The following is a 72089-nucleotide window of genomic DNA, read 5'->3' as shown; positions in this document are numbered from 1 at the left end:
ATATTTTAATGCCAATTCCCAAATTTACGGTTTTTAGTGATTTCTAGCTAGTTTCGCACATTTAAATGACTTTATGCTGATTTATTGAAAGTAATTCAAATTTGTATTGTAGGTGTGTTATAACTTGGTCCTACAAGTCCCCACAAATCATTTTTAGATACATATTACTTACTATATATAGAAACCAGTGATAGTACTAAAATATTCAACCCCTTTGCAAGGATAATCATGTCGACCATTTTGACCTGGTTTTGAAATAAATAAATGAAAATGAAGAAAACCTCAAAAATGAAACCCTTCTGCATGGAGTGTGCTTGTATGTGTTAGTTGACAGGGAAAATAATAAACATGTGATAGGATAGTGAAAAACAAAATGTCTTCACAAAGCGGACTATCGTGTATGAAGATTCCTGGTTTGCAAGCCAAATGATATAGTTATGGCCATATTTGTGGCATAGTTTGTTACAATGTGCCCAAATTGGGAATGGTGGTGCATCCTGCCATTCCCAACAATGTTGCTAACTAGACTTTTCAACTTTTCGGTATATAAAACTCATTTTTTCAATTTCTACATGACAAAAAAGGTTTATTTTGTGAATGGGGTACATAAGATCCGTCTCAGAATGGCGCCTCTACATTTTTAAGATAAATAAGGCCACATATTAGTGAAAATTCCCAACTCTTTACATTTTTTAGTGCTTTCTAGCTAGTTTCATACATTTAAATGACTTTATGTTTATTGAAAGTAATTCCAATTTGAAATGTAGGTGTGTTATAAATTCGTCCTATAAATCCCCAAAAATCATTTTTGGATACATATTACTTACTATATACAGAAACATGTGATAGGGTAATAAAAAACAAAATGTCTTCACAAGACAGACTATCGTGTGTATGAAGATTCATGTGCTTTGGTTTTCATTTTTTGATTTTTTCTGAATGTTTATGCCCATTTGAATCTTGGTCAAATCATAGATTTGACCAAGATTTAAGCAAGTTTAAAACACATGAAAATGAAAAGGTAAGCTTGGATCCTTCTTAGTCATTCTAGAATGAAGCTTTTGGGGGGTTCTTGAAATCTCAATGTTTGAAACCCAAAACCACTTCTCTTCATGGTTGACTTCATAAGACAGAGTTTAGGGTTAGGGGTACATACATGATTTGTCGGGTTTGAATATGTCTAGACCTTGTTTATCAACTTGAATGCTTACTATATATATGACGTAAGAATACTATGTGCTTTGGTTTTTCTTTACATTTTTTTTGATTTTTTCTGAATTTTTATGCTCATTTGAATCGTGTTGGTCAAATCCTAGGTTTGACCAAGATTTAAACAAACTTAAAACATGAAAATGAAAAGGTAAGCCTGGATCCTTCCTAGTCACTCTAAAATTAAGCTTTTGGGAAGTTTTTGAAATTTCCATGTTTGAAACCCAAAACCACTTTCTCTTCATGCTTGACTTCATAAGACAGAGTTAAGGGTTAGGGGTAGATACATGCTTTTTTTCTATTTTGAATATGTCTAGACCTTGTTTATCAACTTGAATGCTTACTATATATGACATAAGAAGGCTATGTGCTTTGGTTTTTCATTTTTCTGTTTTTTTTTTATTTTATGCCCATTTGAATCTTGGTCAAATACTAGCTAGCTAGGTTTGACCAAGATTTAAACAATTTTAAAACATGAAAATGAAAAGGCAAGCCTGGATCTTTTTTAGTCACTCTAAAATGAAGCTTTTGGGAGATTCTTGAAATTTAAATGTTTGAAACCAATACGACTTCTCTTCATGCTAGACTTCATAAGATCGACCGAGTTTATGGTTAGGGGGTAGATACATGATTTGTCTGGTTTGAACACATGTCTAAACGTTGTTTACCAACTTGAATGCTTACTATATGACATAAGAAGACTATGTGCTTTTGTTTTTCATTCTTCTATTTTTTTGAATTTTATGCCCATTTGAATCTTGGTCAAATCCTAGGTTTGACCAGGATTTAAACAATTATAAAATATGAAAACGTAAAGGGAAGCCTGGATCCTTCTTAGTCACTCTAATATGTACCAACTTTTGGGAAGTTTTTGAAATTTTCATGTTTGAAACCCAAAACCACTTCTCTTCATGATTGACTTCATAATTAAGACAGAGTTTAAGGTTAGGGTCAGATATATACATGATTATCTGGTTTGAATATGTCTAGACCTTGTTTATCAACTTTAATGCTTACTATATGACATAAGAATGCTATGTGCTTTGGTTTATCATTCTTTTGGTTTTTTCCTGAATTTTTATGCCCATTTGAATCTTGGTTAAATCCTAGGTTTGACAAAGATTTAAACAAGTTTAAAATATGAAAATGAAAAGGTAACCATGGATCCTTCTTAGTCACTCTAAAATGAATCTTTTGGGGGGTTCTTGAAATCTCAATGTTTGAAACCCAAAACCACTTCTCTTCATGGTTGACTTCATAAGATAGAGTTTAGGGTTAGGGGTTAGATACATGATTTGTCGGGTTTGGATATGTCTAGACCTTGTTTATCAACTTGAATTCTTACTTTATGACATAAGAAGGCTATGTGCTTTGATTTTTCATTTTCTGGTTTTTTTGAATTTTATGCCCATTTGAATCTTGGTCAAATACTAGCTAGGTTTGACCAAGATCTAAAAATGAAGCTTTTGGGAGGTTTTTGAAATTCCCATGTTTGAAACCCAAAACCACTTATCTTCATGCCTGACTTCATAAGACTGAGTTAAGGGTTAGGGGGTAGATACATGCTTTTCCTGTTTTGAATATGTCTAGACCTTGTTCATCAACTTGAAGGCTTACTATATATATATATATGACATACAGTTCAAAAAAAATGACATAAGAAGGCTATGTGCTTTAGTTTTTCATTTTTTTCATTTTTTTTGAATTTTTATGCCCATTTGAATCTTGGTCAAATCCTAGGTTTGACCAAGATTTAAACAAGATTAAAACATGAAAATGAAAAGGTAAGCCTGGATCCTTCTTAGTCACTCTAAAATGAAGCTTTGGGGGGTCTAGAAATTTCCATGTTTGAAACCCAAAACCATTTCTCTTCATGCTTGACTTCATAAGACAAATCTAGTTTAGGGTTAGGGGTAGATACATGATTTGTCGGGTTTGAATATGTCTAGACATGCTTGTTTATCAACTTGAATGCTTACTATATGACATAAGAAGATTATATGTGCGTTGGTTTCTTATTTTTAATTTTTTTTGAAAGTTTATGCCCATTTGAATCTTGGTCAAATCCTATGTTTGACCAAGATTTAAACAAGTTAATTTAAAACATGAAAATGAAAAGGTAAGCATGGAACCTTCTTATTAGTCACTCTAAGATGAAGTTTTTGGGAGGTTTTTGAAATTTGCATGTTTGAAACCCAAAACCACTTCTCTTCATGTTTGACCTCATAAGACAGATCGAGTTTAGGGTTAGGGCCAGGGTAGATACATGATTTTTCTTGTTTTAATATGTCTAGACCATGTTTATCAACTTGAATGCTCATTATATGACATAAAAAGGCTATGTGCTTTGTTTTTTTTTCATTTTTTTGAATTTTTAAGCCCATTTGAATCTTGGTCAAATCCTAGGTTTGACCAGGATTTAAACAAGTATAAAATATGAAAATGAAAAGGTAAGCTAGGATCCTTCTGAGTCACTCTAATATGTACCAGCTTTTGGGATGTTCTTGAAATTTTCATGTTTGAAACCCAAAACCACTTCTCTTCATGATTGACTTAATAATTAAGACAGAGTTTAAGGTTAGGGGCAGATATATACATGATTATCTCGTTTGAATATGTCTAGACCTTGTCTATCAACTTTAATGCTTACTATATGACATAAGAATGCTATGTGCTTTGGTTTATCATTCTTTTGGTTTTTTCCTAAATTTTTATGCCCATTTGAATCTTGGTTAAATCCTAGGTTTGACAAAGATTTAAACAAGTTTAAAATATGAAAATGAAAAGGTAACCATGGATCCTTCTTAGTCACTCTAAAATGAATCTTTTGGGGGTTCTTGAAATCTCAATGTTTGAAACCCAAAACCACTTCTCTTCATGGTTGACTTCATAAGACAGAGTTTAGGGTTAGGGGTAGATACATGATTTGTCGGGTTTGGATATGTCTAGACCTTGTTTATCAACTTGAATTCTTACTTTATGACATAAGAAGGCTATATGCTTTGGTTTTTCATTTTCTATTTTTTTTTGAATTTTATGCCCATTCGAATCTTGGTCAAATACTAGGTAGGTTCGACCAAGATCTAAAATGAAGCTTTTGGGAGGTTTTTGAAATTTCCATGTTTGAAACCCAAAACCACTTCTCTTCATGCCTTACTTCATAAGACAGAGTTTAGGGTCGTTAGGGAGTAGATACATGATTTGCATGGTTTGAATATGTCTAGACCTTTTTTATCATCTTAAATGCTTACTATATGACATAAGAAGACTATGTGCATTGGTATTTCATTTTTTTCATTTTCATGCCCATTTGAATCTTGGTGAAATCCTAGGTTTGAGCAAGATTTAAACAAGTTTAACACGTGAAAACGAATAAGTAAGCATGGATCCTTCTTAGTCACTCCAAAATATACCAATTGATAGATGTGTTAACTTTGCTTCATGGAAAAATTAATGTCATGTAAATGAGTTAACTTGGATTTCCTACCCTTGAATCCATAGGAAACTTTGTTCTAATGCACTATAATAATCAACTGAGTTTTTACACCAAAAGGTCTGTCACTTACGGGTGGTGCCCATGCGTGAGGTCCCACACTTCAGTGAGCACAAGTCACGTGCAGTAGGTACGCAAACTCCCAGCCATCTTCTTTGTCAAGAGAAGACTCTGGGTCCTTCAGGATCCTTCGGTTGTCCCTCTCACAAAAAAAAATCTCTCTCATTCTCGGCCTCGCTCGACTCGCTCGCTCGCTCGCACCTCCTGCTCATTGACAAAACCTGCACAACGGTCAACATCATCACCCGAAAAAGGGGAGACACCATAATGCACTCCCTTCTTCTCTCCTTCCGAGTGATCCCTCTTCCTCCGAGTTTCACGCGACGGGCCAACACACATGTGCTGCATAGTAATAATAAAAAAGTAGAAAAATCGACCTACGAATCTATGATTAAATATAGGTTAATCTAGGGTTTTGCCCACTACTACGAGATCAAGTTCAAAAATATCCAACTACTGGTTCGATTTTGGGCAACTAATGTGCGTTGGTTTTTTAATTTTTTCTGAATGTTTATGCCCATTTGAATCTTGGTCAAATCCTATGTTTGACCAAGATTTAAACAAGCATAAACATGAAACTGAAAAGGTAAGCTTGGATCCTTTTTAGTCACTCTAAAATTAAGCTTTTGGGATGTTTTTGAAATTTCCATGTTTGAAACCCAAAACCACTTATCTTCATGCCTGACTTCATAAGACAGAGTTAAGGGTTAGGGGGTAGATACATGTTTTTCCTGTATTGAATATGTCTAGACCTTGTTCATCAACTTGAAGGCTTACTATATATATACGACATAAGAAGGCTATGTGCTTTAGTTTTTCATTTTTTTATTTTTTTTGAATTTTTATACCCATTTGAATCTTGGTCAAATCCTAGGTTTGACCAAGATTTAAACAAGATTAAAACATGAAAATGAAAAGGTAAGCATGGATCCTTCTTAGTCACTCTAAAATGAAGCTTTGGGGGGGGGTCTAGAAATTTCCATGTTTGAAACCCAAAACCATTTCTCTTCATGCTTGACTTCATAAGACAGAGTTAAGGGTTAGGGGGTAGATACATGCTTTTCCTGTTTTGAATATGCCTAGACCTTGTTCATCAACTTGAAGGCTTACTATATATATACTCCCTCTGTTCCATTCTATAGTGCCTATTGTTTTTTGGCACGGAAATTAGCGCAAGAGTATTTTTTACACAAGACCCCACGCTGAACGATTTGAGATCAACGTAAAATTTGGGAAATCCATATCTTCCTAACTTACCATAACAATTTTAGGAGCTGAACGATTTGGGAGCTGAACGGGGAGGGGGTAATTGAAAAAAAGCTAAGCTACAACCTTATATTCTGAAACAAATGCCAAAAATCTATAGGCACTATAGAAAGGAACGGAGGGAGTATGACATAAGAAGGCTATGTGCTTTAGTTTTTCTTTTTTTTTGAATTTTTATGCCCATTTGAATCTTGGTCAAATCCTAGGTTTGACCAAGATTTAAACAAGATTAAAACATGAAAATGAAAAGGTAAGCCTGGATCCTTCTTAGTCACTCTAAAATGAAGCTATGGGGGGGTCTAGAAATTTCCATGTTTGAAACCCAAAACCATTTCTCTTCATGCTTGATTTCATAAGACAAATCTAGTTTAGGGTTAGGGGGTAGATACATGATTTGTCGGGTTTGAATATGTCTAGACATGCTTGTTTATCAACTTGAATGCTTACTATATGACATAAGAAGACTATATGTGTGTTGGTTTCTTATTTTTAATTTTTTCTGAATGTTTATGCCCATTTGAATCTTGGTCAAATCCTATGTTTGACCAAGATTTAAACAAGTTAATTTAAAACATGAAAATGAAAAGGTAAGCATGGAACCTTCTTAGTCACTCTAAGATGAAGTTTTTGGGAGGTTTTTGAAATTTCCATGTTTGAAACCCAAAACCACTTCTCTTCATGTTTGACTTCATAAGAAAGATCGACTTTAGGGTTAGGGCCAGGGTAGATACATGATTTTTCTTGTTTTAATATGTCTAGACCATGTTTATCAACTTGAATGCTCATTATATGATATAAAAAGGCTATGTGCTTTGTTTTTTTTTTTTGATTTTTTATGCCCATTTGAATCTTGGTAAAATCCTAGGTTTGACCAAGATTTAAACAAGTTTAAAACATGAAAATGAAAAGGTAAGCATGGATCCTTCTTAGTCATTCAAAAATGAAGCTTTTAAAGGGTTCTTGAAATCTCAATGTTTGAAACCCAAAACCACTTCTCTTCATATGGTTGACTTCATAAGACAGAGTTTAGGGTTAGGGGTAGATCGATACATGATTTGTCGGGTTTGAATATGTCTAGACATGCTTGTTTATCAACTTGAATGCTTACTATATGACATAAGAAGACTATATGTGCGTTGGTTTCTTATTTTTAATTTTGTTCTGAATGTTTATGCCCATTTGAATTTTGGTCAAATCCTATGTTTGACCAAGATTTAAACAAGATAATTTAAAACATGAAAATGAAAAGGTAAGCATGGAACCTTCTTAGTCACTCTAAGATGAAGTTTTTGGGAGTTTTTTGAAATTTCCATGTTTGAAACCCAAAACCGCTTCTCTTCATGTTTGACTTCATAAGACAGATCGAGTTTAGGGTTAGGGCCAGGGTAGATACATGATTTTTCTTGTTTTAATATGTCTAGACCATGTTTATCAACTTGAATGCTCATTATATGACATAAAAAGGCTATGTGCTTTGGTTTTTTTTATTTTTTTTATTTTTTTTGATTTTTTTGAATTTTTATGCCCATTTGAATCTTGGTCAAATCCTAGGTTTAACCAAGATTTAAACAAGTTTAAAACATGAAAATGAAAAGGTAAGCATGGATCCTTCTTAGTCATTCAAAAATGAAGCTTTTGGGGGGTTCTTGAAATCTCAATGTTTGAAACCCAAAACCACTTCTCTTCATATGGTTGACTTCATAAGACAGAGTTTAGGGTTAGGGAGTAGATCGATACATGATTTGTCGGGTTTGAATATGTCTAGACATGCTTGTTTATCAACTTGAATGCTTACTATATGACATAAGAAGACTATATGTGCGTTGGTTTTTCAATTTTTTTGTTTTTTCTGAATTAATGTTTATGCCCATTTGAATCTTGGTCAAGTCCTAGGTTTGACCAAGATTTAAACAAGTTTAAAACATAAAATGAAAAGGTAAGCATGGATCCTTCTTAGTCATTCAAAAATGAAGCTTTTTGGGGGGGGGTTCTTGAAATCTCAATGTTTGAAACCCAAAACCACTTCTCTTCATATGGTTGACTTCATAAGACAGAGTTTAGGGTTAGGGGTAGACCGATACATGATTTGTCAGGTTTGAATATGTCTAGACATGCTTGTTTATCGACTTGAATGCTTACTATATGACATAAGAAGACTATATGTGCGTTGGTTTTTCTTTTTTTTGTTTTTTCTGAATTAATGTTTATGCCCATTTGAATCTTGGTCAAATCCTAGGTTTGACCAAGATTTAAACAAGTTTAAAACATAAAATGAAAAGGTAAGCCTGGATCCTTCTTAGTCATTCTAAAATGAAGCTTTTGGGGGTTCTTGAAATCTCAATGTTTGAAACCCAAAACCACCTCTCTTCATGGTTGACTTTATAAGACATAGTTTAGGGTTAGGGGTAGATACATGATTTGTCGGGTTAATTTGAATATGTCTAGACATGCATGCTTGTTTATCAACTTGAATGCTTACTATATGACATAAGAAGACTATATGTGTGTTGGTCAAATCCTATGTTTGACCAAGATTTAAACAAACATAAATCCTGAAAATGAAAAGGTAAGCTTGGATCCTTCTTATTCACTCTAAAATTAAGCTTTTGGGAAGTTTTTGAAATTTCCATGTTTGAAACCCAAAACCACTTCTCTTAATGCTTGACTTCGTAAGACATAGTTAAGGGCTAGGGGATAGATACATGCTTTTCTGTTTTGAATATGTCTAGACCTTGTTCATATCGATCAACTTGAATGCTTACTATATATATATGACATAAGAAGGCTATGTGCTTTGGTTTTCATTTTTTGATTTTTTTTGAATGTTTAATGCCATTTGAATCTTGGTCAAGTCCTAGGTTTGACCAAGATTTTAGCAAGTTTAAAACACATGAAAATGAAAAGGCAAGCCTGGATCCTTCTTAGTCATTCTAAAATGAAGCTTTTGGGGGTTCTTGAAATCTCAATATAATGTTTGAAATCCAAAACCACTTCTCTTCATGCTTGACTTCATAAGACAGAGTTAAGGGTTAGGGGTAGATCGATACATGCTTTTTTCTGTTTTGAATATGTCTAACCTTGTTGATCAACTTGAATTCTTACTATATATGACATAAGAAGGCTACGTGCTTTGGTTTTTCATTTTTCTGTTTTTTTTATTTTATGCCCATTTGAATCTTGGTCAAATACTAGCTAGCTAGGTTCGACCAAGACTTAAACAATTTTAAAACATGAAAATGAAAAGGCAAGCCTGGATCTTTTTTAGTCACTCTAAAATGAAGCTTTTGGGAGGTTCTTGAAATTTCCATGTTTGAAACCAATACGACTTCTCTTCATGCTAGACTTCATAAGATCGACCGAGTTTATGGTTAGGGGGTAGATACATGCTTTTTCTGTTTTGAATATGCCTAGACCTTGTTCATCAATTTGAAATTTCCATGTTTGAAACCCAAAACCACTTCTCTTCATGCTTGACTCCATAATACAAAGTTTAAGGTTAGGGCCAGGGTACATACATGATTTTTATAGTTTGAATATGTCTAGACCATGTTTATCAACTTGAGTGCTCATGCATTATATGACATAAAAAGGCTATGTGCGTTTTTTTATTTTTTTATACCCATTTGAATCTTGGTCAAATCCTAGTTTTGACTAGGATTTAAACAAGTTTAAAACATGAAAATGAAAAGGTAAGCCTGTATCCTTCTTAGTCACTCTAAAATGAAGCTTTTGGGAGGTTTTCGAAATTTCCATGTTTGAAACCCAAAACCATTTCTCTTCATGCTTGACTTCATAAGATAAAGTTTAGGGTTAGGTGTAGATACATGATTTGACTGGTTTGAATATGTCTAGACCTTGTTTATCAACTTCAATTCTACTATATGACATAAGAAGACTATGTGCTTTGGTTTTTCATTTTTTTGATTTTTTCTGAATGTTTATGCCCATTTGAATCTGAAGGTGAGAAAGAACACGTTAAAGGTTATTCTAACAAAGGTCATGCTTGGAATCTTACCTATGTATTAATGTGAAATGAAAATATGTGCATCGATCTCTATAAACAATATATAAACCCTAACCCTAACTATATAGAAAAAGATGAATGTTTATCGGGTTTGAGTTTTTATGCCCATTTGAGTCTTGGTCGAATCCTAGGTTTGACCAAGATTTAAGCAAGTTTAAAACACATGAAAATGAAAAGGGTAAGCTGGGATCCTTCTTAATTAGTCATTCTAGAATGAAGCTTTTGGGGGGGTTCTTGAAATCTCAATGTTTGAAACCCAAAACCGCTTCTCTTCATGGTTGACTTCATAAGACAGAGTTTAGGGTTAGGAGTAGCTAGATACGTACATGATTTGTCGGGTTTGAATATGTCTAGACCTTGTTTATCATCTTGAATGCTTACTATATATATGACGTAAGAAGACTATGTGCTTTGGTTTTTCTTTTCTTTTTTTTTGATTTTTTTTGTGAATTTTTATGCTCATTTGAATCTTGTTGGTCAAATCCTAGGTTTGACCAAGATTTAGACAAACTTAAAACATGAAAATTAAAAGGTAAGCCTGGATCCTTTCCTAGTCACTCTAAATTTAAGCTTTTGGGAAGTTTTTGAATTTTCCATGTTTGAAACCCAAAACCACTTCTCTTCATGCTTGACTTCATAAGACAGAGTTAAGGGTTAGGGGTAGATACATGCTTTTTCTATTTTGAATATGTCTAGACCTTGTTTATCAACTTGAATGCTTATTTTATATGACATAAGAAGGCTATGTGCTTTGGTTTTTCATTTTTATGTTTTTTTAATTGTATGCCCATTTGAATCTTGGTCAAATACTAGCTAGGTTTGACCAAGATTTAAACAATTTAAAAACAAGAAAATGAAAAGGCAAGCCTGGATCTTTTTTAGTCACTCTAAAATGAAGCTTTTGGGAGGTTCTTGAAATTTCAATGTTTGAAACCAATACGACTTCTCTTCATGCTAGACTTCATAAGATCGACCGAGAGTTTATGGTTAGGGGTAGATATATGATTTGTATGGTTTGAACACATGTCTAAATCTTGTTTATCAACTTGAATGCTTACTATCTATATGACATAAGAAGACTATGTGCTTTTGTTTTTCATTCTTCTATTTTTTTTTTTGAATTTTTATGCCCATTTGAATCTTGGTCAAATCCTAGGTTTGACCAGGATTTAAACAAGTATACAATATGAAAATGAAAAGGTAAACCAGGATCCTTCTGAGTCACTCTAATATGTACCAGCTTTTGGGATGTTCTTGAAATTTTCATGTTTGAAACCCAAAACCACTTCTCTTCATGATTGACTTAATAATTAAGACAAAGTTTAAGGTTAGGGGCAGATATATACATGATTATCTGGTTTGAATATGTCTAGACCTTGTTTATCAAATTTAATGCTTACTATATGACATAATAATGCTATGTGCTTTGGTTTATCATTCTTTTGGTTTTTTCCTAAATTTTTATGCCCATTTGAATCTTGGTTAAATCCTAGGTTTGACAAAGATTTAAACAAGTTTAAAATATGAAAATGAAAAGGTAACCATGGATCCTTCTTAGTCACTCTAAAATGAATCTTTTGGGGGTTCATGAAATCTCAATGTTTGAAACCCAAAACTACTTCTCTTCATGGTTGACTTCATAAGACAGAGTTTAGGGTTAGGGGTAGATACATGATTTGTCGGGTTTGGATATGTCTAGACCTTGTTTATCAACTTGAATTCTTACTTTATGACATAAGAAGGCTATGTGCTTTGGTTTTTCATTTTATAATTTTTTTTTGAATTTTATGCCCATTTGAATCTTGGTCAAATACTAGCTAGGTTCGACCAAGATCTAAAATGAAGCTTTGGGAAGTTTCTGAAATTTCCATGTTTGAAACCCAAAACCACTTCTCTTCATGCCTTACTTCATAAGACAGAGTTTAGGGTCGTTAGGGAGTAGATACATGATTTGCCTGGTTTGAATATGTCTAGACCTTTTTTATCATCTTGAATGCTTACTATATGACATAAGAAGACTATGTGCATTGGTATTTCATTTTTTCATTTTCATGCCCATTTGAATCTTGGTGAAATCCTAGGTTTGAGCAAGATTTAAACAAGTTTAACACGTGAAAACGAATAAGTAAGCATGGATCCTTCTTAGTCACTCCAAAATATACCAATTGATAGATGTGTTAACTTTGCTTCATGGAAAAATTAATGTCATGTAAATGAGTTAACTTGGATTTCCTACCCTTGAATCCATAGGAAACTTTGTTCTAATGCACTATAATAATCAACCGAGTTTTTAAACCAACAGGTCTGTCACTTACGTGTGGTGCCTGGTACGTCTCCGACGTATCGATAATTTCTTATGTTCCATGCCACATTATTGATGATATCTACATGTTTTATGCATACTTTATGTCATATTTATGCATTTTCCGGAACTAACCTATTGACGAGATGCCGAAGGGCCGCTTGTTGTTTTCTCGCTGTTTTTGGTTTCGTAAATCCTAGTAAGGAAATATTCTCGGAATCGGACAAAATCAACGCCCAAGCATCTTCGGATTGCACGAAGTTTCCGAACACCCGAGAGTCGCCGGAGGGGGGCCACGAGGCCCACCGGATGGTAGGCCGGCGCGGCCAAGGGGGCCCGCGCCCCCTGTTGTGTCGTCGCCTCGTTGACCTTCCGACGCCGCCTCTTCGCCTATATAAAGGTCCCCGACCTAAAACCTCGAGACGGAAAAGCCACGGTACGAGAAACCTTCCGGAGCCGCCGCCATCGCGAAGCCAAGATCCGGGGGACAGGAGTCTCCGTTCCGGCACGCCGCCGGGACGGGGAAGTGCCCCCGAAGGCTCCTCCATCGACACCACCGCCATCTCCATCAACGCTGCTGTCTCCCATGAGGAGGGAGTAGTTCTCCATCGAGGCTCGGGCTGTACCGGTAGCTATGTGGTTAATCTCTCTCCTATGTGCTTCAATACAATAATCTCATGAGCTGCCTTACATGATTGAGATTCATATGATGATGCTTGTAATCTAGATGTCATTATGATAGTCAAGTGGATTTTACTTATGTGATCTCCGGAGACTCCTTGTCCCACGTGTGTAAAGGTGACAAGTGTGTGCACCGTGTGGGTCTCTTAGGCCATATTTCACGTAATACTTATTCACCGTTATGAATGGCATAGTGAAGTGCTTATTTATATCTCTTTATGATTGCAATGTGTTTTGTATCACAATATATCCGTGTGCTACTCTAGTGATGTTATTAAAGTAGTTTATTCCTCCTCGCACGGTGTAATGGTGACAGTGTGTGCATCGTGTAGTACTTGGCGTAGGCTATGACTGTGATCTTTTGTAGATTATGAAGTTAACTATTGCTATGATGGTATTGATGTGATCTATTCCTCCTTTCGTAGTGTGAAGGTGACAGTGTGCATGCTATGTTAGTACTTGGTTTGGTTATGTTGATCTGTCATGCACTCTAAGGTTATTTAAACATGAACATTGAATATTGTGGAGCTTGTTAACTCCGGCATTGAGGGTTCGTGTAATCCTACACAGTTAGTGGTGTTCATTATCCAACAAGAGAGTGTAGAGTCTAGCATCTATTTATTTATTCTGTTATGTGATCAAAGTTGAGAGTGTCCACTAGTGAAAGTATGATCCCTAGGCCTTGTTCCTAAATATCGCTATCGCTGCTTGTTTACTGTTTTATCGCATCTCTATCGTCCGCAATATTACCACCATCAACTACACGCCGGCAAGCACTTTTCTGGCGCCGTTACTACTGCTCATATTCATTCATACCACTTGTATTTCACTATCTCTTCGCCGAACTAGTGCACCTATTAGGTGTGTTGGGGACACAAGAGACTTCTTGCGTGTGGTTGCAGGGTTGCATGAGAGGGATATCTTTGACCTCTTCCTCCCTGAGTTCGATAAACCTTGGGTGATCCACTTAAGGGAAACTTGCTGCTGTTCTACAAACCTCTGCTCTTGGAGGCCCAACACTGTCTACAAGAATAGAAGCACCCGTAGACATCAAGCTTTTTTTTGGCGCCGTTGCCGGGGAGGAAAGGTAAACGGCACACACACACCGGACCCCGGCAACTAGCCACTTTTCTGGCGCCGTTGCCGGGGAGGAAAGGTAAAAGGCTCTCATACTCCGGTCCCAGGTAAAGTACTTTTCTGGCGCCGTTGTGTGTGTGCTCGAAGCTATTTCCTTTAGATCTTGCAATTGCATCTTTTTGTTTCTTGTTTACACTAGTTAGGCATAATGGACAACAATGAGCTTCTTATTTTATTTCCTGATTTGAAACATGGATTGTTTGATGCGAAAATTAAAAAACCTATGGAATCTTATTTGCATGCTGGTAGTAATATTAGTATGAACGCTTTGAACACCATTGTTGATAATGATATAGAAAGTTCTAAGCTTGGGGAAGTCTGGTTTTCATGATCTTTTTAGTCCCCCAAGCATTGAGGAGAAAATTTACTTTGATGATGCTTTGCCTCCTATTTATGATGATTATAATGATAGTAGTATTTTAGTACCGCCTGTTATGGAGGATAAATTTGATTATGATTACAATATGCCTCCTATATTTGATGATGAGAATAATAATGATAGCTACTTTGTTGAATTTGCTCCCACTACAACTAATAAAATTGACTATGCTTATGTGGAGAGTAATAATTTTATGCATGAGACTCATGATAAGAATGCTTTATGTGATAGTTATATTGTTGAGTTTGCTCATGATGCTACTGGACATTATTATGAGAGAGGAAAATATGGTTGTGGAAATTTTCATGTTACTAAAACACCTCTCTTTTTGCTGAAAATCTTGAAGCTGCACTTGTTTTATCTTTCTATGCTTGTTGCATTATGCTTCATGAATTTGTTTATTTACAAGATTCCTTTTCATAGGAAGCATGTTAGACTTAAATGTGTTTTGAATTTGCTTCTTGATGCTCTCTTTTGCTTCAACTACTATTTCTTGCGAGTGCATCATTAAAACTGCTGAGCCCATCTTAATGGCTATAAAGAAAGCACTTCTTGAAAGATAACCCATGTGTTTATTTTGCTACAGTACTTTTATTTTGTATTTGTGTCTTGGAAGTTGTTACTACTGTAGCAACCTCTCCTTATCTTAGTTTTGTTGCATTGTTGTGCCAAGTAAAGTCTTTGATAGTAAGGTTCATACTAGATTTGGATTATCTGCGCGAAATGCAGTTTCTTGCTGTCACGAATCTGGGCCTAATTCTCCGTAGGTAACTCGGAAAATTATGCCAATTTACGTGAGTGATCCTCGGATATGTACGCAACTTTCATTCAATTTGAGCATTTTCATCCGAGCAAGTCTGGTGCCTCAATAAAATTCGTCTTTACGGATCTGTTCTGTTTTGACATATTCTGCCTTTTATTTCGCATTGCTTCTTTCGCTGTGTTGGGTGGATTTCTTTGTTCCATTACCTTCCGAGTAGCTTTGAGCAATGTCCGGAAGTGTTAAGAATGATTGTGTCACCTCTGAACATGTGAATTTTTAATTATGCACTAACCCTCTAATGAGTTTGTTTCGAGTTTGGTGTGGAGAAAGTTTTCAAGGGTCAAGAGAGGAGGATGATATACTATGATCAAGAAGAGTGAAAGCTCTAAGCTTGGGGATGCCCCCGTGGTTCATCCCTGCATATTTTAAGAAGACTCAAGCTTCTAAGCTTGGGGATGCCCAAGGCATCCCCTTCTTCATCGACAACATTATCAAGTTCCTCCCCTGAAACTATATTTTTATTCCATCACATCTTATGTGCTTTGCTTGGAGCGTCGGTTTGTTTTTGTTTTTGTTTTTGTTTGAATAAAATGGATCCTAGAATTCATTGTGTGGGAGAGAGACACGCTCCGCTGTTGCATATGGACAAATCTGTCCTTAGGCTTTACTCATAATATTCATGGCGAAGGTTGAATCTTCTTCGTTAAATTGTTATATGGTTGGAATCGGGAAATGCTACATGTAGTAATTCTAAAATGTCTTGAATAATTTGATACTTGGCAATTCTTGTGCTCATGTTTAAGCTCTTGCATCATATACTTTGCACCTATTAATGAAGAAACACCTAGAGCTTGCTAAAATTTGGTTTGCATATTTGGTCTCTCTAAAGTCTAGATAATTTCTAGTTTTGAGTTTTGAACAACAAGGAAGACGGTGTAGAGTCTTATAATGTTTACAATATGTCTTTTATGTGAGTTTTGCTGCACCGGTTCATCCTTGTGTTTGTTTCAAATAACCTTGCTAGCCTAAACCTTGTATCGAGAGGGAATACTTCTCATGCATCCAAAATCCTTGAGCCAACCACTATGCCATTTGTGTACCCCATACCTACCTACTACATGGTATTTCTCCGCCATTCCAAAGTAAATTGCTTGAGTGCTACCTTTAAATAATTCAAAATTTATCACCTCTGATTTGTGTCAATGTTTTATAGCTCATGAGGAAGTATGTGGTGTTTATCTTTCAATCTTGTTGGGCAACTTTCACCAATGGACTAGTGGCTTCATCCGCTTATCCAATAATTTTGCAAAAAGAGCTGGCAATGGGATTCCTAGTCCCAAATTAATTAAACAAAAATAGACACTCCTCCATGGTATGTGATTGTTGGACGGCACCCGAAGGATTCGGTTAGCCATGGCTTGATAAAGCAAAGGTGGGGAGGAGTGTCATCATAATAAAACTAAAATAAAAAGACACTCCTTCATGGTATGAGATTGTTGGCAGGCACCCGAGGATTCGGTTAGCCATGGTTTGTGAAAGAAAGGTTGGAAGGAGTGCCACCCAAAAATAAAAATAATTCATGGGAGCCGCTCTTTGAAGGTTTGTCTGGCAAGGGGGTTAGAGTGCCCACTACCATTCGTTGACAACAACAAACACCTCTCAAAATTTTACTTTTATGCTCTCTTTATGTTTTCAAAACAAAATCTCTAGCACAAATATAGCAATCAATGCTTTCCTCTTTGAAGGACCTTTCTTTTACTTTTATGTTGAGTCAGTTCACCTATCTCTCTCCACCTTAAGAAGCAAACACTTGTGTGAACTGTGCATTGATTCCTACATACTTGCATATTGCACTTGTTATATTACTTTACATTGACAATATCCATGAGATATACATGTTATAAGTTGAAAGCAACCGCTGAAACTTAATCTTCCTTTGTGTTGCTTCAATACCTTTACTTTGATTTATTGCTTTATGAGTTAACTCTTATGCAAGACTTGTTGATGCTTGTCTTGAAGTGCTATTCATGAAAAGTCTTTGCTTTATGATTCAGTTGTTTACTCATGTCATTACCATTGTTTTGATCGCTGCATTCATTACATGTGTTTACAATAGTATGATCAAGGTTATGATGGCATGTCACTCCGAAATTATCTTTGTTATCGTTTACACGCTCGGGACGAGCAGGAACTAAGCTTGGGGATGCTGATACGTCTCCGACGTATCGATAATTTCTTATGTTCCATGCCACATTATTGATGATATCTACATGTTTTATGCATACTTTATGTCATATTTATGCGTTTTCCGGAACTAACCTATTGACGAGATGCCGAAGGGCCGGTTCTCTGTTTTCTGTTGTTTTTGGTTTCAGAAATCCTAGTAAGGAAATATTCTCGGAATCGGACGAAATCAACGCCCAGCATCTTAGGATTACATGAAGTTTCCAGAACACCCGAGAGTCGCCAGAGGGGGGCCACAGGCCCACCAGATGGTAGGCCGGCGCGGCCAAGGGGGGGCCCGCGCCCCCCCTATTGTGTCGTCGCCTCGTTGACCTTCTGACGCCGCCTCTTCGCCTATATAAAGGTCCCTGACCTAAAACCTCGAGACGGAAAAGCCACGGTACGAGAAACCTTCCAGAGCCGACGCCATCGCGAAGCCAAGATCCGGGGACAGGAGTCTCTGTTCCGGCACGCCGCCGGGACGGGGAAGTGCCCCGGAAGGCTCCTCCATCGACACCACCGCCATCTCCATCAACCCTGCTTGTCTCCCATGAGGAGGGAGTAGTTCTCCATCGAGGCTCGGGGCTGTACCGGTAGCTATGTGGTTAATCTCTCTCCTATGTGCTTCAATACAATAATCTCATGAGCTGCCTTACATGATTGAGATTCATATGATGATGCTTGTAATCTAGATGTCATTATGCTAGTCAAGTGGATTTTACTTATGTGATCTCCGGAGACTCCTTGTCCCACGTGTGTAAAGGTGACGAGTGTGTGCACCGTGTGGGTCTCTTAGGCCATATTTCACGTAAACTTATTCACTCGTTATGAATGGCATAGTGAAGTGCTTATTTATATCTCTTTATGATTGCAATGTGTTTTGTATCACAATATATACGTGTGCTACTCTAGTGATGTTATTGAAGTAGTTTATTCCTCCCGCACGGTGTAATGGTGACGAGTGTGTGCATCGTGTAGTACTTGGCGTAGGCTATGATTGTGATCTCTTGTAGATTATGAAGTTAACTATTGCTATGATGGTATTGATGTGATCTATTCCTCCTTTCGTAGTGTGAAGGTGACAGTGTGCATGCTATGTTAGTACTTGGTTTGGTTATGTTGATCTGTCATACACTCTAAGGTTATTTAAACATGAACATTGAATATTGTGGAGCTTGTTAACTCCGGCATTGAGGGTTCGTGTAATCCTACACAGTTAGTGGTGTTCATTATCCAACAAGAGAGTGTAGAGTCTAGCATCTATTTATTTATTCTGTTATGTGATCAAAGTTGAGAGTGTCCACTAGTGAAAGTATGATCCCTAGGCCTTGTTCCTAAATACTGCTATCGCTTGCTTGTTTACTCGTTTTACTGCATCTCTACTCGTCCGCAATATTACCACCATCAACTACACGCCAGCAAGCACTTTTTCGGCGCCGTTACTACTGCTCATATTCATTCATACCACTTGTATTTCACTATCTCTTCGCCGAACTAGTGCACCTATTAGGTGTGTTGGGGACACAAGAGACTTCTTGCGTTGTGGTTGCAGGGTTGCATGAGAGGGATATCTTTGACCTCTTCCTCCCTGAGTTCGATAAACCTTGGGTGATCCACTTAAGGGAAACTTGCTGCTGTTCTACAAACCTCTGCTCTTGGAGGCCCAACACTGTCTACAAGAATAGAAGCACCCGTAGACATCAGTTCCCATGCGTGAGGTCCCACACTTCAGTGAGCACAAGTCACGTGAAGTAGGTACGCAAACTCCCAGCCATCTTCTTTGTCAAGAGAAGACGCATCAGGATGCGTATTGGAAGTCTCTGGGTCCTTCAGGATCCTTCAGTTGTCCCTCTCACAAAAAAAATCTCTCTCATTCTCGGCCTCGCTCGACTCGCTCGCTCGCACCTCCTGCTCAACAGTCAACATCATCACCCGAAAAAGGGGAGACACCATAATGCACTCCCTTCTTCTCTCCTTCCAAGTGTTCCCTCTTCCTCCGAGTTTCACGCGACGGGCCAACACACATGTGCTGCATAGTAATAATAAAAAAGTAGAAAAATCGACCTACGAATCTATGATTAAATATAGGTTAATCTAGGGTTTTGCCCACTACTATAGATCAAGTTCAAAAATATCCAACTACTGGTTCGATTTTGGGCTACTAATGTGCGTTGGTTTTTCATTTTTTTTTCTGAATGTTTATGCCCATTTGAATCTTGGTCAAATCCTATGTTTGACCAAGATTTAAACAAGCATAAACATGAAAATGAAAAGGTAAGCTTGGATCCTTTTTAGTCACTCTAAAATTAAGCTTTTGGGATGTTTTTGAAATTTCCATGTTTGAAACCCAAAACCACTTATCTTCATGCCTGACTTCATAAGACAGAGTTAAGGGTTAGGGGGTAGATACATGTTTTTCCTGTTTTGAATATGTATAGACCTTGTTCATCAACTTGAAGGCTTACTATATATATATGACATAAGAAGTCTATGTGCTTTAGTTTTTCATTTTTTTATTTTTTTGAATTTTTATGCCCATTTGAATCTTGGTCAAATCCTAGGTTTGACCAAGATTTAAACAAGATTAAAACATGAAAATGAAAAGGTAAGCATGGATCCTTCTTAGTCACTCTAAAATGAAGCTTTGGGGGGGCCTAGAAATTTCCATGTTTGAAACCCAAAACCATTTCTCTTCATGCTTGACTTCATAAGACAAATCTAGTTTAGGGTTAGGGGTAGATACATGATTTGTCGGGTTTGAATATGTCTAGACATGCTTGTTTATCAACTTGAATGCTTACTATATGACATAAGAAGACTATATGTGCGTTGGTTTCTTATTTTTAATTTTTTTACGAATGTTTATGCCCATTTGAATCTTGGTCAAATCCTATGTTTGACCAAGATTTAAACAAGTTAATTTAAAACATGAAAATGAAAAGGTAAGCATGGAACCTTCTTAGTCACTCTAAGATGAAGTTTTTGGGAGGTTTTTGAAATTTCCATGTTTGAAACCCAAAACCACTTCTCTTCATGTTTGACTTCATAAGATAGATCGAGTTTAGTGTTAGGGCCAGGGTAGATACATGATTTTTCTTGTTTTAATATGTCTAGATCATGTTTATCAACTTGAATGCTCATTATATGACATAAAAAGGCTATGTGCTTTGGTTTTTTTTATTTTTTTGATTTTTTGAATTTTTATGCCCATTTGAATCTTGGTCAAATCCTAGGTTTGACCAAGATTTAAACAAGTTTAAAACATGAAAATGAAAAGGTAAGCATGGATCCTTCTTAGTCATTCAAAAATGAAACTTTTGGGGGTTCTTGAAATCTCAATGTTTGAAACCCAAAACCACTTCTCTTCACATGGTTGACTTCATAAGACAGAGTTTAGGGTTAGGGGGTAGATCGATACATGATTTGTCGGGTTTGAATATGTCTAGACATGCTTGTTTATCAACTTGAATGCTTACTATATGACATAAGAAGACTATATGTGCATTGGTTTTTCATTTTTTTGTTTTTTATGAATTAATGTTTATGCCCATTTGAATCTTGGTCAAATCCTAGGTTTGACCAAGATTTAAACAAGTTTAAAACATAAAATGAAAAGGTAAGCTTGGATCCTTCTTAGTCATTCTAAAATGAAGCTTTTGGGGGGTTCTTGAATCTCAATATAATGTTTGAAACCCAAAACCACTTCTCTTCATGGTTGACTTCATAAGAAATAGTTTAGGGTTAGGGGGTATATACATGATTTGTCGGGTTTGAATTTGTCTAGACATGCTTGTTTATCAACTTGAATGCTTACTAGCTATATGACATAAGAAGACTATATGTGCATTGGTTTTTCATTTTTTGTTTTTCAGAATGTTTATGCCCATTTGAATCTTGGTCAAATCCTAGGTTTGACCTAGATTTAAACAAGTTTAAAACATGAAAATGAAAAGGTAAGCGTGTATCCTTCTTAGTCACTCTAAAATGAAGCTTTTTGTTGGGAGGTTTTTGAAATTTCCATGTTTGAAACCCAAAACCATTTCTCTTCATGCTTGACTTCATAAGACAAAGTTTAGGGTTAGGTGTAGATACATGATTTGTCTGGTTTGAATATGTCTAGACCTTGTTTATTAACTTCAATTCCTACTATATGACATAAGAAGACTATGTGTGCTTTTGGTTTTTCATTGTTTTTTGATTTTTCTGAATGTTTATGCCCATTTGAATCTAAAGGTGAGAGAACACGTTAATGGTTATTCTAACAAAGGTCATGCTTGGTATCTTACCTATGTATTATGGTACATCACAAATGTAAAATGAAAATATGTGCATCTCTATAAACCCTAAACCCTAACCCTAACTATATAGAAAAAGATGAACAATCCATGCTTTTCGATTGCCTTTTTTGTTTGGCTTGATTTCAAATTTAGTGGGGAGGGGGGTAGGGGACGAGTGTGTTTCTTTCGATGCCTCTCTCGTATTTGCTAGTTTTTGGGGGTCACACAAATTCAGGGTAGCATACTGCCCACCCCCTCCCTTCACGTGCGGAAAAAGTGAGTTAACTTGGCTTTCCTACCCTTGAATCCATACAAAACTTTGTACGGATATCTATTACAGTATAATGATCACCCGAATTATTACACCAACAGGTCTGTCACTTACGTGTGGTTCCCATGCGTGAGGTCCCACACTTCAGTGAGCACAAGTCACGGACAATTTTTTGCATATGTTGCAAAGGATAAAAGGTGGAAGAGGGATCACACGGAAGGGGAAGAGGAAGGGAGAGCAGTCACGGTCTCGAAATGCTTCAACATTTCCGGGAAGTGATGTTGACTGGCACGCAAGGTTTTTCGAGTCTTGCAAACCTGCGGTGCGGCGATTTTGACGAGAAATAACCCTTTTGGCAAAGAAAAGCACGGACTGACCCTCCGAGCAATCTATTTCATCTGGACTAACCTTTTTGTGTGGCTCATTCTGTGTTTTCTTGCTAAAAGGTTACTTTGTCAAAATCGCCCCCTGCGGTGCGAGCTACGCCCCGTCTAATATTCTTTTTTTTCAATGACAAAAGGGGGGAGATAGAGAGAGAGTCTTGACGACGTGTCTTCACTTGACAAAGAAGATTGTTGGAAGTTTGCCTACCTACCGCACATGACTTGTGCTCACTAAAGTGTGGGACCTGCATGCATGGGACCCTGCAGCCCTCTTAGGGCAGACGTGTGAGACGCAAAATATGGTTTTTAGTTTAGTAAGGCAAAAAAATAAGCCTTGGAGGGCCGAGGCGGGGCGGCCGTCCGCCATTTTATACCTTTACGCCCCCCACACCTCGTTTCATTTGTCATGTCTACCAAGGAAGAGCTCGGAGGAGAAGATGCGGTCCTAGCTTCTCGACCCCCGGCGCCCCACGCATAAATACTACTACCGGAAGTACACCTGTCTCTAACAATCCCGCCTACGAAGGGAGATCTCGGAGGAGACGATGCGGGCTCGGCGTCCCCGCCGTTGATGAGCCGGGACACAAGGGTTACTACGCCTCTTTTAATTACCTTCGTTTTCTTGGTAATACTCGGACTTATATCTGTTATCTTCCGCAGGGAGAGGGTCGATATCGCCGGAGAAGATGATGTGAGGCGGATGATCAAGCTCGCGGGGAGAAGATGATGTAAAGGAGATGGTCAAGCTCGGAGAAGAAGATGATGTAAAGGAGATAGTCAATGTCGGAGAAGATGATGTAAAGGAGTTAGTCAATCTCGGAGAAGATGTGGTGGCATTGGACCAACATCGGTCGTTGGGCGAGATCCCGGAAATTCACTTACCTCGTTTGCACTGGTAATGATATGCCTGATCTATAACATTTTGAACATTTTTCGTCGGCTTACACATGAGCTATCTCGGCTTAGGGTCAACAAGGCCCCGGGAGCGGAACTTCCGCATCTCGGCGCGGAGAACTCCGAGTTACGCCAGAAGCGCCCGCGGGAATCGCACGCGCGAGCGCAGCACATCCGTTCGCGGGATCTCTCATCCTTCGACGTCGGGTTCCAGCGAGAGGTCGTAGAAGAAGATAAGTTGCCAGCTTCCCCGCCGTTCAAGAGGATGAAGGAGCTGAAGACGGAGGTTAATATTAGCTGACTTTGGGTTGCTGGTTTTTGGGTACTTCGAGTCACTGACATGTACACACCACTTAAGTCTGTCCTACATGTTAGTGACCACATTCGTTAATCAGCTAATTTGTGCCCTTCATTTTTCGGTAACGCTCGATATGTTTGTTGTTACCTTTGGCAGGATCACTCCCCTTGGTTATCCTGTCGGAGGATGAAGTTGGATCTTGCCAGCATGCGGGAGGAGAACAGAGAGTTAGGGATCAAGATATTTCGGTACAGGCAGGCGGTGTCTTTCCTAGAAGTGGATGAGATCACGGCCTGTGCTCGTAGGAGTTGTGACGAGGCCATTCATGTGGGAGAACGGATCAAAGCTCAGCTTGTCTCTTTGATGGAAGTCGCGAACGCGTGATTTTCAATGCTAGAGAGGCGCGGGAACGACTTACGGTGGTCGAAGATCTCGCATAGCAGTTTAATCATGTGCGCTTATTAGTTGCCTACTACTTTTGTAATTATTCACAATTAAGTATGTATCAATGGCTTGCCTTTTGTGTGATGGAGGAAATTGCACATACCACCACTTGTTGGTGCAGTTTTTGCACATAACACAATTTGAGATTCTTTTTACACAAATAACCAGATTTTGACGTAAACTTTTGCACAAAAAACAACCTTACTCCATGTTTTCTTTTGTCTTCTAAAGACATGTAGGTGCTTCGAAAAATACCTCCGTTCCAATGCTTAAAGCTTAGTATATTTTTCTTGAAAAGTCAAACCAAGTAAAGTTCGACCAAACTCTTAGAAGAATCTATCGGCACATATAATATTTTGTAGACACCATATGAAAATATAATTTATTTTCTATCTAATAATATTGATTTTGTATCTTGCATATTAATGCTTTTGGTAAAAACTTAGTCAAACTTAACATAGCTTGACTTTCTAAAAATCAATTTAATCCTTAAGCTTTGGGACGGTGGTTCTAGACGTGGTCTAGACGTGTTTCAACATATTGCCTTCGCATTTTCTAAGCGCATGGAGTTTCTTACAAAGTTTATTTTTCGAAATATTTTCGACTTTGTATTATTTTTATTCATTTTCCCCCTGGTTGTCATGTTTTCTGTCCGGCTTCCCCAGCCCATCCATCCGTAACCCACATGCGCGCGTGACACGAGTAGTGGGAGACATGGTGCCCAAAGGGATAGCTTTTATTAATGGTGGCGACGGTTCCCTAGGCCAATATTGGCGATACGTCTCATCGTCGCTAGCTGTGCCTTCCCCATGCGGCCATATTAATGCACACCACTGCTCCTTTACGCCTCCGCGGCTGATCAAGTAAGTTTGATCATAAAAGATGATCACATAAGCTCGATGATTACCTATAACCTAAAAATTATCTTAATTTGTAAACGAAGACATAAAATAACTAGTTGTTTGATTAGGAAAGACAAAGGAAATTTCTATTGAGATTGAGTTCATTTCATAGTTGTTATAGACACATAGCAATATTACTAAGAGATAGGATTGTAGAGAAAGCAATCCATAGGTATTTTGGAGGGTTCTCAATCCTTTGAATCAAGCAAGCTCTATAGGAAAAATCCCTATGTGTAAAAATCCTACTCCGTACAAGATACCTTTAGAAATCCTTTGAACCAAACAAACTCCGATTCATATTAGTTGACTATAATATGGATATATCTAGACACATTTTAGTTCTAGATTCATCCATATCATTTGACAAGTAATATGAATCGGAGTGAGTATATTAAATGGAGTAGTATATATTGTTCGAAAAAATTAAGTTATACTGTAATAAAGAAACCATTTCTGTGGTCAAACTGATTTGACGGGACAGTAACTGCACCAGGACGTAGTGGCGTGCTATCCTAGCCGAAGTTTTACTCGGCGCCTCGATGCAGCTACTGAAGAATAAAAAAAGTCATATCCACTCCTACTCTTCACCTCCATCGTTTCCACCCTTGGCTCTCCACTTCCATCATCGTTCTCCACTCGCCAACGCTGCTACTCGTACTGTAGCAATTTTTTCATCCTCTAGATCTCCCATTTGCATAGCTTTCTCTCCTCACCCCTCCGCAGAACCGCAACACTCCTCCTTCCCGCTCGACTCTCCTACAAAACTCCAATCACACATACTTGCTTCCGCCCTCTTAAATCCATATCGTCTCCATGGCGGCATCGAACGACGACCAGCTGTATGGCGACTGGGGGAAGCTCCCCGCCGAGCTGTTCAATCTCATTGCCCAGAGTCTGGACGTTACAGTCGACGTCCGGCTGGCCGCATGCTCCAAAACGCTGTGCCGCCATGTCACCGACAACATGAATCTACACCATTGGGATGGACCTTGCTTGCTGATGCCCGATTCTGCCCATTGGCACTATGATGATAGTAGTGCGCACCACAAGGTGTACCACGTTGTGCCCCTCGACCATCCTCGGCGCACAACCATCCTGCCGTTCATGGACAATAGATTCTGGGTTGGCATGAACGGCAACTGGATCGCCGGCGTGGACAGTGGTGGGAACTGGTTCCTCGCGAACATCTACACGCACCAAGAAATCTCCCTACCATCGTCGGAAACTTGCAACATTTTTCGGGAGGAATGGATTGGCTTCCCCGACTTGCCTCGTGAAAGGTACATGACGTATGGGCGTGCCATGTTTTTGTTGAAGATTGTAATTTGCGAAGTGCCCACAAAAGCTGGACATTACTCAGATTACAAGCTCATCGCTCTATTCAATTCTGGACTCGCTTACCGGCTAATGGTAGCCGGGAGTGGAGGTTATTCTCTCTTGCTAGTTGGGGTGTAGATTACAGTGACGCCATCGAGCACAACGGCTTCATTGTTGCGGTGGATGGGTGGACCGGCACCACATATTGCTGGGATCAATCACAGGCCGGTAATTCTTCAATCCATATGATATACTTCGCAATAAATTTTAATATCAAGCCCATTCATGATATATTGTAACTGAATTAACTAATTGGTCAATAAGATTTTTTCACCTTTCAAATGAATGTGCACCATTTAATTATCCTAACCTTGATCGAACCATTGCTACAAACGAATTACGGTAGTATATGCGGTGCACTAATCTGTCAACCCAAACCAGATTATTGCGGTATATGAATGCATTCCTGAATTAGTTACTTGCATGCTCTTATCAGAATATGAATAAGGAGCTTAGCCCTGGCCTCTTCATCAATTGATGCATGCAAACTTTCAATTTATTTGAATATTCGATGTACTCAAAGCATTACAATCATGGATCGGATAAGGTTGAGACATGTATCTACCATCAATGAATATGAGTGTAATTAACATACATCTCAAATGGGAACAATTTTATTTCTTCGAGTTTTTATACAAGTATAATGACTGCATCCTCCATTTGATCCTACAAATGTGAAGTTGCAGCTACTGGTATTTTTGTCTTCCTGAGCCATTCAAACACTATTTTTTTGTCTCCGTTTACAATGCAGATGCCCACCTTGCCCTGCCATTCGTGATCCCATCACCGATGAAGGAACCGTCTGGCAGATGGTTTTTAGCTCGATCAGCCGATGGCAAGCGCTTGATGATCATCCATGAAGATCGGTATATACGTAGCAATGATCACCTTGAGCCTGCAGAAGTTCTGCATCATGGTAATGGCCTTATCCTGCGAGAGTATCCTGCCCCTGTCATACATATTTTTGAGAAAGATCTATCCACTGATTGGACCCAATTGGAGTCGAGTTGACAGCCTTGGCACACACTCTCTGTTCATTGGACTGAATTATCCAATGAACACGAAGATAAATGATGGCAATGCTCTTGATGGAACATTGACTCCATTCATGAGGTCAAATTGTGTGTACATCGCGTACTATGCATTTCGGGAACCAGCATTTAGTTGTATTTGTCGTTGTAACCTGCGGCAAGGGGAAAATGAGCTCATGGGAGTTATCACCCTTCCGGAAGATGGTTGGGGATTTCCACGACGAGCGACAATGTGGTTTAAGCCTAGTCTGAAAAATATCCGCATGTTGATGCAACCCTAAAGCTGAGCCATGAATCTTTCCGGAGAAAATAATCTTTTTTGTACGATATGTTTGAACAATTCAATAATCGTTCCGTATCTTAAGATGCTCTTCCTTTTTCTAAATCTTATATACCTGGACCCATTTCGGTGTGTCTGTTTACTCATTTTAGTGTGTATGTAGCCCACATTGAAGTAATCTAATCTTATAATTTAAAACGGATGGTGATGAACTCTGTATTTCCATCCTTCGTAAACCGTGCATGTCTGTTTATTTTTAGTTTCATTTCAGCAACTATTATTAGTATATGCACACCTTTTTTTTAATGTTGAGAGGAGTATAAGGGCATTACAATGCTATATACTATATGGCGCTAATAGAGAACAAATGAATGTCAAAAGATTGTAAAATCCTCCAGGTACTCTCCTTACAGCGCTAATTGCTGATGGCAGACTGACTTCTGTTGGTTCCGGTGCTTTAGCTAGGACAGGTGAAAAGAGTTTCACGCCTGCTTTCTTTTGCGTCGACGGTAGGCCTACCGCAGGGATTCACCTCTCCAACCGCCAAACGACGAGGAAATAATTCCTAGCGCCCTTGCGGTAGCGCTCGTGTTGGACGTGCCCTAATGTTTTCCTGCTAAAAGGTGCAATCTTTTAAGCACTTGGGTACGGTATTTCCCCACCGGCCTGGATGCGAGCCGCCAAACGCGTCTTAAGTTTTAAAATAGCGTGCTAAATGAATTAGCGGCAGCCTCCTTCGAACGATATGAACGCTATATCGTGGTAATAGTGTGGTATATTTTAAATAGCATTTTCAAAATAATACTAAATATAGCCTAAAAATAAATAATTTTACTAGAGCGAATAGATATATATAGTCCAAAAGTGACTGAATCATACATACATAACCATATATAGAAATAGATCTCAAGTATTTTAGAAGGCTAACATCAACATTTCACAAGGAAACAACATAGTATAAATTATTTATTAAAACATATTAGCATTAGCAATATTATCTTCTGACTTAGAAGTGGAACCAACCGATTGTAGTTCATCACCACGAAAAAGTGAAAGCAACTTGCCTGAAAAAAATAGCGCGCTAACACTATGAAGTTTTAGGGCGATATAGCATGCTGTTTCGCAAATAGCGCCTCAGCGAGCAAAATTACTAAGCGTGGACCCTCTAGATATGCTATAGCGCGCTTTTAGCGGAGAAATAGTTAACTGGGCTTCATTGAGGCCCTGGTTTGACAAAGCAGCCTGAGTACGCATCTAAAAAAAATCTGCCTGAGGACGCATGCTTGTAAAAAAGAGAGAGCAGACTACAATTACTTCAGTCCCGAACCCTCTATCTCTCCCACCTACTTCACCTCTTTTACACTAATGACTGCCATGAACGGCTCGCCTCCTCCCTCCACCGGCAGCTGCCTAGCGGTAACGGCCGCCGACACAGATGAACATCGCCGATATTTCCTGAACTCAGCCGATTTGATCCACCGCATCCTCCAGCGGCTTGATGGACGTCCAGTCTCTTCTATCCAGATCGTGACTAGAGAAGGATCTACGAGTACATCCGTTTCTTACCCTTTGGCAGCGTCGGTTCCATCTCTCGCGGTACTTTCTTCTCCGCTGGAAGCACCATCTGGCTCGGCACTGATTTCCCTGGTGGCGGCACCAGCTTCTCCTGCTGCGTCGACCCCAACCCTCGCGGCACGGTCTTCTCCGGTGGCGGCACCACCAAAAGTGGTTGTAAGTTGTCCTGAACTCACTAGGATGCAGGTGTAAGTAGTCAATGATAGTTGGGGTTTTAACAAGTTCTTTTTTCTTTAATGATGGGAACCCGTAGTAGTATTCTTCTGCAAATGTTTTTTTAATGACGGGAAACAGTAGATGTTAAGTACTAGTTCTGGCAAAAAAAGATGTTAAGTAATAATATCCATCACAGAGCAGGGTTTCACAGTCTGAACATACAAATATATGCTCCATGTTACCTGTTTTAGAAAGTCTGAAAGCTTGCTCAGTACGTGTAAAATCAAATTATCTTGCTGCTGCTAGATTTTGTGCAAACTAATTAAAGAGATAGCTAGATGCATTTTCTCCATGTATGTTACGTTCTGATTTATATGATGTTGATTGATATATACCGTGCTTAACTAGATGCAGAAGCAAACTCGCTCCAACGTCAATGAGCAACTACGTCTTAGGACTGTCGATTGTACATGTCCTCTGCACCCCCCCCCGAGTTCAGAATTCAAAGAAATTCACTAGCCAAAAAGCCAAAGGTGACGGGCAGGCGTGATGCAGCAATTCAACGTTGTATATTAAAAGGGCGAGGGAAAGGCCGCCCTAAACGGGTTGGTCACTCGGCGGACCCTCCTCGGCCCTCGCGCTTCTATGTGCAAGCCGGACGGCAACGATGACATGTATATGTTGGTCATCCCCGAGAGAATTCAAGCAATGTCTGAAAGGGATTCTTCCCAGGCCTATCAAGCTCAAGACCAGCGTAGGCTGCGCCTGGTATGTGCACATCGATGAGTACCGAGGTGAACTGGTCTTGAAGGATGGTTGGTTCGGGTTTGCAGAGGCGCATGAACTGCAGCTCGATGACATTCTCGTCTTCGAGGTGAAAGACACTTCCTTGATGAATGTGTTGATCTACGACTGTAACACCTCCACCCAGAGGGTAATATTTTGTGCTTGATCACCCTTAGTTGCATGCATGATCTGCAGTGCTTTTAGGAAGAGGGGATCGAAACACCTCAATATTTTATTGAATTAACTAGATGCTGCTTTTGGACCTGGGGTAGTGCCCTGCTGATGTTCATGCTTGAACTTGGTTTTTGTATTAAGCTGAACTGGGGATCAGATACACTGTGATGAGACTTTGTTAATTAGCTAATATAGTATATGTTAGAAATGTTTTATTTTACTTTAATTTACTGTGATATGCTGCGGTAGTTTCAATGTGTGGTCTGATAATTTGTATTATACCTAGCTACATGGAGCTCAACTGCTTACATCCATGTTTGTTTGCAGTTTTTTTTGACACCTCTTAATGCTCCCTCCGATCCATTTTTTTTTAGATACACAGTACAAACACAGACGCTCTCATATAGATGTATCTAGACACATATTAGTTGTAGAGACATCCATTTTATCATCAAGTAATGAGGATCAGATGGAGTATCGTTTTCATTTTACCAAAATAAATGGATATACTGTATAGTACAACGTAGCCTGAGGCCCTTAGCTCTGAATGCAATTTATGTGTGCACACTGATCGGATCATAACCCACACGACCTGTCTCACCTGGTATGTAGGTCCGGGCCCCACCGGATGCGATCAAGCCCAGTGACCCGCCGGGTGAAGTTTCCTGTGTGGATTCCTGCGTACCTGGCTTCGTTCCTCCAAGAAACGCGCATTTTTTTTGACCGGGGGGACACGCGCATTTATTTCCTTGCTGATGTATCATTCTCAGTTTCTCACAGCCCCCTCATGTTCAGATCTCCCCAGATCCCTCGCCGTCCATCTCCCCTGAGTCCTCTCCCTACACCACCGGCGTCCACCACCGCTCGGACTACGCGGCTTGGACTCCGTCCTCTACGGATGCGGCGACGTCGCACCTAAAAACTCCACTAAGGCGGCGCGGCATCCCCGATTCTCTCGTTCCATGGCTGCAATGGCGGTATGTTTCCCCCGAATCACTAGCGTTGCCGGTCACATCTTTATTATATCTAAGTTGTATTGCCGGTTGCTTAGCATTGTTTGATATAGACTATTTCTCTCATCCAGTGTATATATTAATCCTCTGGTAAAGACTCGGGCTATACATGCACGCATGCTAGCTAGGTTGGGACTGGATCTAATGTGTGCAATAATAATTGTTCAAATATTATATTGGTCAATCCACGGCCGATAATCACATATGAGGACACCGAGCATGCATGTCTGGCTTATGGACTCTTTAGGCCGACGCTGATTTTTTGTTTTGTTTGCTTGGTCGATCTGTACTGGCGGATGATGAACTGCAGATGCATTACTCTGATGCTAGACCTAGCCAGCAAGCATGCATGGCTCATGCTAGCTTGATTTCTATTCTCATAGCTACTATTTATATCAATTTGGCTTCTGCGATACAATGATACACTATGCTGAATAATTTGATGATACAAGGTTGTACATATCAGCCTAGCTAGATTCAGAAGCTTATTGTTCAGACTATGTGTTCGATAAGAACAATGATCCGCTGACTTTGCTAGGTGCCTTTGATTATGCATTTGCTTGGAATTACGATCAGAAGCTAGAGGCATTATCTAATTGAGGCCTATTTTTTGCAGTGTTCAAACAAGAAGCTCAAGCTTGGAGAGAGCTTATCATGGAAGGAGACATCTGTAGAGCCAGCCCCAGTGTGCAAGGTGTTTAGGCGCATCGATGAGGAGAATACATCGGAGTTAGAGGTGATTACCATCCCCAGTCGTGTTCTACCCTGGTTTTACGGTGGGTGTCCAGAGTCCATCAACCTGAAGATGTCCACTGCATGCACCTGGATTGTGGACCTGAAGCAACAAGATGGCAATGTTTTAATGGACGCAGGATGGCCGGAGTTTGTCAAAGCACATGACTTGAAGGTAGGATACCTCCTGACCTTCAAGAAGATTGACACCAAATCATTGCAGGTGCTCATATTTGGTTACAATTGCTGTGAGAAGGTTATATGGTGTTCAGGTTATCACCCATCGCTGCGGCAACAAAATGAATCACAGCTGTATTAAGTTGTCTTACAAATGTTCTGTAGAGAGAGCTGGTCTATAATAGTATAATGATGCATTGTGGTGAACATGATGGTACCATTACTGGATTGTGGTCACATGTGAGGGGGGGATGTTGATATGAAGCTTGGCATGGTATCAGAGCCCAGGGTCTCGAGTTCGAGACCTGGCTTTCGTAATTTATCCTAAAAATTGGTGCTGCCCTCCGTTGCCCTCCTCGGAGTCCACGTATATGCCTCTTGAGAGTCTCATTGTGTTGACCTCTTCCCTTCTTCCGGTCACACGTGAGGAGGGGTGTTGAGATGTATAAGTGGATTGCCTAGCCCTTTCCATCAGTTCGGACTTTTGGTTGCGTTGGCTAGTGCATGAAGCTTGACAAACTTTATTTATATGTACAGCTCTCTAGTTGTACTATTAATTATTATGTTCTTTTTTTAGCAAAAAATATTATGTGCTTATGTTGGCTGGATTGTGATGAACATGAGATGTTCTGTTGTTTCCGTAAAGAAAAAAAACGTGATGTTTTTTCGAATCCTGCGCTGGATATGTTTTGCACAAACTAGTGAAGTGCCCGCTGAAAAAACATATTATGCGCAAATAGGCAACCCTGAGTAACGATCATGGGTTCAAGCGTCCAGGATCCAGTGCCTTGACATCAGCAAGCACAGATGAACAGTTGGTTGACTTGTAGATTTGGACGTTGGATCGAAAATAGATAGCTAAGAACTAAGTACTGTAGCATGTACCATATGTACTGTTCATGGTCTCATTCCGGTTCAAGTGCTACCCCATGTAGCACCACTTTTTTTTGGGTTAGCCCAGACAACCTTCCCAATAAAAAAAAGTACTACCTTCCCTGCATGGGCCAATTGTTTGTACTTTTGGGCTGCCGCCGGCCATGTACATGGTGATTGCTGTCAGCCTGCTTACTTCGCTGATAACAATCCAAAAACATTTAATGGGCCTCCGACTCATGCCATTGGGGCCCTTCCTAATTTAAACACGGAGATCCTATGATTGGCCCTCAAGAAATCAAGATTCTACATATAAAGTTATTTTTATTTCGTATCAATTATGATTATGATTCTTTTTAAATGCGCATAGCCAGTATGCGCATCTACATGGGCTCTATATTTTGATATATTCATATAGTCGATTTCAAAATTTTCATAAATTATTTAAAGTTTCAAGATTTATTCTATCAGTTTGCAAGATCTTAGAGTGTATTTGTAGTTTAAAAAAAATGACAAACCTCTTCATCAGATTGTTGTTAACAAGTGTAGTGTTGTGAACCCAAAATATATTACATACTTCCTCGTAGATCAAATTTGAACTAATTAAGTTGAACTAAAACTCGGATCAACAATTAGTATGGATTAGGTGCATGGAGTACGAAAAACAAATGAATAGGCAATATTTCAGTTTTTCCTTCAGTTGAGAATACTAGAGCAGGACCCATTTGTCAGTAGCGTCCCTCAACATTTGAAGGTAAAGACAAGCAGAAGGGATCGAAAAAAAGCAAGTATCCTACATATCTCGGGTTAAAACATATCGAGAAATCACATATTTCTTGTACATAGAGGCTGACATCGTGGACCCATCGGCCAACCGTGGAAAAAAATCCAAGAAAGGAAACAATTATCGTACAGAGAAGCTGACATGTGGGACGCATTTTGCAAGCAGCGTCCTCAACTTTAACAAAGGCGGCGAGGATCGAAAGAAAAAGCAAAGTTGCCGTAAATCATCGGTCAAAAATAAATCCAAGAAATGAAATGTTTATTGTTCATAGAGGCTGACATGTGGGACCCACGAGCCAGCAGCGTCCTCAACGTTTCAAAGGCGGCGGGGATCGGAAAAAAGGCAAGTGACCATATATCGTGTGCCAAAAATAATCCAAGGAAAGAAACTTTTATTGTACATAGAGGATGACATATGGGTCCCGTTTTGCGAGAGCGGTCTCACCGTTTCCAAGGCGGCACGGGATCGAAAAAAAGAAAGGAAAGGTTTATCGTTCGGAGAGGCCGAGATGTGGGACCCATGGGCCAGCAGCGTCCTCCTAGTTTCAAAGGCGTGCAGGGATAAAAAAAGGCAAATAGCCAGTAATTAGGGCCAAAAATAAATCAAACAAAGGAAACTTGTACTCGTTCATAGAGGTCGACAGGGACCCATGAGCCGCCAGCGTCTCAACGTTTCAGAGGCGGCATGAGATCGAAAGAAAAAGGCAAATACCAAGAAATTATGGGTCAATAATAAATCAAACAAAGTAAAGGTTTATTGTTCATAGAGGCTGACATGTGGGACCCCTGAGCCGGCAGCGTCCCCAACGTGTTAAAGGCGGCAGGAGATCGAAAGACAAAGGCCAAAAATTAGTTGGTAAAAAAATCCAAGAAAAGAAACATTTACCGTTCTGAGAGGCTGACATGCGGGACCCATGAGGCAGCAGCATCCTCAACGATTCCAAGGCGGCAGGGATCAAAAGGGGTCAAAAATAAATCCATCATAGGAAACTTTTATTGTTCATAGAGGATGTGGGACCGACCTGCCAGTAGCGTCCTCATCGTTTCAAAGGGGCAGGGGATCAAAAGAAAACGGCAAATAGCCAGAAATTAGGGGTAAAAAATAAATCCAATGAAGGACACTTTTATTGTTCATAGAGTATGACATGCGGGACCCATGAGCCAGCAGCTTCCTCAACGTTTCAAAGGCGGCATGAGATCGAAAGGAAAAGGAAAGTGACCAAATATCGGAGCCAAAAATAATCTAAGAAAAGAAACTTTATTGTGCATAGAGAATGACATGCGGGTCCCATTTTGCAAAGCACCGGTCTGAACGTTTCAAAGTCGGCATTAGATCGAAAGAAAAAGACAAGTGCCAAATATCAGGAGCCAAAAATAATCCAAGAAAAGAAACTTCTATTGTACATAGAGGATGACATGTGGTTCCCATTTTGCAGCAGCGGTCTCAATGTTTCCAAGGCGGCGCATGACCAAAAGAAAAAGGAAGTAGCCAGAAATTAGGGTGTCAAAAAATCCAAGAAAAGGAATATTTCAATTGGACTGCTTCTGGGCCTTCAAACTATCCCGCTGGACGCCTTTTGATTCGTACAATTTCAGCCCATTCCAAAACAGGAAAGTCCTATGCCTCGCAAAAACAAAAAAAACAAGGAGATTCAACATATAAGTTTGTTTATGTAAAAATAAAGATTTAATTTATCCCTTTGCAATAGCTCAGAGCAAAATACACTGTTTATTGTCTGCAAAATAATCAAGATATCACATGTTTCTTATACGGGGAGGCTGACATCGGGGACCCATGCGCCGACAGCAGCGTCGTCAACGTTTTAAAGGCGGCAGAGATGGAAAGAAAAAATAAACCAAAAATCTGTTGGTACAAAATCCAAGAAAAGAAACATTTTCGTTCTGAGAGGATAATATGCGGGACCCATGAGGCAGCAGCATCCTCAGCGTTTAATGTTAGAGGCTGACATGTGGGACCCGTGAGCCGACAGCCGTCCTCAACGTTTTAAAGGCGGCAGGAGATCGAAAGAAAAAATAAGCCAAAAATCATTTGGTATTCAAAATCCAAGAAAATAAACATTTACCGTTCTGAGAGGATGACATGCGGGACCCATGAGGCAGCAGCATCCTCAACGATTCCAAGGCGGCAGGGGATCAAAAGAAAAAAAAGGAAATATCCAGAAATTAATTAGGGGTTCAAAATAAATCCATCAAAGGAAAGTTTTATTGTTCATAGAGGATGACATGTGGGACCGACCTGCCAACAACGTCCTCATCGTTTCAAAGGGGGCAGGAGATCAAAAGAAAAAGGCAAATAGCCAGAAATTAGGGGTAAAAAATAACTCCAAGAAAGGAAACTCTTATTGTTCGTAGAGGATGACATGCGGGACCCATGAGCCAGCAGCTTACTCAACATTTCAAAGGCGGCATGAGATCGAAAGAAAAGGGCAAGTGGCAAAATATCAGGAGCCAAAGATAATCCAATAAAAAAACTTTATTGTACATAGAGGATGACATGCGGGTCCCAATTAGCAGCATCGGTCTCAACGTTTCAAATGCGGCTTGAGATCAAAAGAAAAAGAAAGTTGATTGTACATAGAGGATGACATGCGGGTCCCATGAGTCAGCAGCTTACTCAACGTTTCCAAGGCGGCAGGGGATCAAAAGAAAAAGGAAATAGCCAAAAATCGGAGGGTGAAAAAAAACCCAAGAAAATAAACTTTTATAGCACATAGAGGATGACATGCGGGTCCCATGAGCTAGCGGTGGTCCTCAACGTTTCAAACGTGACATGAGATCGAAAGAAAAAGGCAAGTGACCAAATATCGGGAGCCAAAAATAATTCAAGAAAAGAAACTTGATTGTACATAGAGGATGACATGCGGGTCCCAATTAGCAAGCAGCGGTATCACCGTTTGAGAAGCGGCAGGGGATCGAAAGAAAAAGGCAAGTGACCAAATATGAGGTGCCAAAAAATCCAAGAAACAAGTCAAAAAAATCCAAGAAACGAATGTTTTATAGTACATAGAGGATGACATGCGGGTCCCATGAGCCGACAGGGTTCCTCAACGTTTCAAACGTGGCATGAGATCGAAAGAAAAAGGCAAGTGACCAAATATCGGGAGCCAAAAATAATTCAAGAAAAGAAACTTGATTGTACATAGAGGATGACATGCGGGTCCCATTTAGCAGCAGCGGTATCACCGTTTGAGAAGCGGCAGGGGATCGAAAGAAAAAGGCAAGTGACCAAATATGAGGTGCCAAAAAAATCCAAGAAACAAGTAAAAAAAATCCAAGAAAAAGGCAAGTGACCAAATATCAGGAGCCAAAAATAATTCAAGAAAAGAAACTTGATTGTACATAGAGGATGACATGCAGGTCCCAATTAGCAGCAGCGGTATCACCGTTTGAGAAGCGGCAGGGGATCGAAAGAAAAAGGCAAGTGACTAAATATGAGGTGCCAAAAAAAATACAAGAAACAAGTCAAAAAAAATCCAAGAAACGAATGTTGTATAGTACATAGAGGATGACATGCGGGTCCCATGAGCCAGCAGGGTCCTCAACGTTTCAAACGTGGCATGAGATCGAAAGAAAAAGGCAAGTGACCAAATATCAGGAGCCAAAAATAATTCAAGAAAAGAAACTTGATTGTACATAGAGGATGACATGCGGGTCCCATTTAGCGAGCAGCGGTATCACCGTTTGAGAGGCTGCACGGGATCGAAAGAAAAAGGCAAGTGACCAAATATGAGGTTCCAAAAAAATCCTAGAAAAGAAAGTTTTATAGTACATAGAGGATGACATGCGGGTCCCATTTAGCAGCAGCGGTCTCACCGTTTGAGAGGCGGCAGGGGATCGAAAGAAAAAGGTAAGTGACCAAATATGAGGTGCCAAAAAAATCCAAGAAAAGAAAGTTTTATAGTACATAGAGGATGACATGCGGGTTCCATTTAGCAGCAGCGGTATCACCGTTTGAGAGGCGGCAGGGGATCGAAAGAAAAAGGCAAGTGACCAAATTTGAGGTGCCAAAAAAACTCCAAGAAAAGGAAATTGATTCCTCATAGAGGATGACATGTGGGTCCCAATTAGCAGCGGCGGTCTCAACATTTCCAAGGCGGCAAGGGATCAAAAGAAAAAGAAAGTAGCCAGAAATCAGGGGGTCAAAAAAATCCAAGAATAGAAAGAATTTTGGTTCATAGAGGATGACATGCGGGACCCATGATCCCGCATCGTAAACGGCTCGATCGGAGAGCGTTGAACGAGATGGCGCGATCGAGAAAAAAAACAATGCCGAGAGGCTGCCATCCGGGCCCTACATCCCTCGGCGGTGCGGATTTGCGTTGACTAGGCCGGCGAACCCGAGAATTCGAGATGCACCACGTCCCGGGACACCATACGCGACATTTTGGCCGTTTTCGTCGGGCTAGGTGGCCTCAAAAACGAGAAAAAAACGTTTTGACATGCACAACGGAGAGACCAAAAATCGTCGGCCATGGTGCACCAGCAACCACGGCGCGACTTCAACTTCGTCGGCCATGGCAACTTTTCTTGTAGTGATGGATTTAGGGTTTTACTTGGGATCATCCAATAATTCACAAGATAGTTTGAGATATGGGCATAGGTTTTATATGTAATTTAATACCGTATTACTTTGTCTAGGGTTGCTCTTCCTCACCAAAGATGGTTGGTTCATCTTAAAATATGATTAAGATGGCCACAAATGCTTGGTTAAACAAGATCTTGATATTCTCCAATTATTTCTCTACCCAAGATTTAATGATAGGTTAGGGTGAATGTATTCTCCCTATGATTTTATGTGAGGGTTGATGTCTACTTATCATATTAGAATTTAACTTATCCTCACATATCTCTAAATCATGATCATGTATTAGACATGATCAACGTATTCTTAATGGCTTCCACTTCAAGTTCTTAAGGTTTATGATCATTACCCAGTGGTGATGATCATGTATGATATGGGCTTGCCAAAGTATCACTAGAAATATTTAGCTATGGTTATATCAATTACCCCTCTCATTCCACAAGGACTTAGATTATAATCTAGGGCTCTACTCAAGGAATGATGATGTGATTAGCTAAATATATGGTCTTCCTAAGAATTCTACCTTGCTATCTATTGTAGCTTGTTCTTCAGGAATTCTGATAAACCTGCATCTTGTGGCATGCCTCCACCTCCTAGCTGCTTCATCTTGATCCTAACTATTTTATGGAGTGGCTCAATGTGTTGGTTTTCTTGCATCATGGTGCAAGATGATGAAATGGATGAGGTAGAGGGTTCCTTTTATAGGCTTGGGCATGCTCTAATATCATGACACATAGGTGGATGACTCTTGTTTTAATTTGGTGAGTAATGTGCTTGGTTGTCATGCTCTTATCCATAGCAATCTTTTAAGCTAGCATGAGGTGGTATTGCTTAGGATGCAAGCTATGTAGATATTTTCATACTATGTGGCATTGAGATTATCCTCTCATGTGATTTATTTTTGGATAGCCCAGTGGCTTTTGTTACTAAATATCTTGTGAATGATTTTATGCTTGTAGTTGAGTCATTATATCATATGTGATTGGATTTATATTATTATTGGGATCAAAATGCCAAAGATAAGGATTATACCCCAATTTTGAATGGTAATGTTTGATTTCACCAAGGCATGAACATATGAGTTTCAAAATATTCATAGTTTATTTTATTCAAATAGTTTGAACTATAGTTCGTAATGTAAACGAATTTAGTTTTGTAATATTCCACATATTTAATAAGTTATGATTGAAATAAGAATGTGTGGCTTTTATGCACTTAGGTCCTTGTGTTTTGCTATATTTGGTAATTAGTTTTAAAGTGAATTCAATTGTACCCCAAGGTAGTTGCTCAACTTTTAAGTGTTAATAATTTAGAGTTTGTTTCTTATCTCTTTGATGGGTATAAACCACTCCCATCTCTATGGTTTAATAATAAGCTTATGTTGGTGTTAAATTCAAAAGTTTGGTTCAAGAAATACCATGAGGTTCATGGTAGGAACATTTATTTGTTAAAGACATGGAAAAGATAAGTTAAGAACGGTTTCTCCATTTTATTGTTAATTGATTTCCAATTGAATAGATGTTCATAGGTTATGGCAAGGGATATCATGTTATGATTTTTTATAAGATCAAACAATTGATCATTGATTAAAGTGTTGTTGTGTTGGTTTTAGTTCCATTTGATCTAACCCATTAGATCAAATCATCTCCACCTAAAACATGGTTTTAGCAAAGTCACATTGAGTTTTATAGCACTGGATTTGATGAGCTACTTCAATTCCACCAAGGTCAAGTGAAACTTCAGTTACTGTGGCTGTTTTACTTTAAAGCGCGAAAATTCCCCGGATTTTCTATGCATGAATGCAATGCACACATATGTTTCCTCTATTTTTGTAACCCCAAATACTGGGATATTACATAGGGCTTGCCCCACATCCACACCTCGCGGGGTTCGGAGTAGAAAACAAAAAAAATCTATATGTCGTACTCCTTCCGACGAAACATGTCGAAGGTTTGTCACAATTTGAATGTATCTATTACTATTTAGTGTCCAGATACATTCAAATTTTGATAAACCTTTAACATATTTCGTGGGACGGAGGGAGTACTCCAATTTCCCATGATCTATCTATGAAGTAATGTTGTAATGGAGGAGATATCGGTATAAAAGAGAGAAAAATTGATGCTAAAAATAAGGCTTTTTTGTGAGACATGTTTTGTCTTTTTTGTCCAACCAGAAAAAATATCGGTTTTTCGTGAAAATAATAATGCACATAGTTTGTGGAGATGTACATGTGAAGTTTTTTGTTGAATTTCTTTACCAATTAAAAATACTTCCTCCGATCTATATTACTTGACACTAATATAGATGTAGATGCATTTTAATTGTAGATACATCTATTTTAGTGGCATGTAATATGCATCAGAGGAAGTATGTTTTTTAGTACAAGATAATACTGATCTTCAAAACCCGCTTCTACTCATGTTTGCATCTGCCGCGTGAACCGCTGCCCTTGTTGCCGGAGCTCAACTTGCTTACTCCTCTTGTATTGCACACAGCAAACAGGTCCCACTCCCCCAAAACAAAACTAAAACATGTGAAGGAAAAAAAAAACAGTATCCACCTTTTTACTCTAGCCATCAGTACGATAACAATGAAAGGGAGTGATACAAAATATTCGTGTACATGAACAAATGTAGAGAAAGGTGGAATAACATGTCTCTAAACTGGATACTCTGCCTATTTGGAACTACTTCGTGGATCACAAGCTGACAAAAATGCAAAATTTATCCTTGTGTGGCTCTCCTCAATGGGCAAAGTACCCATGTGAAGAGAACTGCTTGGCGAAGTAAGGCCTTCTTGCTCTAGGAAGCACCTGACCAGCAGTAGCTGCTTAAGAATTTCAAATTTCAATGGATGGCAGGAGCCCAAGCAAGCGGTAAAATCTCCATGATTGGAATGCGCTAACCAGAACAAGGAAGAGGAACTAACTACAACTACCAGTCATAATTCTCGCTACCTAAATAGTTCATCAGACTTCGATATCCAGCTCAGATAACCTACAAGAAAGTAATGGAAATCTAAGTAGGTCAGTAAGAGAACATAATGCCAACAAATCATACAGCATTTGCAGCATGACATGACGCATAGTACATTGCAAAATAGCAACTAACTACATGTAGAAAGAATTTGCCAAGGAGGTTCTGGGGGTTCATGATAAACAGAAATAGCAATGCAGCCATGAATTCAGAATATAAATACAAAAACGGATTTCTAGTTTGCATCCAAGAAGTTCTTGCTTAAATGCCATCAGCAATCCTCACAGGCTTATGAGAATTCAAAATGTACATCAGTCCTGTCAGTGTTAACAGCCATTTCCTTGTTCAACGTTGTGACGTAATGGTTAAACACATGCAACCGTATTCTGGTCCTTGCTCGAGTGTTTTTAATCATCTCAAAATTCACATGCAGGGTGATTCAAGAAAGTCTTTTTCAGGTTTTTATTTACATGTTCGTGCATCATGCTATTGGATTGAAGTGCAATCAAAGTCATGTCCTCAGCTCTCAGTGTCTCACTACGGAAATACCACTACTAAGTGCAGCCAAGATACAGCTTTCAGTGGTTATAAACATACGAATTGCATACTGAATCGAGATGTAAATCTGTAGCATTGAAGACAGGTCGTTTTTATTTATGCAAGCAGTCACTATATGAACACAAAAAATAAAGTAATACATTACGTTTGTTTGTTTGTTACAAAAAGGTAGCCCTGCCATTTTTTTACAAAAATGATTCCAGGACTATCTGGGTTTATGCGCTGAGTGAGTGTGGGATAATTGACAACTAAAAAATATTATTGCTCGTTGATACTTTGTGGAAACATCCCAGGTACAGCACAGCTCAACAGGGAGTCTGGGAATTAAACCTATATGAGGCCACTGGCCATTGCCCATGGATACTTTGTGGACACATCCCAGGTAGAGCATAGCCCAACATGAGGTCTGAGAATTAACCCTAAGTGAGGCCGCTGTCCATTGCCAAAAGATACTTCGAGGAAACATCCCATGTACAGAAAGCCCAACATGAGATCAATGAGCGTGCCCCTCGCTGTTGCAAAGGCTAAAGAAGTACGCAGATCAAAGCCAAAACATACACCGCCGGAAGTGTTAGTGTAAGTATGTGCTTCATCATGCTTAAACACGCCCATGTTTGGGTGAAAAGCATAGGGCACCTAACAATCAATTGGAGGTCTTAGGAAAAAGATTGTGCAATAGATGATTTAATTGTGTTCCCTTTTTACAATATATAAAGTATTTAACATTTTGGAAAGAATTTGTAAAATGTATCTCATGTGTCCGTATCCGTGCTGCATAGGATGCACCTGGCTACATCATGGCAAATGTCAAACCCTACTTCAGTACTACCTGCATCACTTTCTTATGTTCAAGTACTTGACAGGCATGAACTATCCATTTTAACAGTATCACGTCTACTGGCACTATGGCATTCCAAGGCTGGTCATCGCTGATAAAACTCACTGTAAATAGAACTACATCCACAAAGATTAACATAAACCCGATTCAAATAATTATGCATGACTAGCATCTGGATGAAATGCAACACAAACAGATAAATGAAGAAAAACTTGTTCCTGGCATGGCCTTTCAAAGCAAAGGCAGTCAACTAAAAATTCTTGTCAGCTCATAACTAAGCAACAGTATAATTCCAGAGCAAAGTTATTATGAATGCATGCTTTGAAGCTAGCAGAAAGTCTATTGAAAGATTGGCTATGACCAGGAAATATATGCCACCCTACATGAAGTTCAAATATGTTTAGCCAAAAAAAAAAAGAATGGTGAAAAGAATGTTATTCAAATGGGAAAAAAAACTGCAACAGATTGTCACTACAATAGCTGCAGAAATAGTAAAGCATTTTCAGCATAAGGATACAGAAAAGGATACAGCTGAAGGTTAATAACCCAGATGCCTGTATAACTTAGTGGACTGCAAGATCATGTCAAACAGCTGTGTAAAATTAAGTGCCAAACACTAAAAAGAACCAAAAGAATAAATTAAAGTGAGTAAGCATACCTGACATCAAAGGGAAAATGTCTCTGTTTCTTTCAGTGATTGTGATCACGCTTTCTTATATGACGTTCACGAGGATGAATCTCATCATGGTATATTTCATGCTTTCCGTCAGACACATCATAACACACGCTTCTTGGAAGATCTTCGTCAGAATATCTGCTTTGGGGATCATATCTATCACTGAACTGATCTTTGTTTAGAGGCATTGACCTATGGAGACTCTGATTTCTTCTAGTTCTATCATTGCTTCTATTTCCTGACATGCCGCCATATTCTCTCTCCAGTGATTTTGGTGTTTGTGTCGACCGAGTGGAACGATCAGTTGATTCAGAATGGTAATCCGAGGTACTCTTATACATATGACCATATTTGCTTTGATCATTGGTGCTTCTTTTATGTGTGTCGTTCTCATGCTGGTCAGAATAGCCTCGATTCATTGCATTTTCAGATTCTCTGGTCCCTCCTTTGGTATGTTCAGATGCATTTTGGTACTGGTGTCTACTATTTTCATATCTTGTGTTGCCATATGAATCCCTTGTGTCATGGCTCCTTGATGAAACTCTTCCAAAAGAATCACTATGTGGTGAGTTCTCACGACTAGGTAATCGAGAACCCAAAACTGCCTTATCATAAGACCTGTTAGTAGGATAATAACTTCCATGGTATGCGCCTCCGTCAGAATTGGTCTTGAGCATATTTTGTGCAATCTCAGAAGGAGCTTCTGCAAGACAATCAACCCCACCTGCCTGTTTTATGTCCTCCATATGCTCATCAATTATGTCTCTTAATATCTTCAAGAGAAAGAAAAAACAAAGGAAATGCATCAAACATCAGACCCATATCTTGGTGCAACAAATTTCATAAATAAACTAAGCAAGGAATGCAAAATGCACAAGACTTGAAACAACGCTATGAATGACATCAGATTGATTATGTTCAAACAAAAATAAAATTCACTTAAAAGCAAATTTAGGAAAAACAAATGATTTAGACCTAATCAGATTCCAATACGAGAAATATGTTATTTCCTTTATGTTTTTATGCAAGAAAAGTGTGTGTATTCTGCCGCAGTACAGTGTGAAAGGTTGAGATAATCAGTAAGAAATCAATCCACATAACCACATTGCATACACTAGCAAATCCTTGATTGCTGCAGTAATTTCTTTGCCGCGGATGGATAACTTATTCATCTGATGGTCCGTGCTAACAGAAAAAAAGGGGGAAAGGGTGGGGGGGGGGGGGCACCTTTTTACTTGTTTACATTCCTGAAGAACACTAAGCACCTCTGGTTAAACTGATATTGCAATTTCTCCTCCAAAATTGATTGCATTGCTTTCATTTTAACATATTTCTTATACATTGTTTTCTCTATATATGTATTGCAAGCTAGTTAGTTTGTTTCCTACAAAGTAAAAAAAATAATATTACCAATATGTTTTTCTATTGTGTTTGTCTCTCATGACTTTAGCATGCACATGAGATAACATATTAACAGATGACAAGTCTAACCATGATAGTCAAGACCCCTGATGGCTCTGAGAATGTCTCTCGTGAACATATTGGGAGAAGTATTTATCTGATTATGACATACATATTGAGTAATGTTCTGCCTCCAAAGTAACATACTAACATGTATACAATCTACTCAAAGATTTGATATCTATAGCATGATGAAGACAGATGAAATTGTTTGCAAATTTGAAATTCAAAATGCACCTCTGTTGGATTTCGTTTCATTTTCTTGCCGCGGTAAGACATTCTTCTTCTCTTGTAATCTCGTTCTTCAGCTAAGAGTTCCTCCCTTGTCTTGGATCTACCAGATTCCTTTTCAAGGGATAAAGAAAGGTAAGTAATTTAAAACAATATATAATCTTCTACATAGATTATATTGTAGTAAATTCAATGATAGTGACAAGTTATGAGATTCGGTCATTATCCGCTCCTCATTGCACACTCAGAATTTTTATGTAAGATTGTCTTTATATCACTGTGTACATACAATTTAGGAATACATCATGACAATCTACTATATTTTGTGACTATTCAACACATGTTAATTTAATACATATTAGTAAAGCTAAGAGAATAAGCATGCATATAAAAAAAATACTCCCTCTATCCCGTGAAAGTTGTCATAAATTTGTCTAAATTTGTATCCACATACTAGATAGTATCTATACATCCAAATTTAGACAAATCTAAGACAACTTTCGTGGGACGGAGGGGGAGTAGTACCTATAGATCAATAATCTAGCGCTGCTACTGCATGACCCGACATGAATGTGAAATACATATAATGTCCACCAGATTTTATCAACAGTAGGTTAATAAACTCGAGAACACTGGAAAATGTAGTAAGATCAGAGCGGAATCTAGATTCCCCAAAAGTGCATTCCAGTAGGTGCATGTCGTTACCTGGTTATCCCCTCGACGCGGTAGAATTCCATCATACTCCAGAACAGGTCTGTAGTCTGGCCGTTTTGACCTCTCAACATGGCCTCGTTCCAGTACTTGTGAATATTCAACCAGCCTGTCAAGGATCAAATGTATTGGCCATGGTTGGAAAACTTTACTGAACTAAACAAAACTAACCCAAAATTGCAGAAATACAGCCTAATGATGGTTACTCATCATCATCACAAATTACAGTCTATGAGCAAAATGTGCTACTTTAGCAATCTCTACTTCCAAAAATATTGAGTCAACATCATAGTTTGTTTTACAGTGAACAGCATAATGCTTATTATATGCATGATCATATTCATTTGATCTTTTCCAGTATCGTGCAACGAGCAATGTTGGATAGAGTATATAACGCTAAGTTTGAAGAAAGCATACAGTTGATGTTTGGAGGGGCGTGGCGCTTGCAGAGCCCTGATCTTCTTCTCCAGGGACAGCCTCTCATGCAAGGCCGCAACGGCGGCAGCAACCTGGGAAAGCAATATACGGCCATCTGCCCCAGTATCCCTCACCTCACTTCCTCCTTCTTCACCGGAACTTCCACCAACACCAGCAGCCAAACAATACCCCAGCCGCAGAATCGCCTCCTTCACCGCTGCAACCGCAAGGAACCCGCCACCGCCCTTCCCGTAGAGGACCTCGAGCTGCGCAGCCAGCCACGAGACGCCATCGGCCAGCCTGGGGCACTCGAACGTCAGAGCCCTCGGATCAACACGGAACTCCCCGCTCTGCCCGTTTAGGGCGTGTTGTTCCAGCGAGCGCTCGGCCTCCGCGGCTGCAGCGGTGAGGCACAGCTTGACTAGCAGGAACATGTGGTCTCGAGTGGCCGCGTCGATGGCGACGCCGTGGCTCGGGGAGGTCGCGAGGAGCCAGCGCTGTAGCTGGGTCTCCCAGTGCGGGGCGCCGGGGCGAAGTGCCTTCACCACGCGGGCAGTGGGGTAGGAGTAGGATCCAGGGAGGTGGTGGGTGCCCCAGGAGTCCAGTTCACGGCGCAGGAGGCAGAGCTCGGACGGGAGGATGCGGGGTGGGGGGGAGAGGGCTGGGACGGTGGTGGGGGAGGAGGAGGAGGAGCAGTGGGCGGCGAGGAAGGCGGGGAGGGAGGTGGAGGGGGGCGGTGGGTTGGTGGAGCGGACGACGGCCGGGCAGTCGTGGTAGGGGGCGGGCGTGGCGGGGAGGGGGAGCGGGACTGCGGAGGTCGGTGAGGAGGGGACGGGGAGCGGGGTGGTGGGCGGGGGTGCGGTGAGGGTGGAGGTGGTGGTGGTGGTGGTGGTGGTGGAGGGGAGGAGAGGGGAGGGGAGGGAGGATAGGGCGGAGGAGGCGGCGGAGAGGAGGGACCGCAGGTTTGCGAGAACGGACGGCAGGGAGGGTGGTGGAGGCGGCGGCGGCGGCGGCTCCATGGCGGAGGGGGAGATGGGTTTTGATTCGAGGTGCGGCGGCGGAGTGCGATTGAGAGAGAAGATGGGGATCGACAGTGTGGACAGGTTACACGCTTCGCACGGAGACGGAGTGCGTCATTTTGGGACACAGGCTCTTATTTCAAATTCCAAAATATTTAAATTTGAAGTATAGTATTTAAATACATCTAGGTATTGTTTTTGAAATTATTTGAAATTTGAATATTGAGGATTCAATTTTATAAAATCGGGCTCTAAGGACCTAATAGCACTTTCCGGCTTCGCATGCCATTGTTTGTGCTCGAATGATTTTCGTTGCAAATCAAAATATATTTGTTGCGAACATGACATTCCAACAAATATTTTTACATTAATACGAACTACTACGTACCTTGTATTTTTTCCTTGGCAAAAATAACAAAAAAAATTGTCTTTTTAGCTGAGCCTAAAATACAACTTATTTTACATTAAAAAATTGCACAACCCTAGTCTACGTATTGTTTTTAAAATGCCCTTATACCTTTTTCCAAAGAAAATGGCATTAGCCTCTTAAGGATTTTTTTTTAAGATAGAAGATTTCAAATGAGCTTCACCATGAATAAGAGAAGTAATCAATCGACTAGGATTTACAACTTATACACGGTAGGATGCCATTTCAATGAGCATGAATAAAAGTAAGCGAATTTACAACTTATACACGGTAGGATGCTATTTCAATGAGCATGAATAAAAGTAAGTGAAGCACTGTGCTGTTGGAGATTGCTTCATCCACTTGAAGGCGTGTCTTCTTTGCACATAAGCATTGAAACTGTTTTCAGGAATAAGCCTCCACCACACCAACACTGTCACAAATCGGGGATCTACGTCGGGCATACCACCTAGCATGACTCGAGTATGCAAACAAGGGGGAACAAACGAGACCATGAGCACCATTGTCACCACTAGAGTCCAACGACATGCAAAGCTTTCGCCCCTTCCCAATCCTCCAACCATAGAGCTCAACCTTGTCATGGGTTGAAGCACAACCCAGAAAGCCCCCCTAGGCTCAAGGGGAGGGGGACTGGAACTAGAAGAAACACCGTTTATAAGCAGCCAAGCTACTAGAGGACCATGACGACAGAGATATCATGGGGGATTCAAAAGACACCACAAGGAAAGCACATCCATCAGAGAACCACGAGAGGGCAGGTTGATGCGGAGGGGTTGAATCCCGCAAACAAGTTAGGGGAGCTTCAAGGCAACGCCTTCAGAAAGGAAGAATGCATAGGAGGTGTCGTCTGTCACTGTCAATGGCCACAACCATGCAAGGTCTTCACCGAAGCCCGTGATCAGGAGGACCTAGAAAAGACGATGCTCTAGACGTTGTTGTTGAAGACGTTATAGTTGGAACAAACATATATACTAGGGACGTGAACCTCTCGGAATGGAGAAAATCAAAACCATGCCTAACCTCCCAAAGACACAGATTGTATCGTCATGTTGTGGATGGGCTCATAGCCAAGTGGCTAGAGCGCGGTGGAGCCCCTAAATTTAATTCACGGATTCGTTCGTGTGCCACGCATCTTCTAGCTTATCTCTACTATTATAATCGGAAATTCAATTCGGCTCCCGGGTGCATATGCTCCCTCTATCAAAAAATTATATTTCGAAATGTCGAAAAATTTTGACAAAAAATTCTACTTGTACATCTCCACAATATACGTACGTTCATCAAGTTTCGCGAGGAACCAATATGTTTTGTGGTCTGTGTAAAAAAGAGAAAATTTATCTCCTGAAAAGCCTTATTTTCCGCATTGAATTTTCTCTTTTTTACACACGTCACACGACAAGTCGGATTTTTATGAAACAACTTTGTGAGCGTGTAGCACGTGAAGATGTACGTTTGAATTTTTCGTTTCAATTTTTTGAAATTACAAAATGTATGTAACATGCATTTCAAAATAAAGGGAGCATATGCTCCCATGTGCCAAAACACCATTCCCATATAATGCATCAGTTTTAAACTAGGTATAGAGCTTCAATTCTGATCCTTGGAGTGCTAAATCTAACGGTGCACAACATCAGTATTCTCTGTGAACATGTGAACAGTACACACGGCTAACTCTACAATATTCTAGTACCATCACATCAGCCTTCGGCCCTCCCCAAAAAATAACCAAATCTCTGAAACCCTTGCAGCATAGGAATGGCCCCATTCAAAGAAATCGCTATTCAGCGCACTGCTACATGTATCAATGGAAGGTATGGGACGGGCAGCCTGGTGTTACGGTCTCAACTCTCAAGAAAAATATCAAAGGAAAAGGTAGGTAAATAGAAGAAAGGAGTGAGCGTGAGATGTACACGTATTTTTTTATTTTTTATTTGTTCCCTTCGTTTGCCGACCGATGGGAAGGTCATTTTTTTTAGAACACTCTTGTTTTCGTATTTGATATATGCATTATTGGCAATATTTTCTTTCGAAAACTATGAATATAGCTCGAGCTACACGTAGCATGGTTTTAGAAAATTTTGAGAGCTGCATTTTAAAGTTCCAAAGAAAATTTAGATTAAATACGTGTGTCCACAATGTTGAGTTCTACCAGCATGCAAATGTTCAAATCAAAATATCTTACATTTAAGGTTTTGCAAAAATGAAAAAAAATCTGACATCTATCAGTCGGCCCCAAAATGTAGACTAATCACTTATCAGTTGATTAATCGATTTTATTGGTCGGTTATTTATAGGCTTATTTTTCGTAAATCCATATTTTTGGTACTAAATTTTCTATAATATGTTGTGTGAAAATAATATTGGATCATTGAACACAAGTATTACCTTGATTCCTCCCATTTGAATCAATAAACATGAAAATTTTGAGCTAATGCACAGTTCTACAAGACTATCAGATGGAAATATCGACTGCCAGACCAAAATTTCAGCGAAATTCCAGTGAAAATCGGCGAAAACTATCCGCCATTAGACTGAAAATTGGCGGAAATATCGGTGCCGGTGATAAATAAAATGATATGCCAAAATCTTATCGGCTACCACCCGATTCACGACAAATCGGACGATAAATCGGTATCTCGGACGATTTTTTAACAGTGTCATTTTTGTGCGGCCCGAATTTAGGGTATCTCAATTTCAAATTTTACACTCTAAAACATTCTCTACATCTAATTTATTTTAGATTTTTTCCCTTGTTTCGAAACTTGTGAAAGGCACGATATAACTATTTTTTCGATTATCAAATAGAATCCTTAATGGTTCGAGTGCATTGCACGTGCATACGTACTAGTAAAAAAAAAAGCAGCAGGGCTCTTTCCAGCTGATATCGTTTAAGCAGGATCTTCATTTTCATTGTACCAGATATATTGTCTTCGACTTTACTCCACTTCCATTTGCAATACATTTTATTACTCACAACAATGGAGTACAACGTAACATTGACGGACTACTTATTTAATTGTTTAATCATCCGCAACAATGTCAAAGCAGTGACACGATCGAACATCATCATAGCAAATCCCATGAGAAATATCTAGGTCGCTTTCCAGGATGACAGTGGAGGGGTCTCGGAGTCCTTCCATGTGTTGAGGAATTCGTGGTACCGATCACCCTGGATAGCATCCATGGAGGCATAAGACTCGAGCTCTGCCATCTCCTCGGGCGAGAGCTTCACGGACAAGGCTCCCACGTTCTGGTTGAAATTCTCAATCTTTGTCGTGCCAGGTATGGGGCACACGTCGCTTCCTTGGTGGTGAACCCAGGCCAGCGCGAGCTGCGACGGCGTGCATCCTTTCCTCGCAGCCATCTCGCTCACGCGCTCGAATATGGCGGCGTTCTTCTCCATGTTCTCAGGTTGAAATCTTGGAAGACTCTGAAGATGCATTTATTAGGATCTTTGTTAGAAAACACTAGCGAGCTAGCCGTATGTAGGATCAAAGTTACTTCATTTCATTCACCTTGCGGAAATCGTCATCCGATAATGTATCCACAACTTTTGCTCCACCGGATAGAAAACCTCTGCCCAATGGACTGTACGCCACAATTCCTATGCCGAGTTCTCTGAAAAAACAGAAGTTCTTGCTGGGATTATTACTCAGAGGAACGACGGTTCAAAAGTGCTATGTTTGGAAAGGAAATGCGGGGAAAAGGAGGCGGCTATTGTTGCAAATACCTGCAAGTCGGAATTATATCCTTCTCAACGTCTCTGGACCAGAGGGACCACTCCAGCTGGACGGCGGTGATCGGATGAACTGCGTGCGCCCTTCTGATCGTCGACGCGGAGGCTTCGGATAATCCGACGTATTTAACCTTTCCTTCTTCGACTAGCTTCTTCACTTCACCCATCTGACAGACGACGAGAGGTCCAGAAAAGCAAGGCTCGTCAGTATCAAACAGCTAACAAGTTCTTAATGTTTGAATGGAGTGAGCAAATACTCGTTCTGAACTCTGACCGTGATCTCGATGGGGACATTGTTGTCAATACGGTGCTGGTAGTAGAGGTCGATGCAATCGACGCCAAGCCGGGCGAGGCTGCCCTCGCATGCGGCCCGCACGTACTCCGGGTCCCCGCGGATCTGCCGATCACCGTCGACGGACGCGATGCCGAACTTGGTGGCCAGCTCCACCTTCTCCCTCAAGCCGCCTTGCAACGCCTGCCAGCCACGAGAATTTACATCGAACACCTTAGCGCACACCCATAAATCGGGAAAGAAAAGCGTAATGTGATTAGACTTAAGAAGTAACCTTGCCGAGGAGGATCTCGTTGGTGTGCGGCCCGTAGATGTCGGAGGTGTCGAACAGCGTGACGCCGGTGGCGACGGCGTGGTGAATGAGCGCGATCATGTCAGGCTCGGGCTTGGGCGCGCCGTAGTAGGCGGACATGCCCATGCAGCCGAGGCCCTGCGCCGAGACGTCCATCCCCTGCGACCCCAGTTTAATGCGCGGCACAACGGCAGGAGCAGAAGCCATGTCGTCCTTGCTTCCTCTTTGTGAGTGATGACTGATGAGTGATGGATGAGTAATTGAGTAGGTCGGGAGCTTTCAGTGCAGTGATGCAGTATGTCATGGGTGTTATTTGTAGTGCACTGGAGACGTCATGGAGTAGGTCACCCGGCTGCTAAGTTCGCCGGCCGGGAGCTTTTGGCACAGTGCTGCAACCTGCAATATGTTATTTGTAGTGCGGTGGTGGCATCATGGAGTAGATCAGCCGGCTCGGCTGCGGGTCGCATATATTGGGGCAGAGCGTCACTGTCACGCCAGAAATTCTCTTTGCTAATGCACACTGTTCTGCAAGCAAAATTATCGCGTCCAGTCAAAATTTACAGGTAAGCCAGTAATGTAAAATCTACAGGGATCATTTGTCTTCTTACTACTATTTTTCCTAGAAACTTGCGTGTCATTTTCATGAAGATTTTGGGAAGGAGTATATTAACAAGAGTTCAGCACAAGCTTAGCTACAAACCACCAACTGACTAGGACAGCTGCCACAGCGACAGGGCAAAAAGTTGCTAGTCCCTCCAACTCATAGTACTTACACACTAAAATGAATTAAGATATACTTCCTCCGTTGAAAAATAATATTATGGATAGGAGGAGTACGATTTCTCTATCTGACATGCCAGTCCGCGCTTGCTTGATTAGCAGCTCAGGTGTGATCTTGCCCTTGACATATTGGGCATGGTGTGCTTCCTTTCAAGAGGGTTCTACTGTTTCGCTCTAGCCAGATTTGCCATATAGAAGCACCAGGTGAAAAAAAAAGCACTGATCCACCAATACTGAATGTTGTTTGGGACACGGCAAGCTGTAAGGATCTAGAGATTAGCACTCGGCAGTACTCAGACGTCAAACCATATAGAAAGGTAGTGGCATCCCCAGCTCATCAGAGTTCAAATCCTGGATTTAACATTTTGGTGTCTCATAAAGACGAAATATCAAGCCCATCGAATCAGATCATTGACGCAGTCTCTTAAATGTGCTCATAGGAGTAGGAGTAGGATGTGCGTGCATTTATAGGAATGAGTGTGTGAGCATCTTTGATTGTATTGTGTTTCGTAAAAAAAAGACATCAAACCATACATATGCATTACACCATCAAATGATCTAGACTCTGGGCAGGCTTCCGGGCAGTGAGGCTGTCGATGACCCAAGTGCCAGGGACAGAGCCCCTAAGCAAACAAAGGAAGTGCCAGATACTGAAATTCCAGACAAACTGATCCTCCTAAGGGTTTTACTCTACTTCTGGATAAGGTAAGTTAAAGAGGAACCTCTGCCCAATCTATATAGATAGCCACAGGTTAAATCGTTTGCTCCATCCACCATTCTTATTGGATTCATCCTCATCCCAGTATAATTGCAACTTAAGAGCACCAAATTATGGTCTTGCTAGACGTACTACAGTATCCACAGCCCGAGGAAAACTCCCAGCAACAACTGAAACGAAATATGCCAGCAAGGGCTCTTAGGAAAAACCTACGATAAGTAGACCCGATTTCAATGTAGAGCCAAGAACACTAAACCCAGCTAAGCTAGCAAGGTTTAGTAGCACCCAGCAAACCCAAGGTAAAAGACAGTTGTAAATGACAGATGTAAATGGAACACAACAGACTGACGAATATCATGGTTACAGTAGCAGGCAAAACATGCTAAGTTGTTCCAAGCTAGAGTAGATTCACTTGCATAAAATAGAGTTCAGTGCGTCGGCAGACACAACATAGACGAGACAACTAACAAAACCCAGGGAAAATATGCAGCCTGCCACAAAGCACATAGGAGTGATCTAAGCAGAGGCACCCTTGCCCTTCTTCTTCTGGAGCTTCCTCATGTAGAACTCCAGCTCTTTGCCCTCCAGGATGTACCTATGGATCAAAGACAACAATGTAAGAAACTTCACAATTCTTTGCCATTCCACGTTTTCCCTTTACAAAGAGTAAATAGCATTTGAAGCAATCAGTATCACTTACCCATCAGCCCTGCCACACTGCCCAGGGCGGGAAGAGATGCAGGCCAGCAGCCTTCCACCGCTGAACTGCTCTTCAATGTGGGCATCCAGAGTGCGTCCCTGCTGACGCTTCTCCAGCTTCCGCTGGACATTGTTACTCTTCTTTGCCTCCTCTGTGGCAACTGCAGCTACCTCACCCTCTTGTCCCTGCACAAATTTAGATCACATAATCAATACATCACTAGCCATGATAAACAATGTTTCCAATACTTGAGAATAAATTAGACTATAAACAAAATATAACACAACAGGTGTTAACTGAACAAATTAAGTGGTTTAACAGATCGAAAAAGAAATAAAGCAATTGAAGAAATATGTTTCAATGGCAAGGAATAGAATGAGCTGATAGAGTTGATTAGCAAGAATTTCGATTATACAAGCTACTGCAATCAGAATCTTGTCAATTTGGGTAGATAAATAAAATATTAGTAACAAAGATTAGTACCTCAGCTGCGTCCTTCTTTGCAGCAGCAGTGGTCTTCTTCTTGCGACCAATGTCCACTCCATAGTGTGTCAGATACCACCCCTTGAAGGGAGCAGCATCAACTTGGACAATGGCGTTCTTCACAAGAGTCTGGGTGCGAACCAGCTCGTTGTTTGATGCATTGTAAACCACATCCAGGAGACGGGTCTTGCGGGTCACAGCCTCACTTCCCCATGAGAAGTTACCAGTATCCAGGCGGAGAGCCCTCCACTTCACATTACCTCCACGGACACGGACCCTCCTCACAGTCTTGTTGCTGGACAGCTTAGTGTTAGCTGGCTGGCGGCCGAGCTCATACCTAAGAGAAGTGAGAAAACACAAAGTAAGGTTTGGAACAACATCTTCCTTGTTGCAATCTACATTCAACCTAAACTAGATTCCATAGACTGAGATAACAAACAATCATTAAACTAGATAAAACACAAATAAATGCGTACACAAGTCATAAATCAAACTGAACAACCAAGGGCAATAGACAAAATGCACAAAACTACATTAACAATGAGACACCATGTCTGAGTAAGAAAAAAAACGTACTATACAGAGAGGAACTATTCAGGACATTGGACATTCAAAACTTTAACAGTTAAAAGAAGTCAATTATAATCAGTTAATAAGTTTCTTTGAAATAATAGCCAAATAAGTTGGTACTTCGAATATTAATTTGATAGCTATTGTGCTAACATAAATGTTCATACTAAAACTACAGAGACGACCTCAGAAACCAGGAACTTAAGCGAATTGGCCATGAAGTAACAATTACAGAATTAAACATCGCACAAAGCTTAGAAGAAAGAGAGGCCATTTCGACAATACAAAGTAAACTGGAGGTCATCGAATCCTATGCAAACAACATAACCACAATAAAAGTCTAATCACTATCCTATGAACCACCCAGATATCAGAGAACGAACACATCACATAAATAATTGGGGGTAGAGATCAATAGCAGAATTAACGTTTTACTCACGGGTGATCTACAGATGTGGAACAACAGATAACTGCAGGGAACAGAAGATCACACTGAAAGCCTAATTGCTAGACTCGTTTCTAGCAAACTAACAGAGTATGAACACATCACATAAATCGTTGGGGCTAGAGATACATGGCAGAAATAACATGTTATAGACGGCTGACCCAAGTACAAACAACCTAATCCGCGCACAACCTACAAATATTTACACGAATCGTAAGGGAAAGGGGAAAGAAATCGCAATTACTTTCGCTTCTTCCTCCACGCCTTCATCTTCCCACCGGTGGCCCGGCGCTTGTGCATGGAGTCACGGGAGATACCTGCAGGGAAGCAGCAACCGCGGCGATTAGCATCGTGCAAACGAAGCAGCCTTCGGTGCAACGACGGAAGAGATCACGACGAGCCCGGAGTGGGCAGGGGAGGGGAGGAGAAGGCGAGCGCCGGTGCTTACCCATGGTGGCGTCGGTGGCTGCTCCGCCTTCTACGCCCGCGCCGCCGCAGCTTTGGTTTGGTCTCGCAGGAGGGAAGAGGCGGAAGGAACCCTAGGGGTTCGGGTTAAATAGGGATCGCAGACGGGCTTAGGGTTTACTTGTGAGTGGGCCGCTGGTGATCCGACGGTGGATGATGGAGCTATCATCATTCCTTGGGCCTAATGGCCCATGCGACTGGTATAGGCCCAAATGAATAAGTTGGGCCATGACCGGTCGTTGAAGGAAGCTGCCAAGCTAGCGCTCGTCATTCCGTTCGGAAAGGCCTTGTTACTGCGAAATGGGACAGACCGAAATAAATAATTTTTCATGATGCTAAAGGCAAAGTACAGTATTATGTTTTGCTAACATAAATTCCGGAAAATCTGACTCATGAACTATGTTCCTTCCAGGAGAAAAAACACAACGAACACATGATTGGTGTACTTTTTTATATAAGATAAGATGTGAAACCATGTATACAAGAGTACCATACTAGCACGTTATTGAAGCCTACCGATGAAGGAAAATAATTGGTTGATCCAGGCGGCATACGCTCCTATCGAAAATCAATCTTTTATTGGTCCAGGTATAGGTATCGGGCCTACGAAAGAAAGAAAAAAGAACCTTATGCACGCAACTGTGTATCTCTACTACTTATAAAGGCACGAAGTGCCGTAGGAAAATTAAATCTCAACCATTCGTACAGACCGATCAAACGATCCAGATGCATCTGTTCTCCCCACCCTCACCCCTACCACGCGCAATCCATCTTCGAGAAAAAAAAGAGAGGAAAAATAGACTGCTTCGCACGATCCGGGGGCTACGATCAGGATCGAAGATCCACCCGGCCTTTTTTCACGCGACCCCCTTCCCCACCGGCCGAAACTTCCTCTCCTCGCTACCTCCATGGTTATCCCTCGCAGCCCTAAACCACAGTTGCCGCGCCACTTCTGTGTACCTCCCTCGCCCTGCATCCTTGTCCGTCTTGAGTTGGCCTCAACGTTCTCCTCCCGCACCATATATAGCTGGGCACCACTGCGCTTGGATATGGCAAAGTATTCACTTGTGTACTTAAATTTGCATGTTCTTCTTTGGGGACGTTTGTACTTTGGATGGGTTATATTTTGCCTAATCTGATGATTATAGCTTGATTCGATCTGATGCTTTCTGGGTACTTTATTCATGCAAAAATGGTTCTACCAGTCATGCGTTTATTTGAATCATTAGCTGTATTGCTCAGCCGTTGGTGTTATTCCTACTGTCTTTGAAGATATTTGAGGTGCGAGTTATAAGTTTCTCACTGTTCAATTAGAAAACAAGACTGCCAGACTATAATAACAGGGTATGATGAATTAGTCCAGGTGTTACTGGATAACTTCCATATAAGACTTTTAGATTTTCTTACTGAACATGATTTTGTGAACATGTATATACCAATTATTGCCTTTTGAACACTGCAAATTTGTACTCCTTATTTCGCTTAATTTCTGTAAAGGGTATTGGGTTGGAGCACGGGACAGGTTCTATAAAGTTAGTCAAGTATATAGCTGTCTTTTTTTTTTTGAAAGTGAGAATGGCAATTATCACAGACATATTTTGTGGATTTTTTCACTTATTTGAGTGAAACCAATTTTGATTCTTTTCTTGTAGATTGGTGGAGTGAGTGAAGCAGCAGATAAACAAAATAAGTAGAGATGCATTGCATGGAATATGCTGGATAAAATAGAATAAAAATGGGAAGTGAAATATACTGCATAGCATTGCAGGGTACGAAGTACTATTTGTTTATCCCTGGAGGTTAAAACTCTTGATTGTGCTTCTGCTTCAAGTAATAGCTGTGTACTCTTTTTTTTTATAAAGTACCAGAGGGCTGAGGTCCCCTAGAATAAATTCTACTATTTTTCGTATAAATTAGTTGCTATAAATATTACTAGATTATCTGCTGGGAATAAACCACGGATATGATGCATTCTTTGGCGAATAGCTATAACAGACTCATGAATGGAACCTCAATTTGGACAAAAATGACATTTAAATTTCATCTAATGACATGTTATCTTTTTTGCATTTTTGAGTGTGGGTAATTGACTGAATGGAACCTCAATTTGAACAAAAATGGCATTGAAAACTTGCTAGGTTGCATTTCATAATCACTCTGTTCAGTAGTGTTTTTCTGCCTTTCAAAATCCACCAAATAGTGTCCGAATATGGATTTTATGTCCATTATTTAACTTGGTTTCTGCTATAGTTTTTGGGTAAACTTAGAATTTCTTGCACATTTTTAGTATGGATTAGAGTAAGAGTGATCATACATGCACTAAATACCAGGGAGCTGGAAGGCAGCTTAAAATGTTCATAGCATCATCAGCACACACTTCTCAGCCTTAAATCCTTGCCTTTTGATGTCAATAATACAAATATAATAACTGAATGTTCTCGCGTTCTCTTCTTATAGAAGTACATTATTTCTTGCTTAGCAATGGCATATAAATGCTCTATAAGTATTTCATATAGTACCTGATCTTTATGAATCTTTATTTGTAAAATTTATTACCAAATGTAACCATAAAAATGTAGGTGGATTCCTGTTATTCAGAAATATGAAGAGAGTTGTACAGATTGAGGTTCCATTCAGCCAACACATTTTTCGTCATCCGTCCTTGGCACCTACACCAGCTGAGTTGCTCCTTTTTAAGGAGGTGTACGGGGTGGTGCGATATTTTCCAAGAGCAACATGTCGATCTTCATGCAACAAAGCCAGTATGGACAGGTGTCGCAGCGGAAGGTGCTGATCTGAGCTTCTCATTTGTTGTATCTTTCCCTTCTTATTTTTTGAAATATTCGCTAAAATCTCAGCACTGTTCTGCAGGTTTGAAGTACCAGTGTACAATCTCAGTTGATGATAGGGCACGGGAGAAATTGTGCACCATTGTTCAAACACCGAGCGCGCTGCTCGAGTCAAGGGTATTAGTGACTATCAGCATGAATGGTACAATCAGGTGAGGTTCTCGGTAATACTCATTTTGTGTGCCATATAGTAGAAAAGCTTTAGAACTCCAGAATCTATCTCCGGACTTATCAATGAAACATTAGTTGAGGCTATCATTATTTCTTGATACCAGACTGTTATTGCATTGTTTGTTCAAACATTCAAAATCACTCAGAAGCTATGGAATAGAATCTAAGATCAAAATTATTAAATAACCATGATTTTTTTTATCTTTCTTCTTAGAGTTAGAGAACAGACTGTTTCATAAATTAAAATTTTCTTTGATGCGTTGATATTCAGTTGTTCTATATCAGAGTATTATCCCTTGGGTAGTTTAGAATAGAACCATTTGGGTAGAAAGCTTTTGGTGAATTGGGCTATCACTTCTGAACGAGCTTCTTTTCTTTTTTACAAAAATATCAACTCAGGATGTTCAACGTGTTATATATTTAAACATGTGAAAATATTAACAATATATTTTTAATAGGGCAGTGATTTTGCATTACTTAATCGAGACGTGCGTTGCATGTGATGTAGGAGTAGATGTGGCGCTGTACTTAATTCAAATCATTTTAATTCATTGGTACAAGTTGCCGAATGGTTTTCTTAGCACCACTTATTAACGGCGTTTTGGCAACATTATGCTTGATTGTTTCTTCTAGCATCCGAGCACGAGTTATTCATATTTGACAGAAGATATATAAGCATATGAAGAATGTTGCTATGCTAGGTCTTGCATTTTCCCCTTCAAATTACAGTCAAACCCTCCAGTAGTGCATCATAAGGGATTAAATTCCCAATCCTTTGTGCAGTTTGAGCATTATAATTTTCTGCTCAATACAAACTGCTTATGCAATAGTTCTAGCATAAATTTTATATATTAAGATATTGCTATTTTACATTGAAATTGTTGGTGTAAACTTTTGTATAAAACTTTAACGTCTTTGCCTTGCTCTATGGTTCTAACATTGTGGTTAGATGGTCAGATGGATATGAAATATCTCCTTTTGTCTTAAATGCTTTGCATTTCCCTTCTCCGAGGGTCAATGTTTTGTTGACTGTCCATTCTTGTTGTCATCCTCCTGGGTACATCTTAAGAGACAAGAGATACACTTGCCGAGAGCAAGCTTTAACACGGCTACATTTTATGAAATTGCCATATATTGTTTAACATTCTTAGAAATGCTTCTCAGTCAAATTGAGTGAGCTGATAATGACATGTACTGCTTGGAAGAAAAAGATCTTTTTCATTCCGAATTTTAATTGTATACATCTTGTCGATGCCATCTCCTAGATATGCATAATCTCTGCTCATGAATCAAGCCTCACCACCATGACCATACCTTAGTTGCATCCTTTCCTCAAGCAAGATTTCATCTTTGAAAACAATTACAAACTAATACAAATTTTATAGTGTTTTATTTTTTAATCTATAACTTTTTATGGTTTTAATTTGTATTAGTTGACGTGCGTTGCACGTGCAAACTTACTAGTGGGAATAAGAATACTAACGCAGGTGGATCTTGTCATTAATACTGCACGTGAGAAATGGTGAGAGAGAAATAGCTAGGAAACAATTTCATGTGTTCCAACTCCAACTCCGATGACCCACCCATACAGACAGCCTCGGGGAGGATTCCACTACTCGCAAAGACCGTCTAGCGAAAACGTCGGTATGTTGCGTTTGTGCGGCGCTCGATGCAGAACCAAGCGAGAACGAGCGACTAATGCGAAACCAGGTGAGCTGAGTGACTGAGGCGGAAATAGGCGAGGTTGATGGCGTGGCACAACAACATCACTTTTTTGACCCGTCTTAGGCTGGAGCACGCGAACAGAGGCACCGCCGTCGACAATGATGATGCATTCTTCACCTCCCTATCTAATCCCCTCACGCGTCGATGTCGATGGCGTTGCCTGTTTCCAACACAGGCTAACCTTGGGGTAAGCAGCACCTCCAGCAACTCGACAGGTGATGTGATGTCTCCCGACTCCTGGCGACTTGCTTGTAGCTGAACAAGAGCACCGCAACATGGTCTGACTAGCCGGCGGTGGACCTGGGGACCTGGACAGGTGGGTGGTCATGCCGGTTGCCGATGTTGTGGTGTCTTTTGGCGCATACCATATACTTTGAGATGTCCTTGGCGCTCTCCAAGAATGGTGGTTGCATCGTTGAGGAGCAGCGGGAGTGGAGCATGGCAGTGAATAAGCCAGTGGCCACGTTGATGAAGTGTTCAACAACGACGACGGCGGTGAGGGAGACATTTCAGGCTGGGTTGGGCTAGGTTTGGGTGTAACGACGATGGATGGGCTGGAAAGGCGAGGAACGAGCGCCGTTGAGGACAATCACATGGAGTGTGCTGCCTAATGGTTGTGAAATACACTACTTTTTCTCATGTTTAAACCTTTAGCTATGCCAAGGAATTGACTAAGTTTCTCTCTCAATGTGATACTAATGACTAATTATTGCAAACATGTGTAATTTATTATATCTTTGAATGGTGTGTAGGAAATCAAGTCATAATGGCAAATGGACCTGCAATTACCGAAGAAAATCTCGTCACAAGTGCAGCAAAATCAACCAGAGGCCGAAAGTCGGTTCCACGGGGTTTAGCGGACACCGGTACGGGCCATCCCCGCCTGTATTGGATGCTGCAGCATTCCCGAGGTCAAACCCTATAAGTTATGTAAAGGGAGTGATGCCAAAAATAGATCGCTTGGAGAGTAGCGACGAATAGCCTCGCAGTCCTCTCAGGACTCCACAAACGCATCAACACTGTGAGCCCCATCTGCTCCATTTGTGGGCTGACAGTCGAGGATAGCCACCATGCGCTGGTTAGATGTACTTTGGCACGTGCTCTTCGGGATGAAACAAGAAAGCTGGGGCGTCTGCCCCCGGAGGAGGCCTTTGAGTACAATGGCAAGGAGTGGATCTTGCAACTCCTGTGTAGCATTCCAAAGAGTGATCGACCTAGAGTCATTTTTTTGCTCTGGCGGGTATGGCATCATAGGAATAACGTCGTGCATGGGGACGACAAAGCCTCGATCACAGCTTCGGCCTTGTTCATCGTGAACTATCACCGTTCCTTCCTTGCGACTCGTCATATGTGGTGACCCTGCATACCACTGCATGTTGTAGTATGCCAGTCGTTGATATAACATTCACGAAGTACCATTCCGCAAATATTACATCCCTCAGAGTAGTACAACAGAACATAGCAGGGTCCATAACTCATTCACTTATTATTACAAGCATCAAACATATATTGTCTTGGAGCTCCTCTTGGGTCCTCAGAGGGATACTCCTGGGTTCGAGGTGAACCCAACTTAGCTTACAACATACGAGTCTCATTAAACTATACATTTATTGCCTCGAGCAGCTAAATACTAAGAGTTCGGGCTGCTCTGTTACTACTACTACTGGGTCTCTAGGCTTGATCTCCTCCGGAAGCCTCCCCGGATCCGTAGACTATGAGATAGTCCACGCCTTCAACACCTCCTGAGAGGTCAGGTTCATCATAGCCGATGATCTCGGCTCCTTCATTGTTGTCGTAGTCCTCCTCCGGACGATTCGGACAATCTAAGCATGGGATTTAAGAGTGGTATGAGTACGAGCGTACTCAACAAGTTCATTATAGATAAGAGGTGTTTAATGCACTAGCTACGATATTAGACCAGAAAGTCTAATACCAATGCAAGTTTTGGTAAACATTTCTTCAGGAGATTGCTTTTATTCCAAAGAGCTATGTCCGTCAGCCTTCACCGGTTTACTAGAACTTCATGGAGCTCCTTTCCGGCCGCGTTCGCAGTTCCTCATCCCGGAACAGGGAGTGACGAGTCACGGTTCTTTACACTCGCAGAGGTGTGTTGCTTTACCCATAAGAGATCTTAACCTTGGTGCCAACCGGGCAGCTTTCCCGTCCACACTTCCTTCGGTGTGAGGCCCGGTATAAGGTCTAGCCAATCATGTTCCTCCGCTACCTCGAACACCCACCCTTTGTTGCATGCGCCGACCCTGGGTCCACGTCGGTCCCATTATTCCCGTAGATTTCAAGGTGGACCCCGACCACGACGACATGTCTGGGCTCAACCATACACTCCTACGCCGGTAGCCGCAACCCATCATAGACCGCAATACCGTGGGGACTTAGGACTCCCCACCTCACCGCTTGCTCCTTCGGGCGACAAGTGTACTACGGACAATGCCGTGGGGACTTAGGACTCTCCAGCCTCACCGCTTGCCCCTTGGATTACAAGTGTACTACGGTAAAGCGCATCCGTTGATGAACGAGAGGTGGAAACACTTTTGACTACTCCGTCCCACTCCGGATCTTATGGTTAACACGGGTATTACGGCACAAGAATCATCGGCGACATTTGTTGTTTAATCCTAGATGGATATAAACCCGTGCAATGGAACCTCCACCTTATCAACACAATCCATGGTTCCATTGCCCACCACATAGTCATATTCATAGTTATGAAAGTAGTGGTTTTGGTTTTTATGCAATAGTGATAACCATAATACTTTGCAAGTAATTTGATAGAAATACTCAAATGACATGAGCAAGTGATGAACTTGCTCGAACACCGCAAAGTTTTGCGGTTGGAAGGTGTGGACTGACCCTTGTCCTCTCGGTTCTGAAAAATAGCATCATTGTCCGATAAGGGCAATGGTTAAAGAAGCAATTATGCATGATTCCATTTTTAGGGTTTGTTCCCCCCTTCCGATGTCGTTGTTATTTCATGTAAGAGGTTGATACTAAGAATAATTTGGGAATACTTGATTTTGAAGTAATATACAACCTTGAAATGTTGTCAAGGTGTTTTTAAAGTCCAAATGCATTAATGGACTTATTTTCATTTTATAAAATATTATATGTGATTTAAATTCTTATTTAAATCAACAAAATAGGACTTATTCTTAATTGTCTTCAAAAATTCTGTTTGGTATTTTATTTAAATAGAGAATTTTATGCTGATCCATTTTCATATTTTTAATTTATTTTTTTGAGCTTCAAGGAATTTCTTATTTAATTTTAAAGTTTCTGCATTTATCTGAATTGTGAAATGACTGAAATACCCTTGGGCCCCACCTGTCAGGTGGCCTAACGGGTTAGGTCGAACCCGAGCCACCCTTTGGGCTCGGTCGGCCCATTTGTCCTCTCCTCTCTCCTCGCGCAGAAACCCTAACCTCTCTCTCTCGCTCTCGCGACGCCGTGGTCGCCTCGCCGTCGCCGAACTAAACCGGCCGTCTCCGACCAGCTCCGGCGACGAGAGTGGTGCCACTCGAACCGCCGTTCGACGGCGCACCGATTGGTCCGCGTCGATTTGCTCTCCCTCGCCGCCACCGTTCTTCCCCAGCACCCCTGTGACATGGCCGCGGGGAAATCGCCGCGATCTTGTCCTTGCCGACGAGCCTGGCGCCGTGGCGTGGCCGTGTGCCCCGCCGTGGTTGCACTGGAGTCCCTGCGCCCCGACAACTGCCTGGATTGGCCATGGCCTGGCGCCGTCGTTCGCCCGACGTGTGCCGCCGTGCCGCCATGACCGTGCTTTCCTCCGTTACGCCTGTAAGTGCTCCCCTCCTTCTTCTTCCTCTAGTCCTTCTCCTAGCTGAGCTACGGCTGTCTCCCTTCATGGAGATGCCGTGAGGTGCCATGCTGCTGTGGCTATGTGCTGCGTCCTAGCTACTGTGCTTGCCCTAGGGTGTGCTGCTGCTGCGCTCTGCTTGCCATGGCCTCGCTCTAGTCTTGTGCTTGTACTGATGCTCTCCCCTCTCTAGCTTATGCTTGTGCTGCTAAGCCTATGCTCATATTCATGCGAGTTCTTCTTCTGTGCCGCCTCTATACTTGCTCATGAGCAAGCTGTGATGCTCATGGCTTGCCATGTTGCTCCAGCTGTTGTTGCTGTTACTGGATAACCATGTGTAGCCTTGGTTCTTGCCCCTGGCTTGATTGTTGTAGTTAATCCTTGCATATTTGCAAGTGCCAGTGCCTCTGGGCTAGTTCATTGTGTTCAAATTCATTATTATGCTCAATTGAGCATTACTGTTGGCTTATTAGTGTGATTCAGTGATGATTTAATATGTGATTTGCTTATGTTTATGATCCAGTGGTTCATCAAGCATTTAATATGCTACTGGATACAATCATAAATCATTTATGTGATTATCTGTGAATTCAGTTATGACATGGTTGGTTTTCTTCGATGAATCGGTTATTTCCTGTTGCTTGTACTTAGATGAGGCAATCCGTAGCAAGAGCTAGTAGTGCTCTGTTGATCAATTGATCGGTAATTGCTTGTGAGAAAGTGTGTGCTCCTCTCTGTGGCTAAGCTGGTGCTCATCTCGGTGCTATGTGTGCATCCAACGGGCTTGGCATGTGTGTGCTTGGTGCTTGCCCAAGCATCGGTGGATGCTTGCAATGATCCATTGGATCATCCGCAAGGCTCTATACATTAGTAGCTTGTCTCGTTTCATTTATCTGTTTATTTTGCCTTGCTAAATGGATGAATGATGTGAACTCGTGATTCGGTGATGATCATTTCAATGAATTTGTTAGGGCTAGCTGGATGCCAACCACTGGTTGGGTACCCTAGCCCACTACTCGAACCTTCTCGGTGATGATGTGGTGGTTCTAAGTGTTGGTCTGTGGGTTGAGGTAGCCCGGCAGCGACTCGTGATGCTCGTCAAGGGTAGCTCCCCTTTCTATGGCTTGTCGTGCATGGACAATTGCTTTCCGGCTGATCATGTTTGACTGCCGAATCCTTTTGATGTTGACAATACTAGTAGAAACTTGTATTTCTACCATTCCGATGGTGTAGCTAGACTCGTTAGGTGCTTGGTGACTTTGAATGGCTAATTAGGATCAAATCCATGATGGATTTCTCTGGTTGTGTCACCGTGTTGACACAACCAGATGTTCCCTTGGTTGTTTTCCTTCTAGCCTTTGCTTTATTTACTGGCACCAAATGGTTTTGCAACCAAGTGATGATACATCCAGGGTTTCCTACCCTTATTTGATTCTGTGATGCAAGTGTATGCTTATTTATGAGCAAAACAGGGTTTTGCTCAGGTTGATCTTGTTTATACCTCACTCCAGCTCCTAGATGGTTTGTTGGTGTAGAGGATTGCTTCTGTGTTGTTCTTGTGGTTGATTTACTTGCCCTGCTCCTCCTGGTGAGCTTGATTCAGTACTGTGGTGAGTTAGCAGATTGAACAGCAGTGGCTGTTCATGTGTTCTTGTGTTCTTGTGTTCTTGGTGACTTACCAGTGAAGCCTGTCGATGGATATGGCTTAGGGTTTGCTTCTGAAAAGCTTATATTTGGTGCTCCCTTGCCCTCCCTGGTCGACGGCTAGGGTCTGGCACACTTGGTGACTCACTGATGATGTGTGTGTGTGTTGTGCTACATGCACACTCAGTGGCTTGGTGTTGAGCATGCACACACGCAGTGTGAGCTGCCGTGTGTGTGTGTGTGTGTGCACCTGATACTCTGAACTTGGCTTAGAGAGGATCAGCTCGGCAGCCTTGATCATATCCCCTTCATTTCCTTTATTTGCTAACTCCGCCAAGTGGCTTTGCCACTTGGCTTAATTCTTGTCTTGCTTTGTTTTGTGCAGGGAATCAACAATTGATCAAAATGGATATGGAGATCATCAAATTCAAGATCAAGTGAAGATGATCTTGTAGTATTTAGGATAGGATCCATCTTTATACTTTTCTTTTTATTTTCTTTTATTCTTCAATTTCTCCAATTCTTGTAAGGTGTTGTAAAATTCATTTATTTCCATTATGAATAATGTAAAGACAATGTATCTTGTGTGTTAATCAATAAAGCTCAAAGTTTTCTCTAATGAGCTTTACTATAGTTTAATTGTTCATATTGTTTATTATTTATAATTTACTTGATGAATTTCCTCACAATTGAATTTATGAGATATTCATTTGATGTTTGAATTTGAAATTCAAATTCAACTTAAGTTTGAATTCAATCATGCAACTTAAGTTATGATGCAAACTCTCCCCTCTCTTCTCAAAACCCTAGTTTAGTTAGATAAGAGCAAGTTTGTCGCACTCTCGAAACCCTAACCCTGTAAGGTGTCAAGAGAGAAACTTGTCCCCCTTCGATGCAGTTTTTGTTTAAAAGCGCGAAATTTCCCCGTAAATTACAATGCAATGCACATCCCTTTCTAAAATCTATCCCTCGATCGTCTCTAAACCTGGGACATTACATCATACCTCGGACCAACATAGTTCTGAAGATCCGCTGGCTCCGACCAAGTGGTTAGCCCAGACAGAAGGAACATTGAAGGCAAATGTGGATGCTGGTTGGGATGAGATCTCAAAAAAGGCCGGACTAGGTGTTATCATCCGTGATCATGAGGGCCAAGTCATTCTATCTGAATGGAAACATGTATCTTTATGTGCAACTGCTGAGGAAGCCGAGCTGCAAGCATGTATAGCTGGGATTAAACACCTTCTGTCTATTGGATGTGATCATGCCATTGTTGAATCTGACTGCCTTAGGGCAGTCCAATCCATTACAAGTTGAGAACAAGAATTGTCGACTGGTTGGGCACTCTATCATGAAGCTCGGGATCTTCTTAGGGTTTTTGGTAGCATCTCCATTTGTAAGATAGACCAGGTTAGTAATGGTGCAGCACATGTGCTTGCACAAATGGGCAAGTCTGGTTTTGATGGTCTCCTTCGTGGTGTTGCTCCTCCCTGTGTGTCGGAGCTCATCACCCAGGATTGTAATTGACTTGGCTTCAGGCCAACAGGTTTCAGACGCACTCTTTTCCTTCCAGGGTACCGAAGGGGGCTAGAAGGTTTTTAATGAGGCGGCCTGTTGGTCTTAATATATGGTGGTTTATTTAAAAAAATAGATCCATTCATCGTCAAACAGAGCCGCCACCCATCAGATCCATCTACACCACACCGAAGGAGATCCACCACCATAGTTCATCCATTCCATCTCCCACCTTCTCCATAGTCATATCTATCACCATTATAATAGAGATCTCCTTGAGAATTAGCGACCATTTTAAGAATACTGTGGTTTCAATTCAAGTATTTGCAATAATGATTTCTATCTTTGATCTTGATATCATGTGTGAGTACTCTTTAAGCTTTGGGATGGAGGTAGTATATGATAATGAAATCATCAATATCGAAATATATTGTGTATGGTATCTAAAAGATAATATATTTGTTGATAGATTGTTCTAAGAGTTTGGTCAAACTTTACTTGGTTTGACTTTTCAAAAAAAGCCTTAATTAAGCTTTGGGATGGAGGTAGTATATCATAGGAAAATCGCATCAATAGAGAGTTTCCAATGTCATTAATGTCCACCTCAATCCTACGTGAATTCATATGAAACCAGAGTGTTTTTTAATTCACCACAGGAAAAGAGGCATCACCTCTGCCCGCGCCGCCCCTCCCCGGCCCCGCCCGCGCCGCCCCGAGCCACCCCGCATCGAGCTCACATCGGCCCGCGCGAGCTCACGCTGCCCATGAGCTCGCCCCACCCCGCGCCGCCCCATGCCGTCGCGAGCCCACCGGAATTTGGTTGGATTCCGGCGAACTGTACATGCACATAAATTAAATGATGTTTAGTGATTTGTCAAATTTTGGATGTATTATAGTTTGCCCCTAATATCTTGTGTTTATGGATGTCTTCTCTTGTAGCTTGTATCAGTAAACACACTAAGTGATCCCTTGATTCATAGGAATTGTATAGGAATAGTGTAGGATTTGAATCCTATAGGAAAATTTCCTACACATGTTGTTTGATTCATAGGAACATATCCGACCTATAGGAACTAATCCTATATACGAATCTAGCTTGTAGTGTAAATCCTATAGGAAAAAAACATGATGAGGTCATACCTCATGGAAAAATTTCTTTGCTACAATCAAACACACTTCATTTTCCCATAGGATTCAAGTAGCCATGATATTCCAATTCTATACTTTTCCTATTTCCTATGATTTTCCTATCCTATGAATCAGAGGAGCTCAAATTCTTAATCTGACAATGTCTTTGGATATCATTTGCAATCCACGTGGCATGCAATTAACTCACATTCTTGTATCACGAATCACGAAGAAAACGAGCAATCATGCTAAACACGCACTTCCCACGAATGACTTGAATCACGAGGCCGCACATTTTTTTTGTGTTGCAACTCCATTTTCAACTAGGCTTTGTTTGGATGTTTGTATTGGCGGGTTTGGCATTGCATTCGGAGGAATATCAATATCCTGGGATATTTGCATTGAGTTTCAATGTTAATATTTCTGTTTGGATGCTTAGATATTTGCATTGAGTTTCAATGTTAATATATATATATATATATATATATATATATATATATATATATATATATATATTGGTACCTAGAATTGATATCTTAGTTGAATGCCACATCATGTTTGGATGGTCAAAGTGTTGTATTGCATTTGTATGAGAGTTAATCATCATACATGATTGAAAAAGATTTCTTGTGTAACTTTTAAATATATTTGATTCATTATATGCCATAACATTTGATATAGTCAAACATAATATATACAGACAACTTTTTCCAAAAAAAATGATTACAATAGATCGCATCATCATGACGTCATCAAGATGCTAGCATGACTTTTGACGGATACATCGATGGAGAGCTTGAAGGACCGCAAGATCACAAAGGAGCGCTTTGGTGGCCTCGACGAGGTTAGTGGATGTCGGAGATAGCACAACACAGATGGCAAACAGAGTTGTGTAGGGTGAGCACATCGGTGTCAATTGGGGACAACGGGCTCTGATTCCTTCGTTAGGGATGCTGCACATAACGAGGTGATGCGGAGAAGTTGCTCAGAGGAGCTCGGGGTGCCCCGGAACGAAGGTTCTAGGAGACGTCCAGAGTTATAACATGATCACATGTATAACCTAGGTTTTAGGTTCATAATCAAGTTAGATTTCACATGAAATAATGGAGCTAGGGTTCCAAATGGAATTAGGGTTTTAGAGTTTCACATGAGATTATGAAACTATAACTTTATTTATAATGGAACTAGGGTCTCATATTTATCATGTAGTTCTTAAATTAATAACTTGATTATAGAGTTGAAGTTCTTAATAACTTTGAATTAAAATAATACTGGACTTGGCCTTTTATTACTTTTAAAGAATTAATAATTAGGATAAATACCATTTAGGCTTTAAATCCCTCTAATAAGGATTTAAGAAGATAGCAATAAAAGAAAATTTGTTTTAGTGTTTTCTTTATATACTTAATGGTTTTTATTTATTTTGTAAATATTTCCTAATTATTGAATTTTAATTGAATTTAGAAATAAAGAAAAGACTTAAATAATAAAGGTTAAATAATTAAATTTTTCTTTAAATACAAATTTCACATTATATTTTTATTAGATAGATTTTATTTTTATGAACATTTTGATATCTCATTTGTATTTTTATGAGCTAAAATGAATTTTATATATTCATGCAAAGTTACAACAATTTTCTAGAATTTGAATTTAAATAGGAAATGCTATTTACACTCGGACTAAACCTACTCACAGACACTGGCTAGTGGGTCTTGGCCATGTCAGCTGCCACGTTCACTACAAGAAAAGTTCTGATAGACAACGTCTCAAAATCGTCCGCTAAGGGGTATTTTTCGTCGCCTATGGGCCTAACCCGACGATATGGGTTCTGTTGTGGAAACTGCGTCAGGCAAAGTCCTACGACGATTTTTTCGGTCCGTCGCGCTTGGGCGCCCTTCCGCCACGGAAAATCGGACCGTTGCCCAAGTGTTTCCGGGAGCCCGTTGACCGCCGACGTCATGCAACCGACACGTGGCGTACGCCGTTAACCGGCGAGCTAACGGCGTTAACCGGCTGAAACCCCGTGGTAGATGGTAGGCCCACACGAGGCCCGCCACGTCTTAAGCGGGCCGGCCCATTAAGTTTGCGGGCCGGCCAGCCGACTTAGTTTGACCGGTCAACTATATAGCCGGGCTGGTCCATTAGTTACGTGGGCCGGGCCTAACCTCTAAGGTTGACCGGTCAAAACTTTAATGGGCCGGCCCACTAAGCATGTGGGCCGGGCCGAATGCACTCGTTTGACCGGTCAACAGGCAAAAGGGCCGGCCCACAAGACATGTGGGACCCACTTTCCTGGTACCGGGCCGGCCCATTTACAAAGTGGGGTCCACATTAAGCAACTGGGCCGGCCCAAGAAGACAGTGGGCCGGCCCAATTAGCATGTGGGTCCCACTTTCCTGCTATCGGGCCGGCCCATTTAGTACGTGGGGTCCACATTAGATCAAATGGGCTGGCCCAACAAGCCAAGGGCCGGCCAAAAGCACCGGTGGGTCCCACTTTCCTGTTAAAGGGCCAGCCCATTTAGTATGTGGGGTCCACCATATAGGAAGTGGGTCGGCCCAACAATATAGTGGGCCGGCCAAAAACACAGGTGGGTCCCACTTTCCAGTTAAAGGGCCGGCCCATTTAGTATGAGGGGTCCACCATATAGCAAGTGGGCCGGCCCAACAAGATAGTGGGCCAGGCCAAAACACTTGTGGGTCCCACTTTCCTGTTAAAGGGCCGACCCATTTAGTATGTGGGGTCCACCTTATAGCAAGTGGGCCGGCCCAACAGGCTAGTGGACCGGGCCAAAAACACAGGTGGGTCCCATTTCCTGTTAAAGGGCCGTCCCATTTAGTATGTGGGGTCCACCATATA

At 40.7% G+C, this 72089-nt stretch overlaps 3 protein-coding genes across 4 annotated transcripts; all 3 read right to left on the bottom strand.

The window, feature by feature from the left end:
- Positions 1-41132: 41132 nt before the first annotated feature.
- Positions 41133-47455, bottom strand: LOC124674842 (U11/U12 small nuclear ribonucleoprotein 48 kDa protein-like). 2 transcript variants are annotated; one of them, XM_047210897.1, is made up of 5 exons: positions 46437-47455; positions 46014-46128; positions 45315-45422; positions 43599-44389; positions 41133-43511 (listed from the first exon to the last, which is right to left on the bottom strand). In XM_047210897.1, the coding sequence occupies exons 1-4, from the start codon at positions 47453-47455 to the stop codon at positions 43631-43633; spliced, it is 2001 nt and encodes a 666-aa protein (XP_047066853.1). In that variant the 3' UTR covers positions 41133-43511; positions 43599-43630. The 2 variants fall into 2 exon arrangements, with proteins under 2 accessions (XP_047066853.1, XP_047066854.1); XM_047210898.1 differs by having other exon boundaries at positions 41133-41565.
- A 3471-nt stretch (positions 47456-50926) lies between these two features.
- On the bottom strand, positions 50927-52409 carry LOC124675287 (probable aldo-keto reductase 2). Its single transcript, XM_047211353.1, has 5 exons — positions 52185-52409; positions 51893-52093; positions 51613-51785; positions 51398-51500; positions 50927-51312 (listed from the first exon to the last, which is right to left on the bottom strand). Exons 1-5 carry the CDS (start codon positions 52407-52409, stop codon positions 50974-50976), a joined length of 1041 nt encoding a protein of 346 aa, XP_047067309.1. The 3' UTR covers positions 50927-50973.
- Positions 52410-54045: 1636 nt separating this feature from the next.
- LOC124675626 (40S ribosomal protein S8-like) lies at positions 54046-56462 on the bottom strand. The gene is made up of 5 exons (XM_047211692.1): positions 56347-56462; positions 56143-56215; positions 54884-55220; positions 54401-54585; positions 54046-54295 (listed from the first exon to the last, which is right to left on the bottom strand). Exons 1-5 carry the CDS (start codon positions 56348-56350, stop codon positions 54217-54219), a joined length of 678 nt encoding a protein of 225 aa, XP_047067648.1. The 5' UTR covers positions 56351-56462; the 3' UTR covers positions 54046-54216.
- Positions 56463-72089: the final 15627 nt, after the last annotated feature.

This window comes from Lolium rigidum, chromosome 7, assembly GCF_022539505.1.
Source record: "Lolium rigidum isolate FL_2022 chromosome 7, APGP_CSIRO_Lrig_0.1, whole genome shotgun sequence".
Taxonomy (NCBI): Eukaryota; Viridiplantae; Streptophyta; class Magnoliopsida; order Poales; family Poaceae; genus Lolium; species Lolium rigidum.
The sequence above is the reverse complement of the archived record's forward strand: the minus strand, read 5'-3'. Positions and strand labels throughout refer to the sequence as shown.

Excerpts from the sequence above, each read along its gene's own strand:
- LOC124674842 (XM_047210897.1), bottom strand. The coding sequence starts at position 47,455 with ATGGAGCCGCCGCCGCCGCCGCCTCCACCACCCTCCCTGCCGTCCGTT. Across the intron at positions 45,423-46,013 it reads CGCGTCGAGGGGATAACCAG|GAATCTGGTAGATCCAAGAC; the intron begins GTAACGACATGC and ends TCCCTTGAAAAG. Across the intron at positions 44,390-45,314 it reads TGAAACGAAATCCAACAGAG|ATATTAAGAGACATAATTGA; the intron begins GTGCATTTTGAA and ends TTTCTCTTGAAG.
- LOC124675287 (XM_047211353.1), bottom strand. The coding sequence starts at position 52,409 with ATGGCTTCTGCTCCTGCCGTTGTGCCGCGCATTAAACTGGGGTCGCAG. Across the intron at positions 52,094-52,184 it reads ACGAGATCCTCCTCGGCAAG|GCGTTGCAAGGCGGCTTGAG; the intron begins GTTACTTCTTAA and ends CGTGGCTGGCAG. Across the intron at positions 51,786-51,892 it reads ATGTCCCCATCGAGATCACG|ATGGGTGAAGTGAAGAAGCT; the intron begins GTCAGAGTTCAG and ends GTCGTCTGTCAG.
- LOC124675626 (XM_047211692.1), bottom strand. Across the intron at positions 54,586-54,883 it reads CAAAGAAGGACGCAGCTGAG|GGACAAGAGGGTGAGGTAGC; the intron begins GTACTAATCTTT and ends AAATTTGTGCAG. Across the intron at positions 54,296-54,400 it reads CAGTGTGGCAGGGCTGATGG|GTACATCCTGGAGGGCAAAG; the intron begins GTAAGTGATACT and ends TTTGATCCATAG.